The 72,089-nt window shown below is 35.6% G+C and overlaps 1 protein-coding gene and 2 long non-coding RNA genes across 8 annotated transcripts; 2 read left to right on the top strand and 1 right to left on the bottom strand.

The window, feature by feature from the left end:
• Positions 1-4,609: 4,609 nt before the first annotated feature.
• LOC120097076 (uncharacterized) lies at positions 4,610-15,479 on the bottom strand. Its single transcript, XR_005494271.2, has 3 exons — positions 15,084-15,479; positions 12,015-12,133; positions 4,610-5,945 (listed from the first exon to the last, which is right to left on the bottom strand). It is a non-coding gene; the product is annotated as an uncharacterized LOC120097076 (long non-coding RNA).
• LOC134482012 (uncharacterized) lies at positions 15,436-29,567 on the top strand. Of its 2 annotated transcripts, none has more exons than XR_010058021.1 (2): positions 15,436-15,573; positions 22,371-29,567. It is a non-coding gene; the product is annotated as an uncharacterized LOC134482012 (long non-coding RNA). The 2 variants fall into 2 exon arrangements; XR_010058020.1 differs by lacking the exon at positions 15,436-15,573 and adding an exon at positions 15,733-17,419.
• A 13,985-nt stretch (positions 29,568-43,552) lies between these two features.
• On the top strand, positions 43,553-52,621 carry Slitrk5 (SLIT and NTRK-like family, member 5). 5 transcript variants are annotated; one of them, XM_063274343.1, is made up of 2 exons: positions 43,553-44,469; positions 47,809-52,014. In XM_063274343.1, the coding sequence occupies exons 1-2, from the start codon at positions 44,403-44,405 to the stop codon at positions 50,691-50,693; spliced, it is 2,952 nt and encodes a 983-aa protein (XP_063130413.1). In that variant the 5' UTR covers positions 43,553-44,402; the 3' UTR covers positions 50,694-52,014. The 5 variants fall into 5 exon arrangements, with proteins under 5 accessions (XP_063130413.1, XP_006252507.1, XP_006252508.1 ...); XM_006252445.5 differs by lacking the exon at positions 43,553-44,469 and adding an exon at positions 44,605-44,658; XM_006252446.5 differs by lacking the exon at positions 43,553-44,469 and adding an exon at positions 45,141-45,246.
• The last annotated feature ends 19,468 nt before the right edge of the window (positions 52,622-72,089 follow it).

The following is a 72,089-nucleotide window of genomic DNA, read 5'->3' on the forward strand; positions in this document are numbered from 1 at the left end:
GATTCTTCTTTCTTTCAAATTGTTCCAATTTTCTAAGAAGCAGAACAAGTCTGACCTTGAGATCTAGAATTCAGTAAGCATCCTATTCAACTGTTTCCCTTGCTGTCATACCTTACCTCACAGTGCTCAGTTCCATTCTTTCACAATGCTACTATCACTGCAGTGAACTACATTTATTTGTAGTTTTCATTTAAAAATTCCTATTAGATTCCAGTGTCAGAAATATTGTTTTCATGTGTATGTAAGGCCAGGTATAATACGAATTAAGTATTAAGCATATAAGGGAAATGAATTGTGGTTGAATTGTAGTCATAACTTTTTCTTTTATATTGGTTGCTTTATTTATTTATATTTCATGTTACTCCCCTTTATTTACATTACAGTACATTTTATTCCCTTCCCTGTTTCCCCTCCATAAACCCCCTATCCACTCTCTCTTCCCCCTGCCTCTCTGAGGGTACTCCCCCACCTGCCCACTCACTCTTGCTTCAGCACCCCACCATTCCCCCTGTAGGGCACCAAGGGGCTCTCTTCCCTATTTAATATCTGTTCTAATCACCTGGTGACTTTGATTTTTACTAAAAGTGAAAAGGAAAATTGAAAAATTGCAAAAATTTGCATTTTAATTACGTGGTTCAATATGATATGAAGATAAAAATTCAATCATTTTAAATGTGTATAAATTAAATTAAATTAATTTAATTTAATGGAGCATTGAGGGTATATTTATTTAGCTTTCAATAGATATGCTGACTCAAGAGTGTTAGACTTATTAGACAAGTGTTAGATTTATTGACAGATAATTACTTTTGTGAAAATTGTATAAAAATAAACCCTGCCCCAGGCAGGTTCATCCTCTTCTTCTCCATTGCTGTCTTTCATCTGTTGATTCCATCAGATGATCCTGGAACTTGGTCTTCCTGTCAGGCAGCTCAACTTATGATAATTTTTCTATCTCCTCCTTACAAGCTGTTGTACAACTCTTAAGGCCATATGGCTCTAGAACAATTTATTTAGAACAAAATTTCACCCCAGATGATACGTAAGTAGAGACATCACATTTTACTGTTTATTTCAGCTAACATCCATTGACAACTTACAGTCTGAGTAGTGTAAATACTTTAAAGAATATTAATACAATTACCTTGTTCTGAAAGAAATAGCATAGCATTAACCAATGTAACTTTAACAGGATAAAATTCAAATGTGACTGAATCAGAGTGACTAAGTCTTATCTTTAAACATCTAAAATATGTTTCAATCTTACACATCATCTTTTCCTTAAGTGTTATTTTTACAGGACACCTCCATTTCATACACTATCAAACACAAACACACACACACACACACCATATATATATATATACATATATGCATATATATGGTTGTATATTTGTATATGTATATATATTGTTTTGTATATTAAAATATACAAAAATAAATTAATTACTTGAAACACAGGTAAATCTGACCATTTCCCTACCTTTCATAAAAAATAACTTAAATTTTATTAACAGCAATGTGGTAGTTCCTCTTCATGAGACTTATATTCAAGACTACAGATATTTTTAAAACCTTATTCTAATTCAATTCTAAAAATTTCCACATCTCACTTGGTGAAGGCCCCTGTCATTATCTACAGGAATTATTTTAACTCGCTGTGAAATCATTTCATTCTGTATTTCCTTGGTGTCTGATCTATTTCTAATACTGTTATAATAGTGTCTGTAATAACCAAAGCTGATACGATTAAGACTACATGCAATTTTTCATTACTCTTTAAAGCACACAGAGTTTAAAATTATTTTTTACTGCACATATGAACTTTCTGCAGGTAGACATTAAGGGTTCCTTTAATGAAAGTCGTTTCTGCTCTCATAAAATACATCTCCATCGCTATTTCCTCCCCCTCCCCAACACCCCACTAGGTCTAGGTCGTCTGTACTTCACCCCGCTGGTCCACTCCGCTTCTCTTTCCTCTCTAGAAGAGAATAGCCCTCCAAGAGACTACAGACAAACAGGACAAAACACGACAAAATAAGATAAAGGAAATCCCCTTATATGAAGGCTGAACAAGGCAACCCAAAGGGAGGAAAGGGTTCTAAGAGCAGGCAAGAGTCAGAGATGCGCCTGCTCCCACTGTTCGGCGTCCCACATCATCACCTACCTTACAGCCACAACATGTATGCAGAGAGCCTGGTGCAGACCCATGCAGGCACCATGCCTTTCACTTTATTTCAACCTTTTATGCAAGTAAAGAATTTCAAAAAAATTCAAGGTATACATAAAGCTCTTTATGTAAACACTTTAGAAATTGAAATAACAAACCTAGTTGATGCTTTTTGTATATTTGCAATTGTTCTCAGAGAAGGAAGCTGCAAATTATGAGGAGCTCAGAACAACAAAATATATATCTTTATAGGGTAGGCAACGTAAGAATGGGGATGTAACTCATGTGACCAAGTGTTTGTGTACATGTACAAGGCCCTATGCCTATTCCCAGGATTAAATAAACTATAAGTGGAATGTTTTTATGATCGTAGCCTTCGGAAGATTGAAGCCGGAAGATGAGAAGTTAATGGCTGTTTTTGACTAAATAATGAGACGAAACTTGATCTGCCTCTAAAATATCTAATTTCTTCAAATACTATTTTTTTATTTTATACTACCTTCTTATTTAATCATTTTGTGAGAATGTGCATGGATGTCCTCATTCCATAACACACTTGTGGGAATCGAAAGGCGTCTAAGGCCTTTTAGCTGAATCAATTCTCTCCTTCCACCCTGTGAGTCCTCAGATTCAACTCAGGACACCCAGCTCTGCAGCTGGCATCGTTATACGCAGGTTTTTTCATCAACCACTGATTACTGATTTTTTTTTAAAATAATCTGAGAGTATGTCAAAGCTCAGTTGCTGGAAAGAGAAATGTAGGAGTTAGTCAAATTTTAACATCAAACTACAGGCAACATTTATTAAACATTATTATAATTATCCTTAATTAAAATAGTTTCAAGGTTATGAGTTTTTAAAAATATAAAATAATATAAATCCAAGTATATAACAAGGTCCATTCAGATATATACGAAGGATTTATATATGATTGTAATGAAAGAGTCCTTTGAACGTCTGCCCATCATCATCCAATCTCTGAAGTATTGAAGTTGTACTGTGATATATCACTTAAATGTAGTAAAGATTAATCTGAGTATTTTACTAAATGAAATAAGTCAGACATATTAAGTTGTGAGAAAAAGCTCTTTTCCACAGCTCTAAAATGAATATTGACACTACCCCTTTCATCCACTGATCACAATGATAGGGATGGTGCTACCTTATGTCACTACTAAAATTTTATTTTCTTTAGGTTTTGCTTCTGTCTTTAGTTACTCTTCCCTTCCAAAAACAAAAACCACTCTATCCAAACATTTCATCACGATATAACTGGAAGCTTCTATATAATAAGGAAAGATTTATAATTGTAAATAAAAAAATAAAATATGTAATTTAACCTTGAAGTGTTTCATATTTTCAGTTAATACACATAGTATAACTTAAAAATAAATTCCACAAGTTTAGGAAATATAAAAAGTGGATTATTGAATATTGAGTATGTTATATATTTAGTATAAAAATTGCTTCATAAATTGATTTCTATTAGCCATTTGAGTATAGAATGTATTATTTATCATTTATAATATATCAGTTAACTCACAAAAATATGTATAACATGATAAGAAAATCAGCAAGACTACATCAAATAACTTATTATTTAAAAGTAGTGTGTAAAATGATAAGCAAAGTATATAAAATGGATTGATCAACTCAGTAATAAAACATAGATTAAACATTTAAATCAAAATTTCATAAGCCAAAGAGTATACAATTTTATCTCATTTTAAAAATTTTAAATGTCATGAACATGATTGTTTTCTAGTTCTTCATTTTTAATTTCAGTGATATTCAAACAGAAAAAGATACTTTTAAGATATAAAAGGAATAGTTAGAACTCCTTACGTTTAATTTTCCTCTTTTTATTTAAGAGATTAACATCATTTTAGGTTTTTTTATGGACCTTTACAATTCATCTTCCTTTTCTAAAATAGAAGATCGAAAGGGAGAATATTTGGAAATATGAAGTCTTTATTGCGATGTGCTTTAGTGGTTACAGAATCTGGTCTGCCAAAGAAATGTTGGCACTCTTTTCTGAGGCTGTACCTCCTACTGAAATTATATAAGTAGACAATGTAAGCAGGTAGAGCAAGTGTGCAAACTCCAAACTGTCCAGGCTCTTCTTATGCTAAGGCAGAGACAGTGAAGAATTTTCAAAACACTGGTGAAGAAAAAGAAAAGCGTGAAGTAGATAGGAAGAAGGGATTATCACCAGTCACCAGCAGAAGTGAGAAGGCAATTCTGTCCTAAACAAGCTTACACAAAGGAGATTGAACTGCTCTAGGGTGCATGCATATTTAAAAATTAGGGGAGGGGATGGGGGCTTAAGGACAGGAAACCAGGAAGGGGAATAACACTTGAAACGTAAGTAAAGAAATATATCTAATTAAAAAAAATAAAAAATTATTGCAAATAATTACACACATCACACTACACATATTAAGTTTTAGAAAACAGTTTAAACTTTATCCATTGGGGCGTTCGTAGGAATAGGAAATTCTTCCTTCAAATTTGGATGATCAAAATTCTAGTTTAGAAGAAAACATCATTAAGAGAGAATGTATTCGATACATGATTTGAGGAAAGTTTTAGAGGAGAATAAATCACATAAAAGTTGACTGTAATTCTCCGGATGAAAGATCAAGGGACCCTCGAGACTGTTTTGTGGCAGTGGTAATAGAAAGGAAAGGACAGATCTGAACCATTGTGTGAAACACCTTGAGTGAGCTTCCTGAACAATTGGAAATAGAAACAGAAAGAAGGGGCTGGGGATTTAGCTCAGTGGTAGAGCGCTTACCTAGGAAGCGCAAGGCCCTGGGTTCGGTCCCCAGCTCCAAAAAAAAGAACCAAAAAAAAAAAAAAAAGAAAAAAAAAAGAAAAAAAGAAACAGAAAGAATACTAGATCTATCCATGACAAACTTCCGGGGTGCACTGGGGTGAGGTTGGCAGCGAATGTGAGCTCTTCATGTTATCTGTCATCTACGAGCTTCCTAAATACTAACAGCAATGTGTTTTCTGCTAATGCTAATACACTGCTGCCTCTCAGTTCTCAGATTACATAAAGTATGAGAAAAATGCTTGTGATCCTGCATTATCATTTTTGATTTATAAATAATGTGTTAGCGGTAGCTATGGAAAACAAGAAAATGTTTGCCTTTGTGTGTGTGTGTGTGTTTTTTTTTTTTCCTCTGATGACATTCAGACCTCACTGCAACTTCCTGTGTATCGACTCTACATTGAGTAATTGAGAGAATGATTTAATAATAAGAAGAAAATTATAGTTCAAGAGACTTAGCGTTGAGATGGCAAGATTAGAAATATCACCATATAGTTAGGATGGCAGCCACAAGATTGGGTACAATATGAGATTAGTGAAAGGAACAGACTTTGAAGGCATTGAAAATCTGTTGGAAGTGATTAAAGGATAAATTAAAGCAACGTGGAGAGATATCAATCGGAGAACTCTAAAGAAATAGAAAACAAGTATACGATATTAGCTGTCACAGGTCCCTAGAGGATGTGTTCAAAATGGGAAGATGCCAAGTAAAGGGGAAAGCTGCATCGTGTCGAAAATGATGGGTGTATACAGTACCTTTATTCAACAGAATCCACTTGTATTCGCGTGTAATTGGTGAGGGTTGAAAATGCCTTGAGAGAAAAAGCCTTCAGCAAAGCTTATAAGTCAAGTTCAGTGTTGGGATTTTAGACAAAATGGTAGAACAAAATGAGTTGCTTGAGATTCTGTGGTAGCATCCAATACGGAGTTTAGCGATTGCTTAGAAATTAAGGAAAAACAATAGTTATTATGGAAAAGAAAAACAATGTAATATAGTTTTTAAACCATAAATATAAAACCTGGTAAATTGCAACTTTGTGCTGTTATTTTAGCAAATGCTTGACCATATTAGACTAGTTACAATGAGATTATAAATTCATTTCGGGTATTTCATAAGAAAAATCTTCACAGGAAACTCCACACTTTGAAGGAATATTAGTGTCGATATCAGACTTTAGCTCCCGAAACTTGAAAGGTGTGACCTAATTCTGTATATGGAGCACTTTGCTGAACACTACCATAACTTAAATGAAGAAATATGTTCAATCTGGAGAAGGTTTTCAGTTAGGTAATATTGACAAAGAAAAATGGAGTAAAGATAACAGTTATCTAAATGATGAAGAGCATGTTAGTCAGAGGGTGGAGGATACTCAGGGTTCCCCCACCTTCTCAGAGGAGGATTAGATGGAGCGCGTGTGTGAGGGGAGGCCAGCAGAGGGCAGTGACTGGGATGTTAGATTTATAAATTAATTAATAAACGAAAAAAAAAGAATTTCTATAGAGGCACATTGAAGGCACAGAAGAAAAAACGTGGTATATATATACTTATGTCTATGGCTCTGAGATGTTGTCATACATATTGTAGTCAACTAAATAGGGATGCAATTAAGTATGAGATCAAATTTAGAAGAAAGTATTGATCTAGAAAATACATCTAAATGAGAAATGCAGGGTAGGGAAAAGCATAGTATGCTCCTCGCATTCTTTGTTGTGTCACATTTATGATATCAAAGTCATATTAAATCACTAGTAAAATGGAAAGGCCATGAACGAATGGGCCTTTTAATATAGAATATACTAAGCTAATGACAAACTTCATCTCAATCCAGCCAGCTCATTCTAAAATGTTGATATATATATATATATATATGTATATATATATATATATATATATCACATATATATGTGTTAAAATGCTGGATGTAATTATGCATTCATATTTTTGAATAAATTCTAAACATAAACAGATTCCAGAACAACTTAGCTGTACTTAGAATCATTCATTACCTTGAAGTTTATTTATAATCAATAGATAAATATATTTATGCATGTAAATCTATCAGTATTCATGTGTCTGAGGTTATAATGCCAATGTTTATTTCAAGTATTTTGAAGATTGTTAAATATTAAACATATTCTAAATATAAATACTGAATGATATTTTTATTTACATTAATAAGAAAATGTGAGTTCTGGTGAAATTTTGTGAAAAAGTTATGTTTAAGTGAAAAACGGTATGGAAAAAATTTCTTTCAGCTCCAAAATGGCAATACTTTTATTTTTAAATTAAAAAAAGTAGAAAATGATTTTCCGTTCAGATATCTGCTTCTGTACTAAGAGACACATGGAGAAAAAAATGAGTTAAGAAAAGGCAAGACTTTCTCTCAAATTGTCTTGGGTTCCGATTCAATTTTGTAATGGTGATTTTCTTGTTTTATGGCTGCTGTTGTCACTTCTAATCTCTTTTAAACCTATTATATAAAAGGACTGAAAATCTGCATAACGGGTTTGCGTAAATGTAAATCCCTTTCCATTCCAATGTCAAGAAGAGAGGAGGGAAATAATCTGTAATTCACAGGAACAGATATGGAGTTTTGCATGTTCAAACTTGAAAACCTTAGTGCACACTAGGGCTCCATCAATAGAGTAGAGATAGAACACATAGAACACGTGGCAATCTAAAGGAAAGATTTAAATATTGTCAAATTTTCTAACATGTGATCCTATTCACCCGAATAACTGTATATATTTGAATTGCATAATTAGAAGATAAATATTTTGAACAGGCATTTTTTTCTTGCAAAATTTCTCATTTAATATGCACTAAAAATGAAGTATAAAAGGAGATTTCAATGATATAATTTATCACAGAATTGCTAAACATGCCAAATGCTCAGTTACTATATATTTAATTAAAGTAACAATTGAAGCAGTTTATTACATGTTGATTAAAAAGCAATTATATGATTGCTTACTGTACAACAATATAAGTAGATTTATGTTCTGTCTTTTTCTGGTTAAAAAATGAATATACATATAATTTTTAAATATAGTTTTTTCTCAAAATGGTTTCAGCAATTCTCAGTGTTTTGACTCCATACATATATATATATATGTATATGAGAAATTTTATCATCTATCTTCCTACCCATCACATATTTATATTTGAGAATTAATGTCCACTATAAAATACATAAAATACATGAAGGAAAATGTCATGTGGTTTTACTCAAAGTAGCTTATACTTTGTAATAATTAGCCAAATATGAAATTCTTTCCTTTGTTTAAGGTTCCTTCTCTATGAATCACAACTCTTCTTGTCTTTCATTATAACATTATCATCCATTTTTCCTTTGAGACTCAGAAGCTTGTTTAAATCTGTTGGCTCGATACACTTACTTTGTTGCCCTTTGTTCAGAGAGGCTTCATCTATAATGCAACTAGGATTTAAAGTAACTATACAAAATAGGTTGACCTCAAATTTATTGTGACCTCACTGCCTTAGCCTTCTGGTCATTAGAATTACAAGCGTAAACTATCATGTCTGGCTTTGAGTCACTTTTTTTTGAAGCAATGATAGCAACAATATCATTATAATGCAACACTGAATACGGAATGGTTAATTAGGTGATGTCAAAAATAGAGTAGTAATTCATACCCAGCAAGCATTCAATAAAATGGTATGATATTGTTTTAACAATGATCTTCTTGCTAGAGTTTAGAGCATGGGCTTATGGTAAATACTGTAGTGCTGACTTGTATATGTTTAGTTTCCTCAGACTGGTCAGAGTACCTACATACATATATTCACATACATACATACATAAAATAAGCAATACATATATAACTGTATAATTCTATGTATTATACAAATCATAAACAATTGTGATATAAACACATATACATATATATGTATGCACACACACATATATACAGCCCATAATTATACAATATGTATAAAGACTTATGTTGCCATTTTTTATTTTTCAATAGACTAATTCTCAAATATTTTAACTATTACAATGATGATGTCCATATTAATATCATCAGATACACATTCTCATAAAGCTCTGTACTCTGTTATGTACTCTATGATGCTAAAACTGTACTATTATGCTGCAATTATATTGTTTTGACAAGAAAATCAGCTATGACATACTAAGTTAATGCAGTCACAATTTAAACTTCTTTTGAATGTTAGCATTTGATTCCTCACTAGCTATGTTGAAAATGTTAAGAAACTATAAGGGATTAAAAATGTGAGTGAAATTAATTTTAATAATATTTTTGTTAAGATAGGGTTTCTCTGTGTAGCCCTGGTTCTCTTGAAACCAGCTCTGTAGACTAGGCTAGCCTTGAATTCCCAGAGATCCATTTGCCTCGGCCTCTGCCTCTGCCTCTACCTCCTAAGTGCTGGGATTAATTATTTTCCTCAATTTTATATATATTTTTAACACATATGGTCATCATAAAAGGTCAATGGTGGACACTTTTATAGTGTTTTATACACAGATTCTTCAAAATATGATAAGTAAGTCACATAGCTGGCGAGAAGTAATTACATCAGAAAATATTTCTAGGGCTCATGATTACCCATCCCTAACACCTACAGCATCCACCACCACTGACCATACAATGTTGTCCTCCTATATCTGGAGATGGTATGCTTAGGCTTTATGAGTATAAACTATGTGAACAATTAACTTAGGTAAAATTTAAATTGAATTGTAGTCTAACATCATTAAACACTGATGTATTTTTGAATTTTCTGCTTTGTGTCCTGTTCTCAACTTAGTCACATTGTAATGAAAATTATAAATCTCTAACAAGGCTATAATGTAATGAAAATTAATACAGCAAGGCATGCAATGTTCCTAAAACCATTCAAAGATAATTTCCACTTGTGAATTCCCATCTTTGATCATGTGCTAGAAACCAAGCCCAAGCTAATTACTCTGCCTTAGAAAAATAGTTTCCCTTCTTCTCCATCACTTAAAAAAAACACAACTTTGCCCCTTTCAGATTATACTTCATCCAAATGGGTTGCCAGGATCATATGTTATAAACTTTTAAAATTTAATTAGCCTAGATTATTACATAAGATTTTGCCAGATTTCAGGATATGCCATTGCATTATGGAACATCTTGCAAGCCTTGAATACCATTTTAGGTAATGCATAAGGTGGCTAGTAGACTCATTGACCTCACTTAGTCTTTGACACTGTAGAAGTACAGGGGTATGCCTTGTAAATGCTCACAGGGCTCTCTGATATAAAAAGAAATCATACAGACATTTGATGCTGACACAGAGTAACCCTTGCCTACAGAGTAATATTCTAAGATACTTTTTATGGATACTTGATATTTCAGAGATTACTGAAACCTTCATATACTTTTTTGTCATAAACACATATATAATGTTTATGAATTAGGTACAATAAGAGATTAAGTTAGAAAATTAGAATGATTTATCAATCCATTATAATGAGAGTACTATAATTCTGATCCTCTTTTCCAAAACTATTTTTTGTACTAACTTTGCCCTTTTCCTGTGATGACATTAGGTCGTAGGTTTTATAGAAATATGGTAAGAAAAATCACATCAGCATAGTAATACATGGTTAGGTTACCACACAAGACCCATTGAACACAAGCACAGAGATCAGAAACATTCAACCTGTTAACGAAGAATACAACTAAATGAACAGCGATTGGGTAACATGCAGCTTGAAATATCAGACGGAAAGGTAGTACATTTTCTCATCAGCTCAGAGCCAACATAGTGTGAGAATGTCATATAACCTATAGCAGGCTCATTAAATTACTGAAACCAGGGAAAGCAAATGGGACCTGGTGATGAATGGGAGGGGACTGGATGTCAAATGCCTATTAATGTAAATGGCATGTCAGGATATGCTAATAACTTTAGATAAACTAAATCATGAGCTTTTCCAGTCTCCTACGAATTTTAACTATATGGATAAACTAAAGCCTTTAAACGACATAAATTTAGCAAAGATTCTGTTGATGAGGAATAACAATACACATCAGGCAAGAGTGTAAACGCTCAGAGGATTTCCCTCTGAGTAGTGTGAGAAAGGAGCCTTCATGTGCAGAATACTGAAGAAAAGTGAAAAAATTATTCTATCCCTAGGGATTTGCCTTGGTTGCTCAATGACATTCCATAATTATATAATCAGTTGGCTGACAGATGGCTGTGACTGGTACATGCACAGTTCTATTTCCAAGTCAGTTTTGAGAATTGTCTCTAGGTAAATCCCCAGTTGCATTCACAAGAGATCTGAAAATGGAAAGATTTTCAGGTATATAGCCTCCTATTTATTTGCCTTAACATGACCAGAAAACACCTAGTCATATTACGTGTTTTAGAGAACACAGAGTAAATGTCTTCTGATGCCAGAACAGATTTCCTTTTTAAAATCTTCAATGGTCTGAAAAAGAACTTAGACCTAAAATCTAGTCATATCTTATCAGGACAATCCTTGTTATTTACAATATTCAAGACTTTGAACTCTGTAAATAATGAATAAATTACAAGTCAACTATTTCCATGTCAGCACAATCTCAGATCCACCTCTCCGAAACTCTGACTCTTGACAATCTTTCACTCCCTCTTCCACAATATTCCCTGAACCTTTGGTACAGAAATTATTATAAAAATTTATCCACTAGGACTGGACGCTTCCACTCTTGCATTTTGATTGGCTGTAGATTCCTCTAATGACCTCTGTTGCAAAAGAAGTTGGTTGATGAACAATCAGGACTACAGTGATGTAGAAGTATAACAACAAACACTTATATGGAGTTGTTATTGTAATGGTTTGGTAAAGTGGGGGATGTAGGTTCTTCTATGAAATTCATGATGTCACTAGCACCAAGAAATTTAATAGGTTTTAGGTACCAGGAACAGATTGCCTCTGCTGTGTGAATCTCAAGTCCAGTTAGAGAACGATAGCTAGTGGCAAGGTTTGCATAATACTGCTATACCTTGATAAGTATCTTGACATTCCAGTCTTTCTTGTGGTTCATAGCCTTCAAGTTAGTTAAAATTATTGGTTATTTCCATCCTTAGGAAGCCTCTCTTGTGTTCTTTGGTAACATCAAACCTGGACGTCAAAGATAAGACATTTAGATCAATTCAATCTAAGGGGCTGCTAGGTCTTGTTTCTTCAGTAATAAGTAATTACTTTCTACTGCAACCAAGAGCAACTGTGATAGTCTTTAATGTGTGAGTCTCCTGGAAAACTTTGATCAACAACTCAAAAGAGGACTTTCTTTGTCCATACAAGAGTTAAAAGGTTTATAATACTTAAGGATGAAACAGTCTTGTTCATAAGTAAATGTTTCCTTCAATAAGGCTTTCTATTAATACTTGAAGAAATGGAGATTTATAATTGCCTCAGGGTTTCCAAGGTCGACATGATTATAATAGTTGCATTTTGATAGAACTTTTATACTTTCACTTTTGATATAAATTGGTGATTCACAATAATTTGCCTCAGATGACCCTCCGTCTAGCTATGGTTTTCTGCCACAATACTTCCACTGTTTCCAGGTCAACATTATTTCTAAAATTATAGAGTGAGGTTTCACTTAATTGGTCATCTCAAATAACTGATGGTTAATATATTTCAGCACTAAAGTTATTGTAAGGTCTGATGGAGGTAAAAAGTATGCAGTGCAATTTTCAACTTATAAGAACCTTATAAATAATAAAAGTCATCTGAGATAATTGTATTTAATAAATTTCATCTCATATCAAGATATATAAGTCAAACTTAAAAATATTTATACATTTTTCCAAGATAGTCTCAAATCTAAATTTAATTGAGCTATGTGGCCAATGAAATAAACAGCCATTCAGATATGATGTTATCACCCATTCTCTTTATTGAAGAAGACCAAATAATTTTCAGTTCACCACTGCATTAACCCTAATGGTATTTGTTAAAATTATATCTTAATCCCATCAATCATAACTTACTTTAGGAGCATTATTTAGTGGATTCCAAATACCTCAATTATTTGTGTTCTTCTTGAGGATTTACCCATCTTTGAATTACAAAACAAGATGTTATGAAATAATTAGTTCCCCTTCAAGGTAGTAGTCAGAAGATATAGCACCAAAATTGAGGCATAGCGTATCCAACCACATGGTTATTTTTACAAAGGAATTATTACATTACTTTCTTTTTTATCTCCTACATTTTATATCCTCAATTTTATTCTTTCATTAGCTCATAGTTTACATCTACTCTTGTTTTGCTATATTGCAGTATATATTTTCAGAACACCTCTCATATCCTTTGGCCAATGCAGAAATTAAATGAAAATAAATACAAGCAGGAAGGGGAAGAAATTGAGTGAGAATGTAACATAAAATTGAATCATACAACTTTGTTGGAAGGCACAAAAGTGGCTTCATTTTATGTTGGGATAAACTGGTTATAATATGAATGTTTAGCAACTTTAACCAATACACAAAACAGCTTTCTCTCTTTTCTCAGTATAGGAAGTTGTTACTTTTTAACCTGGGAGTAACTTCTCGGCATACACACTATCTCTGAGTTCTCTCATCTTGCATTTCTTTGACTCCTAGAGCTGTGGGAAAACATTGCTCTTACCCCCAAGTCACTCTCAATGGACAATTTATCTATATGCTATTCTCTTGAGTGATCCACTTTCCAAGTATAACTGACCATGAACAATCTCTCCAAGCACCACACACTCAATAAATTCAACTTACGCTAATGACTTTCTCCCAGATAACAAAAAATATTATAGTACCACTATTAAGGAATAGACAGTGTCCTCGAGCTCATTGACCAAGTACCTTAGAAAAATTGATGAGTTTCAGACTCAGTAGGAGTCCTTGTTTTAAAAAATAAAAGCAGAAAGGCATTAATGAAAGATATCCTCAACGACCTTGCTCATCCACATATGTGAGCACACAAGTATACACTCATTTGCAGACACACACACACACACACACACACACTATTTCACATAAACATACCAAAGTCTCACAACAAAAAATAATAATGTAATGAAAATAGAATAACAATAAAGTCTATGCTTTAAAATAAGCTGAGAGGGAAATTTATACCTTTTTTACAGAAAGAAATCTAAACTATTATAATATAAAAATAAATGTAAGAAAACATGTACAATTTGAAGAGTAATGATTTTAAGACCTGAATAAAAATTTATTTGGGAAATGTAGGAGAAAGCTGTATAAAGTTATCTACTACTCTTAAAGGATCAAATTTACTATATTGACATTATGATTTTTGGCAAATAAGGTTTTTAAGAGTAAGAGTAAGAGTGCCTTTTACTTAAAAATTTATTTAGGTGACAAGGTTTATCTATAAAAAGGGGGATTTTTTTTCTTAAATTTGTTTATTTGCTGAATTAGAGATACATCATTTTCTAGAATTATTTCATAATGATTCAAGGCAATAGAAGAAAAAGTATTAGGCCTACCATGAGTACTTCTTTTATTTACTTTTAATTAATATCATAAATGTACTTTGCACTGTTATATTAATAGACTGTAAGTTATACTGTATAGGTAATTAAACATGTTATTAGGTATACAATTTTCCTGATGTTTTAAAACATTATTAGATGCTACTTCTCTCTAGAAAAATAGAATTCAAAGATTGTCATTTGAAAAACAGAAATGTTGAAAGTTGTATAGTATTTATCTGTATATTTAGACACAACAGTTAGACACATGCTAAAAGTTCCAAATATAGTGTGTCCAGAAAAGGCAAAATTAACTTGATATTCAATCCTATAGACTTTTGGACAAAATATTTGTTTCTATGGCCAATTAATAATTGACATTAAAATTTGATGCAGAGAAAAGAGGCAGTGCTCTATATGATAGCTGTTTAACTGGTTATACAAAGCTAGGTACTAAAGAGTGGAAAGGGGTTATAAAGAATTAGAGAAACAGATATATGATAGGTTTCCTACACTCAGAGGCCAGGAAATGTAGGAGAAACTAAAGTTAAAGAGTTAACTTTAGTAGTACATAATGCAACCAGTCACCTTTCATAAACCAAAGAAGAATCAGGCAACGTTGGAACAAAGTAACGTTCTGCTCTACAAAGCTGCACTGATGCCCAGTCACGAAGGCGGTGACTTGAGATTGGAGAAATGGCTAAGAGTCTGTTTCCAATTTGTCCATCAATAAGCAGTTACAGTGGCCCCACCATAAAAACAAACAAACAAAACACCAGCTCAGGCAGCTACGTGTCGAACAGAAGGATTATGACGTTTGGCTTAGAGTTTGTTAGACGGAAGTACCTTGAGAAAATACAAGCTTGAATATAAAAACGGGAACAATCTACTTTTGTAGATTATAGGAACTGAAAAACGAAAGCAAACCCCTCACCAGGCTTTAAGGAATAGACCTGTGAAGAGCTTGAAGGGGCTCGAGACCCCATATGAACAACAATGCCAAGCAACCAGAGCTTCCAGGGACTAAGCCACTACCTAAAAACTATACATGGACTGACCCTGGACTCTGACCTCATAGGTAGCAATGAATATCCTAGTAAGAGCACCAGTGGAAGGGGAAGCCCTGGGTCCTGCCAAGACTGAACCCCCAGTGAACTAGACTGTTGGGGGGAGGGTGGCAATGGGGGGAGGGTTGGGAGGGGAACACCCATAAGGAAGGGGAGGGGGGAGGGGGATGTTTGCCCAGAAACCGGGAAAGGGAATAACACTCGAAATGTATATAAGAAATACTCAAGTTAATTAAAAAAAAAAATGATGACACCTGGCAGGTTGAGGCAGGAGAAGCAGGAGACCTGCCTAGGATATTCAGGAAGAGATTGGTAACAACAAAAATGAAACCACCTGTGAGATGTAAGAAAGCAGCTTAATAATAAAACACTCGCTTAACCTCATATACAACAGGGCCAAGAAATCATAGTTTGTAGGTAGCCTTCAGGAAATAAAAGTTTGTGTTTCCTGATGCTAGGGTCAAGGCCATATAAACTATACTTAGGACACATTGTAATGGAAATCAGTGTGTCCAAATGGTTGTTGAAATTAATATGTGTTTTATGGTAATATTCTAACAATTTCAAAATCAGAATCATTTGATATTCAGATTGTAATACTACATATTAATGTCTAAAGTACCTGACCCTAAGGAAATGATTTTTAGCTTGGAAGAAACCTTCAGATTATTTTATTATTTAATACTATTGTGACATTAGGTCTACTGACTATGTATATTCCTTAGAATAAATAAATACCTTAGATGGTGACAAGCTGTCTCCCAGTTTGTCCAAGATTTCTAGTGTTCTGAGGCTTGAGTTTATGGTTGACTTCATGAGTATTTTGGGGCATTCAGGTAGGAGACTGTTAGAATTATTCATAATAACTTGCCGATGAAGTCAGTTCTGGTTAGCTGGAGGGATCCTAGGAAGAAAAATGTGGGAATCAGACAAAGATGTGTAAAGTAGATACACTCATTAAGATCAGCCTTTGTATCTCCTTTCCTGAACGGGTGAGCAGCTGGTGTCCACTCTGGAGAGTTGAGCATGAAGAAGCCTGTACTGTCAGATTACAGTTCCATAAGCAGCTCCAGTTCCAGCTCCAGCCTCAGTCACATCGAATGCCATGTTACATAGCATATCTCACGCAGCTTATAAAATTATTATGGGAGATGATAGCGGAGGAGAGGTAGGACACTTTTAACTAATGGTTTTCATTTGGAGGAAAAGGAAAGACCACGCAGCACTTTCTGCCTGCGTCCCTTCTTTTTGATAAGCCAGGTGATTGAGATTGTCAGGCAAATACTATGATTTAGATTTTAGTAAATCTAAACAAGGAAATTCAATAATATTAACCAGGTGACATAATACATAACAAAACATTACTCTATTGCATGTTCATTTATAAAAATAACAACAAAAGGACCTAAATTAAAGAGACCCTGATTCCCATGTTGCTTCTGAGTAACACTGGTTAAATTCCGTCTGGAGAAAACAGTCCAAAAAACCATTTTTATCTTTAACAGACAAAAAGCAATCGTTATTATTTATTTTTATATCTATGCCTTAAAGTGGAGGAAAAGCTACAATCATTATGATATAGAGGCTACGAGAACCAAAAAATGGCCTAGTGTCACGAGGAGAATGGCGGTAAGAAGAGATTTTCAAAGTGCCTCTAGTTGTCTTTCAATTTCACTAGCAGTGTGGAAAACCACAGAAGGAAATAAGAAATCAGTTAAACCTGACAAGCTGCCCAGTCAGGGCAAACCAAGGACAGACATGGAGGCAACGGTCTTCATAGATTAGAAAGACAAAACTAAGGAGAGCTGGAGAGAGACCTATGGCAAGAACCAGGAAAAGACACTTCTTTAAAAGCCTGTAAGTTTATCAGTGGATAGTGATATTATTTAGATACATCGATGGTTATAATACAATTGGCATTGTTAGAACTTTAGTTAATAGGTAATATTAAGGAATCACTGTTGAGATTTTAGAACAAGATGATATTTAAATGAATCTTTATCTCAAAGACTAGGCTGAAATACACGTCAATAAAACGATGTGTTACATTGAGTTCAAAGTAATCTGCCAGTTGAGTGTCTAGAAGATCAAAAAACAAGTGGCAAAAATTTGAAGCTTAAGAAAAGACATTAAGTATTGAGTGTTGACATTTTTGACGTAAAAATGTTTTAAAAATTTATATCGTTTAAAGTAAATATGTATTGATAATGATGATCACATGAAATTTTTACTATAAAATATTTTATATATTTTGATTAAAATATAATTACACAAACTTTCTTCTATTTTCTCACTCCAAGTAGTCCATGTCTTCTTTATTAGTTACTTGCACACACACATACATACACAGACACACACACACACACACACACACACACAGTCATAAACACACACACATGCACACAGAGAGGGTAAGAGAGGGGCAACCATTGAATCTGGTTTTTTTTTGTTTTGTTTTGTTTTTTTTTTTTTGTAGTTTCTGTGCTTATGATTTCAGGGCAGACTACTTTGTATCAGATAAGAAATTAGCACTTGTACTTGGGAGACCATTTTCCCCTTCTTTCAGCATTATTGGGTGCCAATATTCTTTAAGAGTGGGGCTTCATCACTTCTTGTCCTTTTGGCTAAGATCAAGTGAAGAGTGGGACTTCAACCTCTGGGATTCATCTCTTACTCCTTAGCTAGCATGTCGACAGATGTCATCGTCGAAGCCTTGTTTAAGCAGCCATTTATGAGAGACATAATGTCATACCAAACTCGCTGGTCCTAAGGCTTTTACAGTATTTCTGCCCCCTGTTCTAAGGTACTCCTTAGCCATTAGGCACATTAGTTGTGTTAAAGGTAACCTGTTGAGACTGGTTTTCCCCCATGATCCTTGATATCTACCTCGTGTCCAGTTTGGGTTTTCTATAATGGTCTCCATTTGCCATCAAGAAAGAGCTACATTAACTTCTAGTATAAGATTTTTCAATTTAACATTTATCTCTAAATGCGTTATCTCCTTCAAATTCCTACCATCTGGGCTCAGGGAACCCTACTGAAGGAGAGGAGAAAGACTGTAATAGCCAGAGAGGAGGAAGGACACCAAGGAAGCAAAGTCCACAAAATCAACATGAGCAAAGTTCATATGAACTCCCAGAGACTGAGGCGGTATGCACAGGTCCTTCCTGGGTCTAATGAAGTCCTCTACTTACAAAATACAGGTTCTAGTTCAGCATTTCCTATGGGATTCCTTGGTATGTGAATCAGTGGGTCTGAGTCTTATGACTTCTCTTGGCTTCCTTTGCTCCTGTTTCTTTTGTACAGTTCTGATGACGTGGTGTTTGTGTTATATTATATTTATTCATTTTGTTATTATCCCTTAGAAGCCTATTGACTAATGAGAGACAGAAAGGGAGCATGGTAAGGAACTGGGAAGAATAGAGCTAGAAAAAAGTGCAATAAGGCTATACTATGTAAGAAAAATTTCTTTTCAATAAAAGGAAAAATTAAAAGTATACTTAAAAATCCAATAATTCATAGTGTGTTTTATCAACTAATATAAGTGTGCACAGATAATTAATATGGGTATGTCATATCAGTTATCCCAGATGTTAAAGTATACAGATAACAAGTTACAATTGTTGGAATTTACTATAACAAAGCTAAAAGAAAATTCAGGCTGGAAAAACTTCATGTTATATATGAGGACCTATTGACTCTCAATTTTGTTTGATTTGCAAAAGCTTAATATCACATACACATACCTACATATATATGTCTTAGGATGTAATTATAAATTATTCTAGTCAAATAAGTGATAAGCCAAGAGGATGCACATTAAACCTAATAATTTAGAATGTCAAATATTGTTTGTACATTCATATTCTGACATTTATCCTGTTGATTCAATAAAAACTTACTTGTACATCTAATTTCTAGGCTGCCAATTTGGCACCAATTGTTAAGGCTTTTGCACATCTTCCAATGCCAAGTTTACAGAGTTGTCAATAATACTTAGTGTAGGCTGGAGGCCTTGTCCGCTTTTTCCCACCTAGTCTGGCACGTTGTGTACTCACATTAGTGAGAATTAGTGGATACATCTTCAGATGTTCCTAGAAGACACAATCACATGGCGAAGGCCTTGATCCTCTGCCTCCCATCTTTAGTCCCTCTACTACAATGTTCCCTGAGCCTCAGGTGAAGGATAAGCTTAAGGGAACTGGCTTCTACAACACTAATTTCAATGTTAATTACAATATAATTACATCATTTCCCTGCTTACCTCCTTTTAACCTGTCTCCTGTCTTATTTGCCCCTCCCATGCCTTTTCTCCCACTATCTCTCAAACTGTTAGACTCTTTTTCTTCGATTATTGTTACACATACATTCATACAAATATACACATTCAACCTTCTGGGTCTTTGTTGGTTGAGTGGTTATGGTTTCAGGGCTAACCGTTTTGTTCCAGATAACCAATTGGGAAAATGACCTCGTGGACAGGCTAAATCTACCTCTGTCAGCAATCAATCACAACTTTTTGAACATTATTCTAATTACACAGATTCAATGTCAATCATCCATCTTTACATGTCCTTCTTAATTTTGGATTGTTAGACTGTTTACTTTTAATTTCAGCTTCTATTGACAAGCTAAAATGGTATTTTATGCCTTCAGAATATAGCTATAAAACTTTCACTCCATGATATCAATTGTAAGATCAGGTTAAACAGTTAATTATGAGAAAAAAAATCTGATTTGTTTTCAATCGCATTCATTAAATTGCAATCCAGGGGTCTAGCTATATTAGTGAGCATAAATGCAAACTTGTATTCCTTTATATTACTTAAATTCTAGCAGATCTTTTACAACATTTATTACGGGAATATGAAAAAAATGTTTTCCAATAAACATAAAACAAAACTCTTATTAAAACTATGCCTCAAATATTATTTTCTGCAATTGAATTATTTAATGGGTTTCCTTGAGAGGTGTTATTTTGATATTATTTCTTAGAATGTACCAAACAAACTGATGTGATTCCATAAATGTATAACATAACAAGCAAAATTTGACACTGATATCTATCATTTATTCTGTAGCAAAATATCTTAAGTAATGAAAGTTAATTTTTAAAAGTCATGCTAGGATGGCAGCAATCTCATGGATTGTTAGTGTCTATCCTAAGGAATGAGTTGTTAAAAATTTATATAAAACATCAGGAAACCAAAATTCTTCACCTATCCCCATTAGTGACCTTGTGTTCTTATGCAGTTGAAAGTTTTGAAAGTTTTCAAGGCATTGGTGTTCATTTTAATCTTAAAAATATGCTGTTGCTGACATAGACTTTAATCTAAATTTTTTAGGAAGAACCAAAATTAAAACTGAAATACTTGATTCTTATATTTATATAAATATACAATTTCATATACACTTTAATCCCAGAGAATCTGGAATTGACCACAACAACTTATAGACATTTATTTTTAACAAATACAGTCAGTTTGAATCATTTTTCAAATAACCAATATATTTTTGTTTTAAGAGAACAGATTCCTATCATCTTTTAACAGTTGACTTTCAGGTTCAAAACTATTCTTTAATTTTGTGTTTATGATTTTAACATTATTTCTATCTTCCATTTTTTTCCTCGAAGCATCACCATTTACCCACCTTGCTCCCATTCACAATCAAGAACTCTTTTAATCAATTTTTATTACATTCATATATGTACACACTCATATACACATGTATATATATATAATGTATGTTTGTATATAATATACAAATATAACTTGCTCAATCTGTATAATGCTACTCATGTCTGTTCAGGAACTTTGGGAAGAATCCTCACATAATTGGATAAACTGCTGCTACGAATTTATTCATTTAAAAACGTGCAATTACTGGGGCTGTTAACAATAATTATCAAAAATAATATCCCAATATTTGCCAAAACACTAATTCTAAAGCGATGTTTTGTCTATCTCGACTTGCTCTTATGATAATTTTTAGTGTATGATTGTTACACTCTAATTACAAACAACACAAAGTGTGAATAATAAATATTGAACGATAGAGAAGGTTTGATAATCAGAATACATTAAAAAAAGTTTGAATCTTGGCACTATCAACAGAAAATTTCTTTAACTTTTCTAAATCTGATATTGTATTTTAAATAAGTAATGAATTCATATTATTTTATCATAAATACGTTGAATTTCCAGTCAAAAATATTAACTAAACTTTTGCATAACTTGCTTTAACCAGATTTAAACTGGATTTTCATTCTGGTGACATGATTCTTTTGCAGTTTTAAACCGCATACTTCTTATATCATAATAAGCGACAAGAACAGACAAAGTGTGAAGTATTTGTGTATTTTCAATCACAGAAGTATGCAAAGTTTCTCCTAAGCAAATGAAAAGCCAGTAAAAAATTCATGCATGTGTGAAAGTCTTTTCAGAGAAGTCTACCTCAATTTGAATTTTGAAAATTTTAAGCTGAATTTAAGGCTGTAGAAGGAGGTATGAAAGAGGAGACCTCATACCTTCAGAGTTTTCAGGGTTATTATCAAGTTTATTTTAATTTATAGACTGTATATTTTATGTATTTTAATATACATTTGCATGCCTTTAGATCTATCACTGGGGAAGTGGAGGCAGGGGGATCTCTGTGAGTTTGCGACCAGTCTAGTGTACAAAGCGAGTTACTGGTCAAAAAGTCAAAAGCCATAAATCAAATCAATCAAATCAATCAATCAATCTTTTTTTTTTCATTTTATTGAATTGTGTCTGCTAATCAGTCTATCCGGTTTCTACTCTTGTAGGAGCCAAGGCGGATGCATGATACACGTGAACAGTACCAGAAGAGATGGACATGGAGATGGTGGACATTGGAGACTGAGATGGCGGTGATAGAAATGGAGATGGTGGAGACGATCAAGATGAAAAGGCAGGCAACAAGAGAGAACAGTGGTGACTAAGGAGAGAACTCAGCTTTTTGCAGTGGAACTCTGAATGTTGAGAACAAATACGTACATACTCTCCGTGACTTATGTATCAGTACATTGTAAGATTTCCTGAACAATGTCATGTAAATTATTTACGGCATTCTAGTAAAACTTCAATAACATATTAAGTTTCACTACAAAACACAGCGGAGAATGCTTTCAAAGTGCAAGCTAAACTCTGTATCATTTACAATTGTGATTAGATGAACAACCACCCATTAGCCCTGTACTGTCCCACATGAGTCACAATCTAAACGATGCTAAGCCATTTAAAAACAGAGATTTGCCTTCCACACCCAGTTTAGAATTTAATTTTATATACAAGGGCATTTAAGAGCACTGAGAGACCTTAAAGTTAAGATTATTATTATTATTGTTGTGTGGTTATGCCCCCAGATAGAGTGGAGGATGTTGTCGCAGCTCCCGTGTGCAGGTCAGCAGAGTGGGTTCTTTCATTCCACCTTAATGCAAATTCTGGAGATTAAACTCTAGCAGTCATCCCCTCACAGAAAGTTTGTTTAATCATTGAGCCATCTTGTTGGGCCTATCATATATCTTTTAAAAAGATCATTTTTATTGTATGCATATATAAGTGTTTTGCCTGGACAAATGTGTGCTATGCCCACGGAGACCAGAACAGAGTACTGGATCCCATGGAATTGTAGTTATAGATCGCTGTGAGCAGCCATCTTGGAGCTGGGAACCAAACCTAAGTCCTCTGCAAGAGTGGCCCGTGCTTGAACCGCTGAGCTGTCTCTCCAGGTCCACCAGTATGCACTTAAAGTATTTCTGTAGCCGAGTGTTATCTGCATGCAGAGCCCAATGCTGTAAGCATTGGACCAACATAGGCTTTATCTGTAAAAGTCCCCAAAAGAAGTGGAACTCTGCCGGACTGATTTCCAGAGTGGCTGTACAGCCTGCGATCCCACCAGCAATGGAGGAGTGGTCCTCTTTCTCCACAACCTCACTAGAGTCTGCTGTCACCTGACATTTTGATCTTAGCAATTCTGACTGGCGTGAGGTGGATTTTCAAGTTGGTCTTGACTTGCATTTCTCTGAGGATGTTGAGCATTTCTTTAGGTGCTTCTCGGCAAAGCAGGTTTCCTCAGTTGAGAATTTTCTCTTTAGGTTTATACCCCATTTTTCAGCAGGATTATTTGATTCTCTGGAGTTTACCTTCTTGAGTTCTTCGTGTATTTTGTGTATTAGCCTTCTATTGGATGTAGTGTTGATAAAGGCCTTCTTCCCAATCTGTTAGTTGCTGATTTGTCCTAATGACAGTGTCTTTTGCCTTACAGAAGCTTTTCAATTTTATGAAGTCCCGTTTGTCAATTGTTGATCTTAGGGCATAAGCCACTGGCATTCTGTTCGGGAAATTTTCCCCAGTGCCCATGTGTTCTTCTTCCCCACTTTCTCTTCTATTAGATAAGAATCTGTCAATTGCATTCTTCTACATTCAGACCGACAGTTGAACCAGCAATCTGGCAATTCCTCAGAGAATTAGAAATAGTTCTATCTGAAGATCCAGCTATACCACTCCTGGGCATATAACAAGGACACATGTTCCACCATGTTCATAGAAACCTTATTTATAATAGCCAGAAGCTGGAAACAACCCAGATGTCCTTCAACAAGGGAATGGATACAGAAAAATGTGGTACATCTACATAATGGAGTATTACTCAAGTAATAAAAACAATGACTCCGTGAAATTCAAGGTCAAGAACTAGAAAAGGCCATCCTGAGTGAGGTAACCCAGGAACAAAAGAACATACATGGTATGTACTGACTGATAAGTGGATAGTATCCCAAAACTCGTAATGCCCATGATATAACCCAAAGACCGTATTATTGTCCTTTCCTTTATTTGATAGAGATAAAATATAAGCAGTTTGTTCTAACTTTAGGTTTACCTATTTATTTATTTATTTATTTATTTATTTATTTAATTGGTTTATTTATTTACTTATTTACGTACATACACATACACATAAAAATGTATACAGCATTGGTTATGAAGGTTAGACATCTTATAAAATTATATTTATTTTAGTTTATTTATATAATGCATAATGTTCAGTGTTAAGAAGTAAAATAGGCATGATATTGATTAAATTAAGTGACTGTAGGCGCAATAATGAAACGTTCTTACTTTGAGTGGTATGTAACTTTTCTTCCTTTAAGCTAAAGAGAATCTACTTCCTAATCCTTCAAAGCCTACTTGTCCTGGGGACATAGCTTAGTGACAGAGACCTCCACTCCCATGTGGTCTTAGTCACGGCTACTATTTTTATGTCAAAACATCAAGGCCAAATCAAAGCCAGGAGATAGAGTTTATTTGGCTGTTTCTGTTCATCATTGGAAGAAGTCAGAACCTGAGCTAAGCAGGGCAGGAACCATGGAGTCAGGAGCAGATGCAGAGGCCATTGAGGAGTGATCCTAACTGGACCTTTCCACCTGCTTTATTCACCCTGTTCTCTGGTTGAGAGCCCAGGAGCAGGAGTGTCAGACCAGAGACGGAAGCATCCAAAATGGGCTGGACCCTTCCACATCAGTTAAGATGAAGAAAACAACTTACATTCAGAGCTTATGAAGTCATTTTCACTTTCAGTTGAGATTTTCTCCTGTTTGATTGCTCTTTTTGATTGTATAGAGTTGACATGAAGCTAGCCAAGACATACATGTAGGAACCAGAATTCTCTCTTAACCACGATCAATCACCAGAAGAAGGAAATATAAAGCTAGAGACCATTCTTCAGTACATGTCAATACAAGCACATCTCACTGCAATGTGCACACAGTAAAATGAAGTCCAATTCAAAGTTATCTATAGAGAAACAGAGATAAACTTAGCAGCTGGAAATTAAATGGAATTGGCCCAAAGAAGCAATATATCCACAATACAGAATCTTCTAAATTTGAGAATGTATAGATCTGAAGAGTATAAAAATACATGAAGAAAAAAAGAACAAAGCAGAAGAACCCAATACACACGCATCCTCACATAAGAAAACCGATTTAAAAGCAAATTCAGAAACCACAATGCGTAAGCAAAAGATCTGAAAATGATTTTAATGCAAAGAATTATTCTACAAAATTACAGAGAAATATTCCCAAAATCGCAATTTTCAAAGATCATAATTTGTGTACAATTGCAATCATCAAGTGGTTTAGCTACATGGACACCTTACTGTTAGGATGCATTTGCTATACTCAAAGGTGTCAAGGCCAGGAAAATCACATGCAGAGCTAAAACTGTATTTCCTGCATGTTTGACCCAAACTTCGTTGTTTTCAGAAAGGCATATGGAGTGATACACTTTTGTTTTCTGATCTTTGAACACTGGATTGGCATACCTGCTAAAGAGACTTATTTTTTTACATCTCTTTTCTCGTTTTCTGCTTGTGCTTATAAAATCTAAGCCAAGAGTATCCACAACCTTGAGCAAAAGCTCTCACATAGCACTCCTTTGCATGCAAAGAGTTCAACAGCAAATTCCTGTGGAATAGAGCTATATAATTAAGCCCAATATCGAGGCTTAAAATATTATCTCTAAAAAGCAACTTTATCTTTTTATATTTTACCATCGAGGTTGTATTCTTCCCTCCGAAGTTTTGCTTTAAACAAGGTATGTTTTTATTGGGATTAGGGCCTAACTTTTGCTTTAAACAAGGTATGTTTTTACTGGGATTAGGGCCTAACTTTTATGTATTTTGTACATGTAACCGAAAATAAGTTTGGAGTTACTATTATAAGTCCAAAATGTTTGGTAGAATTCAAAATGGAATCTCATGAAGAAATAACACAAAAGTGAAATTCAGGAAGCAAAGAGAAAGAGCATCGGGTGGAGGTGGTAGTAATCAGAATGAATCTTATGTATGCATTAACTTGTCAATGAATAAATTCAGTAGTCTTTTAAACACTCAAAACTTATATGCTTAAAATATATATTCCAATACTACATAAATCTTATAAAATGCAGAAACAATAATCGTAAGTATATTCATTTCCCTTTAAATAGAATTATATCTATACACAGTGCCAGTGTACACATATCCAGACATTAATAAAAATACATCTCAGCACCATTCAGAATAGAGACATCCATTTACACAGATTTACATTTCTGGTACATTAATAAGTTCTAACTTCGAATTCTTAAAAGCTGAAAGAGACTGTTCATTTTCTATAAATGTACCCATCATTTTCTTATCTAAATATTGACTTTGATGTTGCAGACACATTAATATAGTCAGACCACATACTTATCCCACAGACAGCTTAATAACTTCTTTACAATTTCTCTTTAGCATATCAAAATATGTTTTATGCTCAAACTTCACTTACTAACTCAAACAATTTCATGATTTTTGACATTATCAGCAGAAAATAGCACAGTGGAGTTTCCCATGTGTTACAGACAGTTTGAATAAGTTTCTTCCTGCATGCATCTGTAGTGGATATCATGAGATGTGTTGTCTTTCAAAACTGCCAATTTTAAACTCGAGTAAACAAAAAGAGTTATTGAAACCTGAAAGCCAACACTCACTTAAGCTTTTGGTGGATTCTTGGGTGTTACAAATCCACAGTTAATTAACATCAACCAATAGCTGTTCTTTAAACAATGCCTATTCTGGGAAAAAACATTTCAGATATGCTGTTTTCTCCAATGTTTTCTTTATCACACAGACACAAACTAAACTAATGCTGGTAACAATTACCAATATTACAATAACACTATTTGTAGCAACCACTAAGACTTGTTACCGTAACATTCTAGAGATGGTTTTAAACACTTTATGTAGATTGTCTCAAAATTTACTCTGAACAAATAATGTAAATTTGGTTAGAAAACAGGAGCAGTTATTTATCTAAATTAAACAACATTTTAAATATTTTAATACAAGATGAAGAACAACAGCCTTAGAAACCCATACAATGTTCACAAAAATGTCTCCACTTAATTACTACATTACTTTTTCCTTAGTGTAAAAAAAAATCCATAGAAAGGTTTGATAAAAAATAAATCATTATATGTTAAATTAGATTTTTTAAATTTTTTATTGGTTATTTATTTATTTATATTTCAAATGTTATTCCCCTTCCCTGTTTCCCCCCGCCCCTCAAATCCCCTATCCCATCCCTGATCTACCCTGTTTCTGTGAGGGTGCTCCCTCACACACCCACCCACTCCTGCCTGCCTCACTGCCCTATATTTAAATAAGTGTTTGCTTCTCTGCTGTCCCCTATTTATTGTGAAAGACCATTCAGAAAGAAAGTAGGAACAGGAAGCTAGGAAGCTAGAAAGCTTGGAAGCTGAGAAGTGGGGAAGCTAGGAAACTGAGCTTTGAAAAGTCTTCTCAGGGACAATGAACAAGCGTTGGAATCAGGAAGCCAAGACACTGCAGAGGATCTGCATGTGTACACTAGTCAGTTATGAGTGCGGAATGGTGTAGGGTTCATAATTCTACTTCTCACTGCTGATCTCTGGTCTATGATAGCTTTAGGAACAGAGAGAATCATTGCCTTCTGTTGTATACCAACTGGTAACAATACCAGGATCCAGTACTGATTCTGTAGTCAAGCAGATGGCCTTGGCTAAACAAAACAGTTAACACATCATGAATCAGAAAAGCGATTGAGATGTGGGATGGTTGATAGTCATGGTAAATAAAGAGGCAGGGAAAGAGAGAAATCATGATTTAGTATACTGTGAAACTACCAAGTAATAAAATTCATCAAAACAATAAGCATGCAATATGAAGTTTGATAACATAATCTAAAATATAGCCCCTATTATAATACATTAACTGACATTAGACAAATACAGATTAATCAAATCATAGAAAGAAAACTAACATGCAAGAATTATTGTCTAAATTATAGAAATTGTAGGACCCGTTTATCACAGAGAAACTTGGTGTACAGTAAACTTCTCTTGGCTAGACTTATTGTTTGTACCAGTGAGAACACAGTGTTTGTGACTGACTATATCTTTATAGTGTTCTTTATGAATTTATTGCTCATCTTATGTAAAGGAATTCTGCAGTTATCCCAGCTCAAATTATAAAGATAATATAACTATGTAGAATGTTGACCAAAAAGACCCATGGAACCTGTGATTTGTAATGTGTTGTTTCTGTACAGGGATTTTCAGAGTAAGTTACTAGTTTCACTTAGCATTTGTTTCAGACAAACATATACTGATATAGAAGTAAGAAAATTGGGGGTATTGTACCATTTTCCAACAATCAGGCACTGAGCGTATGTCACAATTCTTCTGCCTGCTTCTTTACACAAGTGTGCATAAGCTGAAGAGAGGCCCAGCTAATAAGAACACTGTCTACTCCTCCATAAGACCCAGAGTTATTTCCAGGTCAGACCTAGCAGCCAATAACCATCCATACGTAGCTTTACTTCCAAAACACTGACTGCCTTTTCTCGCCTCCGCGAGAAAAAAACAATGTACACAGACATACAGGCAGGCAAAGCACTCATATATGTAACAGCAAATGAATAAACCTTTAAAATAAATAAAATAAATATGTAATTCTCTATCTTCTTCTTTAGACCTAACACTTCTGAAATTCATTTAAACTGACTGTAATTTTTGTTATCACTTCTCATGATAACGAAGTCTAAAAATAACATAGAGAATGTTCTAAAACGTTGTTACATTTGAAACCAGCTAGAAATAAATTCTCTAAAACAAAACTTGGTAATTCGCTGAATATAATAAACCAGATTTCTCCAGAGCGTATTGATCTTTGCAGCGAATCGACAACTAACCATCCATGCATTTCAAATGCATTGCTCTACTTAAACCAAGAAACAAATGAGCAATGACAACAAGAAAAACAACTACAGATGGACAGAATGGACAGAATTATGGTTTCATCTACTTACCTCCAGTTTGAAGTAAACCAGGCTAAACTTTTGCAGAAAGAGATTTTAAAATTCATTTAAGATATTTAGATATTAAAACAGCATGCAAACCTGTTTTACAAAACATAATTAAAAGTCTGGTATGACTTTAATCTCTTGATCTCTATGGGAACGTAGAATATACGAGTAAACATTTTCAGGAAATTAATCATTTAACCTGAAAAATCGGAAAATAAATTGCAGCGCATTATTGCAAACTGAAAAAATCTTACTTGCAAATGTAACTTCTTTTTATGTGACTTTCCTAAGCTATACAACGCCTTTCAGCAGATAATTTATTCTGCTCTTTATGTCAAGTGTAATAGAAGCACAAAATACCTGCACATGGGAGAGATTCCTCAGAATTTGACTCTCTCACCCTCACATCTATTACTTACTTGCAGAGTCTAGTTTATGTTGTAATTTCTATGATCCTAAAACTTATCCAACCACTGTCAGCAGGTATTTGCAGGTGTTTGCCCAGAGAAAGTTATTGACAGTTTGTTGCAACACAAAACACTTTCTTTGGCAGAGGAAATTAGCTACAAAACCACAGCAGAAGTGATGCTCTAAGGCATTGATGGTTCACAAGCTGTGAAGGCTTAATTATTTATTACTGGTCAGGTCAAGACTAAGTCTTCTTCTGCAACACATTTCCCATAGAAGAAATAGTTCTCAGATTTTAGTTTCTCTGGATCTTAGATGTGTGCTGGAAGCGGTAAAACTATACTAGGTCTTGTGGGCATTTAACTTCTGACAGCTGGGAATGCTTCTTTGTGAATGCACTTGTTGCTCCTTAAGTGAGAGTTTCTGAAAAATCCCCAAGATGCAGCCTCTAGTCCTGCTATGTCAATGTCCATCTGCATTAGAAGGAGGTCAGAAGACCATAGACTCCCAAGGTGGAGGTGTCCATGTACTCTTTGCACAATGGGTTAGCAAGTATGTAAGTACAAAGAGAGGTAAGTGGTGGAAAGAAGAGTCAATAACAATTTTAATGCATATAATTTTCATTACTTGAAAATTGACAATATGTCCAATTTATCAATTCTCAGTACACTTATAGAGAAGAAATATCGACATAAATGCAGAGAAGTAAGTCCTGTGCTTTTCAGGGAAATAAGAAAAATTTCTGAGCTCATGAAAAAATGTTCTAAAATATTCATATAATCGAATTGTATTACATTCTAGATTTTCATATGCTATATATATGGAAGAGTAGATGTAATTTTTTTATTAATATTGATATGATGGGGTATATATAATGCTTCTATGACTTCTACTTATTAAATGTAAATAAATATTAATGACTATTCAAATTCAAACACAGTGAAAATATCCTAATATAGACATTTCAGTAACTTCAGTAATGTTTTACATTTTGTGTTTGTGTGTGTGTGTGTGTGTGTGTGTGTGTGTGTAAGAGATGTTTCAGGCAGAGACTAGGAAAAAAGCAGCAAAATATGGTTCTTTATTTCTATCATGTTATCACATAAATTCCAGGGAGTAAAATCAGGGAACTATGTTGAATATAATCATCTTTGGGGCACAGTCTCTCTGGAAACCAGCTGGCCATGCCAACCAGGGAACCAAGTGTGTAATATTCACTTTTCCATTCCATCCTCCAAATCGACTCCCAGCATTTTATCCTCACCCCAATAGCAGACTACCTGTAAGGACCAGTCTTTCCTTTCTTCCTGTATTCGCTAGTGACTTGGAAGATCTTCATGATAGAAGATCTCACTCTCACTTACCCAGCATTCTAGCCAAGCCCTATTCTGTTTTTTTTTTTAATTAACTTGAGTATTTCTTATTTACATTTCGAATGTTATTCCCTTTCCCGGTTTCCAAGCCCTATTCTTTTAGGTCAGCTCCTAATACCTAGAAACAAGTTCCACATCCCAACTACCTCAGCTTCATTCACAGAAGCATTCACTGCCTGGTAACTCACAGACACTACAAGCTCTGAAAATTCAGAGACAGAAACAGGAATCAAGGAATGGAAAGCACACAAACACACACACACACACACACACACACACGACCAGTTAGTAACAACTACAAGTCCAATCACCTGAAACTCAAATGCCCAGGCACTGTCCTAAAATTATTATCAATAACATGTAGAGCATTTGCCTGTATTAGAGCTCAGCAACCCCACAGTAGAGTGTGAGACATGCAATATAGCTGAAACACATGACAAGGACTTCAAAATAGTAACAATGAATGTGTACAGGGTCCTAAAGAGGATATGAATAAATCTGTAAATGAAATCTATGAAAACACGAAGAGTGGAAGGAAATGGAGAAAAAAGTTCAGGGCATTACATTTTTGGAAGCATCATCAATAAAAAAAGCCCAAACTTGTGTAAACTGGAAATGAAAGCCTTAGGAATTTGAAAGAAACCTCAGAGACAAACCTCTTCATCAGAATACAAGAGGTAGAAAAGAGAACCTGGCACGTTGAAGGCATGGTAGAATAAATGATTGTATTAGCTCAAAAAAATATTAAATTTAAAAACGAAAAACTCCAGGCACAAATTCTCCAGGAAACCTTGGAAACTATGAAAACAAACAAAAAAAATCTCCAAATAATATGAATAAAGCAAGAAGAAATTCAGGTCGGAGACACTAAAAATATTTCAACAAAATAATAGAAGAAAAAATGTCAAACTTTCAGAAGGAGATGACTATCAAGGTACAAGAAGCATATAACCAAGTAGTCAGACAGAAAAGAATTTCCCCATGACACACAGTAAGAAAAACACTAAATGTTCAGAACAAAGAAGAAATACTGATGCAAAAGGGGGTGGGGTCAACCAAGTAACATATAAAGGCAGACAGACCTATTAAAATAATATACCATTTTTAATGGCAAGATTAAAAGACAGAAGAGCTTAGGTAAAAGTTCTACAGACTTTTAAAGAACACTGATACCAGCACTATTATAACCAGCAAAACTTTAAGCACAATAGACTGGGAAAGAAAGGCATCCCAGCTATGCAGAAGACAAAGAAAGAAAACTGCAACCAGAAGATGTTTACCACACCCAAGAAAAGAAAATGAATAAATAAAAAGTGTCAGAGCAGCATATTAAAATAAGAGGAAAAATGCACACTACAGTAACAAAAAATGGGAATCAACACATGCTGTTGATACCTTTCAATGGCCAATGGTTTCAATTTTCCTATAAAATAATTAAACAAATCAGTAGACTTGATATGAAAATGGGGTCCATTTTTCTGCTGTATCATCAAAGACAGACAGCCCCTCAGAGTAAAATGATGAAACAGATATTCAAATTGAATGGGACCAGGAAACAAGCTGGTGTAGTAATTTCAACATCTGACAAAGCAGATTTCTATTTAAATTTAATCAAAAGAAATAGGGAAGAACACTATATATTCCTTAAGTGAAAAATGCACTAAGAGGATATTACAATTCTAAAATCTCTGCACCAAAAAACAAGGGTATCAAACTTCATGAAAGAAACATTACTCACACAGTGGTAGTGGGTCACTTCAATACCCTACACCAGCCAATGGGCAGGCCATCGTAAATGGAAAGTCTATAGCTAGCTAAAGTCATTATTGGGTTAATGTCACAAACCAAATAAGCATAAGAGATATTTGCTGAAAACTTCACCCAAACACAAAAGAATATACTTTCCTCTTGGTACCTCATACACCTTTCTCTAAAATTGGCCACATATTTGGACACTAAATCCCAACGGATGCAAAAAAGAATGAAATACACTGCATTCTACATCTGAATACCATGAGTAGAGCTGGATTTCAACAGCGAAGGCAACAGAAAGCTAACAAACACACTGAAACAACTCACAATCCTACCAATGAAAAACAGATCAAGACAGAAATTAAGAATGTAAGATTTTCTAAAAATTAATGAAAATGAAATGTACCATACCTAAGTGTACATAACACAATCAAAGTGATTTTTAGAAGCAAGATCATAGTACTAAATGACAACATTAAAATGAGAAAGAGAGAGAGAGAGAGAGAGAGAGAAAGAGAGAGAGAGAGAAGAGAAGAGAAGAGGAGAGGAGAGGAGAGGAGAGGAGAGGAGAGGAGAGGAGAGGAGAGGAGAGGAGAGGAGAGATCTTATATTAGCCACTTAATGGCATGACTGGAAGCTTTAGAATCATAAGAGAACTCACACCTAAAAGGAGATGACAAAACAAAACAAAACAAAACAAAAAAACAAAACAAAGAATCAAACAAGGAGCAGAAATAAAATAGAAATAACAACAATAAAAATAATCAATGAAGCAAATGGTTGCTCTTTGAGAAAATCAATAGGATTGATAAACCCTAGCAATTTTAACTAAAAGAGTAGACTAGTGAATTACAAAATAATAAAGTTTGATATGAAAGGGGGGAAAATAACAAAGGTTGAGGAAATCTAGATAATCATAAGACATGTGTTAAAAATTTGTACTCCACCAAACTGGAAATTCTAAAAGAATTAAATAAGTTTCTCAACTTATATCACCCACCAAATTTAAATCAAGAACAGATAAGCAATTTAAACTGACTTATAAGCCCTAGAGCCAGAGCAATGATAATTAAAGAGTCCAAAATAAAAGAAGTCAAGAGTCAGATGGTTGATCTAAGAGTTCTACCAGATTTTTGAAGAAGAGTTTACACCAATAATCCTTAAATTATTCAACAAAATGGAAACAGAAGGAACATTCCTCAATTCTTTCTATGACATAGTTGCCATGATACCTATTCCACACAAAGACCTAAAAAAAAAAAAAAAAAAAAAAAAAAAAAGATTGTAGAAAAATTTGCTTTAGAAACATAGGTGGAGAAATTTTCTGTAGGCTTAGATTTTCCAAAACTACTTTTAACTATGGTTCTTTAACATTTCAACATCCTTTTGACCCCACCATCCACCAGAGGTAAAGGACGGGAAAGGTTAATAAGAAACGGAGGTTGGAATCTATTTAGAAATAATTCTTTAGGGGTAATTCCAATCTTTGTTTTTAGTAGTCTAGTACAACAGACACATGCCAAATATGGATCAATAGCAGAGGCTTGATCCAGAAGAAACCACAAGGCTCCACTGATCAGCAGGAGTCTGCCGAAATTGTGAGAAGCAGCCAGAGTACTACCAAAAGTTTTTGGTGCATTTCTCCCTAGGAAGTCACGACAAGCAAAGATCAGTGAAAATGCAAGGCAAATCAATGCAAGAGTATTATCATCAAAGACCAGCATCAGTGAAACTCAACAAAATCTAGCAATGAGTTGCAAGTCAAGCCAACACAAGAGTATTGTCCACTCTCAGTTTAGGGTTATACTTACACTTTTGCCAAATACCTTTTGCCTTTTCACTAGGTAGCATCCAGGAAAACACCATGTATCTCTTTTCAGCAAAACACCCAATGTGTCTGCTTTAGCAAAGCATTCTCTCATAGGACAGCTTCCAGAAAAATCATCACATGAAACAACTGAGTATCCAACAAAACCAGAAATTTCCACTTCCATTCTCAATGCATATTGCAAACAATATCAAAGAATATAACTCCAGGACACCCACCATTCTCAAATAAGCTTGATTCCAGATATCCAGGGATTATTAAACAAAATAAATTAATAAAGAAATATACCATGCAAACAGAATGTCAAAGATCGCATTGCTCATTAAAGGCAGATAAACTTTTTATGAAATGCAACATTGCTTCATAATTACAGTCCTTTATAGATTAGCCATAGAAGAGACATAACTCAATATGATAAAGGCAGTATACCTCAAGCCCATAGCCAAAATCAGCCTAAACTAAAAGAAACTTAAACAGGACAAGGTTGCCAACTATTTTCATATCCACTTATAACAGACAAGATAGAGAAATAAGAAAATTGAAAGAGGTCAAGGGAATACAAACAGGAAGTAACTAATTCAAAGTATCTTAATGAGCAGACGATTTGACTGGATACCTAATTGACCCTACATGTTCCACCAGGAAATCCTTATATCAGATAAACACCTTTAGCAAAGTAGAGGTATATAATTAATACACAAAAATCAAAAGCTCTCTTATATGCAAATGAAATGAAAAAGTAATGTGAGAAACAACACCTTTTGCAATGCCTGAAAAAGAGGGTTAGAGAGATGGCTCAGCAGATAAGAGAAATATCTGCTCTTCCAGATGTCTTGACTTCATGTCCCAACAACCACGTGGTGGCTCACAAACATCTATCTTGGGATCCTCTTATGAAAACAAATGAACAAACAAAAAACAAAACACGCACACACATGCACAAACACCCACAGACACACACACACACACACACACACACACACACACACACATGCATGCACACACACAAAACATTAAATATCCTGAGGTAACCTTAACCAAGTAAGTAAAAGACTAGTGTGATAAAGATATTAAAAACCTGAAGAGATTGAAGATAAGAAGAGAAGATGGAACAATCCCCAGTGCTCATAGATTACAGGGTTAATAAAGTAAAAATTTCAATTCTTCAAAAACCAATCTACAGAATCAATGCAGCCCTCATGAAAATTTCAACACAATTTGTTACAAACTTTCACAAAACAATTTTGCTTCATATTAAAACACACACAATACATAAAACATAATAAAATATGCAGTTTATTTTACTTATATTACTTATATATTGCACATATTAATTTATCTATATATTAATAAAATACTTTCAGAACTATTACCACTCCCAATCTCAAATTGTACTACAAAAATATAATAATAAACTAACTGCAAGTGGATCAAAGACATCAAAATAAGATCCACTGAATCTGATAGAAATTGGAAATAGTTTTAAACTCAGTACAGGAAAAGACTTTCTAGGCAGAACAATTTTACAGGCATTAAAAACAATAATAAACTGGATTTAATGGAGCTGAAAATTTCCTACATGGCCGAGCTTCCCATTACTTGTACAGAGTGGTAGGCTGCATAATGAAAAATAGCATTACCAACTATGCGTTTGGTAAAGAGTTAATATTTAACATATAAAGAACGACCAAACTGGATATCACAAAAAACAAAAACAAATAACAGATTAAGACAGAATAATTCCAAAAGAAGAATCACACATGGCCAAGAAACACTTAAAGACATATTCAATATATTTTTTATAACCACTGAAATGAACATCGAAACTTCCTTGATATTTCATTTTATCAACATCAAAAAGGGCCATCGATAAAACAAATGTCAACTCATGCTGAGAAGAATGAGGAATAAGGGAAACACTCATCCATCTCTGGTGGGAGTGCGAAATTGTACAGCCACTATGGAGCTCAGTGTGCTGATTCATCATGGGACACGGATGCTTTAGACTATCCAACTTGACCACATTTGGGCATAAACCTAAAACCTCTAGATCCTACTGCAAAGACATTCACTCAACTATATTCATTGTCGCTCTCTTCAGAATAGCAAAAGTTTTGGATACAGCCTATACATCTATCAACAAAGGAATGGATAAGACGTGGAATATCTATACACTAAATCACTAAGCAAAACATTATATTCACAGTCAGTATTGATGATGCTAAGAAGTGCATACTGACAGGAATCTGGTAGGGTGGTGAGGTGGGTTGGTTGGTCGGTGGGGGAGGACCCTCATTGAGGCAGGGTATAGGGAGGGGATAGGGGTTTGTGGGAGGGGAAATAGAAAGGAAGATAACACTCAAAAGGTAAATAAATAAAATAATTAATAAAAATATAAAAAATGTGTGTCCTTGATGGAGAAGGTGTTTCAGTGAGGGTAGGGTGTGAGGTTTCTAAAGACGTATACTACTCCCACAGTGCTTTCTCAGTCCTTTGCTTGTGCATGAAGTCATGAGCGCTCAGCTGCCCCAGTCACCACGCCCTAACTATTCCACCATGAGACGGGACCCTGAGCTCTATCACAGTATTTCTTTCATATATGGCCTTGTTCTTGGCTTTTTATCACAGTGACAGAAAAATAACTAAGACATCATCTGTAAGCTAAATTAGTTTATTAAGTCATTGGAACAGGTAGATGGGAAAAAGACAATCTAAATCAAATGAACAACCTAGACAATGAGTATGTGTGTATATGTGCATACCGGGTTTATATTTAATCTTGAATTTTCAAACATTGCAAGCTGTCTTCTCGTGCTTAAAAGTTGGTGGAAAATCACATTGTACTTCGACAAAGAGCATCAAGTAGATTCCTGTGGTTAACATTCACCACCTTTTTGCTAAGAACTAGATTATTCGGATTATTTCAAAGTGCTATTATATCAGTGTTACAATGAAACACTTTTAATTATAACAGAGTTCATAGTGACTGAAAATGTTATGCAATCCTCTATGGGAGAAAAGCAATAAATAACCTTACCCAGATGTGATGCCTATAAGTGACAATGACTTAGAAGGTATAACATCAAATTACACACATTTTTGTATTTGTAAAAAACACATACACACGCATTTTACCAATTACAGAAAAAGGTATCATGTATTTCAAAGGAATACAGATCTATGGGAGAAGTTGGAAGGGGAGATGGCAGTGTGGCAGTGATAGAAATAGAGTATTCACATATGATATTCTCAAAATATTTAAATTAAAAATTTACTCAGACTAAAACTCTTGCACATTACCTTTTGAATAAGTGGTAGCATAATCATCGATCAAACTCTGTACACAACAGTCATTTCATAGACGGTGCAGTAATTAAGACATATATTCATTGCAAAGTGAAACTTAAACCTCACCTTGATGCTTAAAACCAAAGTCGGCGATTTTTTTCCATTGAGATGTGTGATAATAAGTGAAAATTGGAACATAGTATAAGATGTTACTAACACTGACCATGAAATCACTGCAAAAATTTGGTAGATTGAAGACATATTATTTAACGACAGAGATTACATTATGTAATCTTACAGAAAATTTGAGCTGTGAAACTATTTTTTCAAGAGTTAATTTTTCATGAAGGTAGCCTAGACTAAAACATATTTTCTAGTTTCATCCATTCGTTTGAAAATTTGGTGATGTCACTTTAAAAAAAGGCAGAGTAATATTCTATTTTGTCTATGTACCACAATTTCGTTATCCATTCTCTGGTTAGGAGACATCTTGGATCTGAAGGAGAGGGAGGTAGGGGGAAAAGGAAGCAAAGTCTGCAGTCAGGATGTAGTATATGAAAGAAGAATAAATGAAAAGTTAAATCTTTCAATACATTATAAAATTTAGTGATATTAATGGTAAATTTAATGATTACGTTTCCCAAGAGCATGGCATTGTAGTATTTATCATTTATAAAATTAAGTGATCATCATTTAGGTTTTGGGTTTTTTGTTTGTTTGTTTGTTTTTGTTTTTGTTTTTTGGAGAGAAAGCACACCTAACCTTTATCAACCACCTGTGGAAGTGTTTTCCTAAATATAAATATGCAATCCAGGCACCCAGAGTAGCAGAGTTTTGGGCATGTGAAAAGTTTCTTGTTTTATTCTTTATTTGCATTCTTTATTTTCAAACTTGATGTTATTTACTCATTTAGTTTTAATCGCATCCTTTATTTCTGAGATCATAATGCATAGGTAAAGGCCTAGTTCCTAGGTTGTCAGATGTTTGGGAAACACAATCACCTTGAAAGAATAAAGAAAGAGTATTGAATGGAGCACTCTAATTAACAGAGTTAGTCACAGTATATGAAAGCAGACATTCTCATTTAGAAAATAATTCTAAAATTTTTATGACAAACCTGTTGAGAAACTGATGTGTTTCTTTTTAACTGAAATAAAAGCATGGAAAAAATTGGACAGAAGATGATTCCTGATTGGACTGGATTTCTAAATATGACAGGAGGTAAGTGAGGAGTAAGACACTGAGTTTTCTGTGGGAATAGTCACCGTTCTTGCAAAGAGAGACATAAAAACCCAGACTAGCCGTGGAGCAGAACAGGTTGCCCTCCAGTGATATGCACATGTGTGAGTGCTAGAACAAACCAGATGGCACTAGCGTCTCTTCTAGCTGACTCTGATGAGAGCTATTACATTTAAATATGACACAAATGGTGATTTCTCTCATCCCTAGGTAGATAACAGTAAGGAGAAAAAATAACCCTACAATTATTGGTTTACTCACTCTTTTGCTGTACAGAATGATGCTGATATTTCCCTTCACGTCCAAAACCATATGATGAAGCTAATGTTCCGGTGCACAGGATGTTGCTGGAGGCTCAACACAATGAAAACTGGAGCCTGTCCATTGCTATTCTGTTAATCGATATTGGTAGCCAGAAATGAAGACCCACAAATAAGAGCTGCTGGGATAAATATAATTTATACCCATCTTGTAAGATATCTGGAATCTTCAGTAATATTATTATTTGTGAACAACATAAGTTTTAAAACTCTTGGCTAGAGATTCATCTTGAGAATTTAGCTGCAAGTCTTCATCAGAATTCTCTTCATTACTCCGAATAATGTGACTTTTCAAGTACATATTGATCTCTTAAATTTCGTTTTACAAATGTGCCTATAAATTGAAATTTTATATTGGAAAACTTGGAGTCTATGTTAAATACAAAAGCATCAATCTCTGTTCTTTTCAGAACTTCTGGTCTCCTTCTAAGAGTTAATAGTGCTGGATTAATGCATATATATATACAGCTTTCAAGACGAAACCCATTCATTCTCTCCCTCCCTGTCGCTCTCCCTCCCTGCCCCTTTTCATCTGCCTTTTCTTCCTCCACTCTTTTCTCTATGGAAAAACATTTGATGCTATCTAGGCATACAATAAAAATAAGGGCAGAGGTGTATTCCTATACATATTAGTATTTAAATTAGAATGGTGCTTCAAAGCATAGATGAATGCTTACTCATTTTGTGTTGAATGTCAGCAATGTTCAAACACAACAACCTAAGGCAAAGATTACCCTCTGATATCAAATTGTCCTTTTTTACTACATTTATGCATTTCTTATTTTGAAAGACTATCTTTCTGAAAAAGTGATTGTTCAAAGGATAAATGCATCTTTTCTTTGGCTAATATTATACCTGTACCTGTCTTTCAAAGAAGATACATACAACATACACAATAAAATTATCAAACTAGGCAAAATTGTAGAGTATATTTACAGTGATGGATACAAAGGAATGAAAAAACTTGAATTTGTATTAAATTCATATATATGTATATATACTAATTAGTATATATATATACATATATATATATATATACACACACACACATGTACATATATACTAATTCCATAGGTGGATAAATTATCCGAGTGATATTAATCAAATGTGTCCACCATTGTGGAGTTCACAAATATGACAGTGTTCTATGTTTGCTTTAATTTCAACAGTAGCATCCTAGATTAAGAATATACACTTTGGGGCTGGGGATTTAGCTCAGTGGTAGAGCGCTTACTTAGGAAGCGCAAGGCCCTGCGTTCGGTCCCCAGTTCCGAAAAAAAAAAAAAAAAAAAGAACCAAAAAAAAAAAAAAAAGAATATACACTTTGGATTATTTTCTAGTAATTGCATCAGAGCAACCACAAATCATGATTCACTTTTCTCAACAGGAAGGAGTTTTAATTTCTCCTTTTAGAAGTCTATAACTGATTTAACTTTGACATCACAACCTTGTAATACAAACATATTTTAATTTAGATATAAAAGAAAATGGGTTGTGGGAAATTCGTCTTCATTACTGCCACAAAAGTAACATTGGATCTCGTTTTCGGGAAGTCTGAAATTTAGCTTTGCAGGTCCTACCCACGACTCACGAGGTAACAAAAACCAATGGAAGTCCTATTATTTTTAGATTTTGGCGATGTGGATCAATGTTCATTATGTCTTACTGTTAATCACTGAAGGATTTCCACATTTATAGTTCCTGTTGGTCAGCATCACAAGGATCTCTAATTTTTGTCTAAGCATTTTGATATGCAGAAGAAAAATTCAACACAGTGATAACCCAGAGTATTTTAATAAGTACGTTTATTCTAGGAATTTCTCAAGAGCATTCATAGATTATCAAGTTATAAATATAATAGTACAACAATACATTTTAAGCCACGGAAAATATGTGCTTCACTTCTAGACAGAAGATGGCATTTTAACGTGAATTTAAAGATTAATGTGCTGTTACCAAATCGCAAATCTATATGTGACAGATACTGCCAACAGATGCTACTCCATGGCTTCTCATGACCTTCCTATGTTCCCAAACCCTAGGGCAAGTGTCTTCAGCTCTCTACACATAAATTAGCTAAATAGCATTGAACTTAGTATTAAAAACCTTAATTCTTGAAATAACTATTCAACCATTAATTTCACTTTCCAGTACCCAGATGTTTTTAAATAGCCATTTGTGTTTACTTAAGTATCGTGAGAAAACATGCCCACATATCATATTCCTGTGGCTCAGTGGAGCGAGAGCAGATATATATGATCATGTGAATGAACGTCTTGGTTTTAATTTCACCCGTATATCATCCATTTCTATGTTTCCTAGAAAATACCCAACAGTCAAAGCAATGGAAGCCTATGCATTACACAGTGAACCTCTTCTTATTCCTGCGGTGGGCTTCCTACTGCAGTCTATTCTAGTCTCTGTCACGAGACTTCTCCAAATTCCCTTCCCAGCAGAGCAGTTTGTAGGGACACCTAGTGGTGATGGTGAATGAGCTCCCAGAGCCATGGGAAAAGCTTTCATTTATTTATTTGAAGCACACAACCTAATCTGGGATGTGGGTATAAATGCTTCATGCAAAATTGTTAAACGTAGTCCAAATATATGCTGATACTTGGAGGTTTGTCAAAATTTGTTTTAAATAGAGTACTGTTTAGAACAAAATATTGCAAAATAGAAAACCCTGTTTATATTGAGTGGGGTTGTGAAGGTGTCACACACGAATACTCTAAAATCAGATATCCTGAGATTTCAGCCTGATAACTGAGACAGTCCACAACGTATCAGAACTTCTATTGCCTTAATAATCATTACAAATTTGGTTGCTGACAGGACTCAGCATTTTCATACTGAAGGTTTATGGCTATGACTAATATTAATTTTAAAATTAAATATTCACAATTTAAAAACATAAAGGTGATTTTACACTTTAAAATAAAATTTATACATTGTTATGTCAAACCATAGGATAAAGAACTCAATAAGGATATTGCAAGTGTTACTTTTAAGTGATTTTCTATATATACCTGAGCCCAATAGCTGCTTTTCCTACGTTAGAATATGAAAACTTAATCGCCTTCTAAGATTTTCATCAACTGACATCACACATTACGTCAGTCCTTTCTTCCTCGCAGAGCACCCAAACTTACATGAAATAAACAAAACTGCTTGAAAAAAGTGTTTTCGGCTAAGTTAATATATATATATATATATATACACTCTGCATATTTAAGTAGAAGAAATATTAAAATCATTACAGATTTCAAATTGTTGCAATAATTCACTACTTCTATATAAGCCCTTGAAATCGAACATACATGGATGCTGTGAAGATCTGTTTATAGACAAATACATAAATACTATCCCTGGAATCTATTATTATCATCAATCAAGTTTAATCAGAGTCTAACCACAATAATTTTCCATCAACGAAAACTCAGAGAATTCTATTTGTGTTTAAAACATAATTTCAGGACAGAAAAAGTAAAATGCACTTCCGTGGTAAAACTGGCCATCTATGACAGGATGAAGCAAATGAGTAGCCTGCTCTGGATCAAGAACTCCAAACCATTTTCCTTTGCTCCTTGTGAAGACTGCAGGCCTAACATTCTTAAAACGTAAAACACATCCTATGAATATACAGACCTCCTTCAGGAGAGGAAGTTGTCTGGTTTCCTGGTAGAAACCAGTCATACTTACTATAGAGGTGATGAGCAGTTCAGCAGGTGACTCTTGAAGAAAAGTGTCAACAGACTCTGCCTTTATTTCGGTTCTTTCCAGATTTCTAGTTCGCTTGGTGTATTCACTTTTTGTCTGTTCAACCATTCCGACATACTTAGAAAAAGTGATTCTTAAAAAAAAAGGTAAAAATAACACACTCTTTATAGCTATGATGAGCCACTCCCTCCAGGGTCTTTTACTGGAGACAACTCAGGCAGCCACACAGACTCTCTTCCAAAGGGCAGAAGCATCTAGGCAAACGGCTACCGGTAAGAGTCATCTGTCCCTGATCGCCACCAAGTCTGACACTGTCAGGGTTATTTCCAGTCCTCCCTGTCCAAGAAGACGACTGCACACTCCTACGCTCCAATTGCGCACATGGTCCAAGACTCCTGTCTCCACGAATGTGACATCTAAGGGGGTTCTGGCTATGCCTCCAGAGCCCAGGGACGCCTTCGCCCTCGGCTGCCATCTACCGGCCACTGGGCGCCTGCTTCGCCCCGGGCCCATCATGTCTGCTGCAGCTTGGCTCGCACCAGCGGCGCGACAATAAACAAGTGCGGCGGACGGGGCCCTGCACCCGCTACCCAGCAGATGTGACTGCCTTCTTAGATCCTATGAGAGAAGACGTGACTTTTTCTGAGTTTCTTTCTTTTTTTTTTTTTTTAGAGCGTCCCAAGCTGCCAGGACATGCTACAGGCGTAGAGCAACGCTGCTCCTACCTCCTCGGACCCCTCAAAGGATGTCGGAGATAAAGAGTTGCAAATAATGAGGATCGTGCGCCGCATCTGGGGAGGGATAGCAAAAATCCGCTGCAAACCCCGGGAGCGGTGAAGCCGCCAAGAGGATGCGGGAGCCTTTCAAATACTAATTAGGGGCCGCGACTGCAGGTTCGCCTTGGGGACAGAGGCATCCAGGCTCCGGTGGTCGTGGCGTGTGGGGGAGAGGAGCACAGCGGAGGAACCGCCGCCGAAGCAGCCCTGGGGCCAGTACCACCTTCTCTCGCCCCCTCACTACCATGTACAGTGTGCGCTGCAAGAAGAAGGCGGGCGATGAACGCACACCCTCGAGCCCCACTCCCTCTGGTTCGTCCTGGGGCGTGCGACACTGACTAGGGGGGAATGTGGTGAAGACGCCGACCCCGAGAGGCTAGGGGGGAGGGGAGGGCGGCCCGCGCGATCCCAGGCCGGAGGGTGCCAAGAGCCCGAGGCGGCTGGAGGGGGCGGCTGCCATCGCTGGGTCGGAGAAAGTTGCCCCCAGTGCAGATGGGAACAGTAAGTACGGGCCGGGTCAGGGGGTACGGCAAGGGGGGCCCTGAGATCTGGGAATCGCGCGTGGGAGCGATGGTGCGAGGGAGCGTGAGTGAGAGCGGGTGCGAGCGCTCGCCCAGGCTGACCAGCACGTTGACCGGGCGGCGGGGCCGGGCAGCCTGCTCCGCGTCCCCCTCCTCGTTCTCCCCACTTCCCCTCCCCACTGTGCCCTCCCCACCCTGCCGGCTCAGGCTCCCAGCCTCAGCCGCGAGCTGCCTTTCCAGCGAGTTGCCGGCCGTCCCCTCCCCCACACCCCACACCCCACTACCCGCCCTGGCTACCGCGGAGAGCGCCAGGGAGAGCCCTTTGGGGAGCCCCGGAACCCGCGGTCGCCACCGCGGTGGCGGCCCGGGGCTACCAGCGCGGCGTCCGGGTGCCGCTTTCCTCCGGTTGCTCAGCCTGCACTGCTGGCAGCCTTCTGTGTCTGCCTAGGCTTCCAAAAAAAAAAAAAAAAAAAAAAAAAAAAAAAAAAAAAAAAATCAGTGCACACCCCAAAGAGGTGTTTTTCTAAAGGGTAGCTATGATGAGTGGGCCCCTGAGATGTGAGACGGGGTAAGTCCGCGGTTTACTTTGCAAAAGAGGTTTCTCTGTGTGTCTGTGGTATGGCGAAGTGGCTTTCTTTCCATCTCTTCCCTCCCTTCTTCCTCCCTTTACCCTTCCTTTGCTTTGGGGCGGGGTGGGGGAGGGGGAGCCTCGCGTCCTGGAACTCCGCTTGCCTCTGCCGGAGCGGCGGTTCCAGCAGCTGTGCCCAGAGCCACCGGTCCGGCCTGGGTTTGGGCTCCAGCCGGAGCGGCTCCATTCTGATAATGCAGGGATACAGCAGGCGGTGATCCAGGCTCGAAATTCTTTGGGAGTGAACAGATATAGCCCCCTCCCGTCCCCACCCTCTATCTTTTTCTCCTTTTTTCTTCTTCTTTCTTTTTTCTTTTCTTTTCTTTCTTTCATTTTTTTTTTAAATAAACCGAGAACGTGTGGTGCACCGCGATTTTACAACGGCGCTGCTTTTCCCAGTCAGTCTGTTAGCATTCCCAGACCATTCAACTTTATTTTCTCAAATCTTCTGTCTCCTTTGATGGCTGGGGACTACGGGGGAGGGGGCGAATGGACAGGAGGTTTGGAAAAGGTTGTTCGACCTGGCTAGCCAGAACTGAATTAAAGTTGTAAACGTTCGAATTTAATACTGGCTGGGCACAATTTACAATGGATTCTGAGATGGGGAAGGAGGTGAATGGGGGCGGGGAAGCACCGCGAGGGAGGGGGAGGGGATCCAACCCAGCTGAATGGATGTGCATATTTGATCCAGCGGAGAACCCAGATTTCAAGGTAAACGTTTTGCTTTCATACCAGGGTGTTTAAAGCCCAAGCCTTCTGCTGTGCTGAGGGGAGGTCTGATCTAATAGGGAGGTTTCCGTACTGTGGCTCCAATTGGTCTCAATATGTCTGGGTAGTCAAATGTGAATGATTTGTAACCACACTTGCACATGTGCGTGCGAATACAGACGCTCTGAACCAGGCTGGTTGGTGCGACTTGGTGATCATGTGCAAGGTTTCCAAACTTGAACCTGGGCTTCAGAAACCTCCTGACTTTACTTCTGGTTTGAGGTTCTCATTAGGTTTTGGTAGGGAGTCAGAAATAAGGTTGATCAGAGAAAAGGCATCAGTTCCCAGAACCGCACCATTCTATCTACACTCCCCAAAGCAACACTAGCACATTAGTCCCTTTTATGCACATCCTTTAAGAGTGTTTTTGCCAACCCAAAGTAGTAAGTCAAAAGAATCCCTCCAGCGACTATAAAGAAGGGGGAGGGGGCAAAGTGGTCTCTTGGGGAGATAATTCTCAGATAGTAAAACACTGACCTGTGACACTTGCTTGGGTTTTGTCTCTTAATCATTCAAGCCTCCTTTTCTACAAGGAAGAAAAAATAAGGGAGGGGGACCATTGACATTTAAATGAAATAAGCAACTTCAAAGATGGAGATATTGGCAAGGTGTTAGTTTGTTCCAAATCTTGCTCATTCAAAGGGGCTACTTTCGCATGCCAAAGCAAACTGACTTGGAGCCCGGGGTAATAGAGCCTCTGCCTCTGGTCCGTGATTTACTTTTAGCTGCTTCCGGGTAGGCAGTAGAAATATCCCCTTTCAACTCACAGTGTTCAGAGTTGCTCCGAGATTGCAGATGCCTTTGCCGAGTTCTTTGTAATCCATCGTGCGGAACTATTACAGTGGTTAAAGATGTGGTTTGGTAGCGTCGCTGGCATGATCAATGGAGAGAAGTGGTCGCAGAGCGCTCTGGAAGATGCGTTGCTAAGTGGCATGGTGCATACAATTAGGGCGTCTGATGTGCTGAATAGCTGTGGTGAAGTCCACCAGCAAAGCGAACCCCCCCTTCCCTGACACACACACACACACACACACACACACACACACACACACACACACCTCCATTCTCAGCGATCCGAGGACAATCGGTGATTTAAAAGCTTCTCTTGCCTCTTCTGGATGCATGATCTTGCATCCTTTCGCCTCTAAAAAGTACTCTTTACATTCCTATCCTTACATTTCTTAGGGTGGTTTAAAATAGCCCAAAGTCTTGTGGCCCCACGCCTGTCTGCAAAAATGGGAGACCTTAACAGTAAACTGTTACCGGAAGAGATTTTGATAGAAAGCAAGGTGGTAGTGGTGGTGGTGGGGTATAGATGGAGAATCTTGCTTTAAAAAAATGATGCTGGGTTCTTTTTTTTTTTTTTTTTCTTAAACTGGAGCCATGAAACTGTACTGACAGCCATTTTATGTATATTTATGGATTAGTTTTGATAGGAAGAGGGCAGAGAACAGTAACCCAGGAATTTATCAGCCTTTAACTTCTAAATAGCAGAAAATTGGGTGGCATGTTCATTAGAAAATAACACGACACTTTAAACCAAAATGAATATCCAGTTTTGGTGAAGTCTGAAGGACATCAATATTCCACTTGGGCAAGGGAAGAGGTGCTGTGTATGTATCTATGCCCTCCAGAATTTCAGAGAACTATTGGGAACAAGAGGCTTGCTGAGTAACCCCCTTAATTTTTTTGTGTGATATTCTGTTATTTCCTTCTTTCCTCTCTCCCTTGCAGGAGGTAAAATGCACGTTTGCTGCCCCCCAGTAACTTTGGAACAGGACCTTCACAGAAAAATGCATAGCTGGATGCTGCACACCCTAGCATTTGCTGTAACATCTCTCGTCCTCTCCTGTGCAGAAACCATCGATTATTATGGGGAAATCTGTGACAATGCATGTCCTTGTGAGGAAAAGGACGGCATTTTAACTGTGAGCTGTGAAAACCGAGGGATCATCAGTCTCTCTGAAATTAGCCCTCCCCGTTTCCCAATCTATCACCTCTTATTGTCTGGAAACCTTCTGAACCGCCTCTATCCCAATGAGTTTGTTAATTACACTGGGGCTTCAATTTTACATCTGGGTAGCAATGTTATCCAAGACATTGAGACCGGGGCTTTCCATGGGCTGCGGGGTTTGAGGCGACTGCATCTAAACAATAATAAATTGGAACTTCTGCGAGACGATACCTTTCTTGGCTTGGAGAACTTAGAGTACCTGCAGGTCGATTACAATTACATCAGTGTCATTGAACCCAATGCTTTTGGGAAACTGCATATGCTGCAGGTGCTTATCCTCAATGACAACCTCTTGTCAGGTTTACCCAACAATCTTTTCCGTTTTGTGCCCTTAACGCACTTGGACTTGCGGGGGAACAGGCTAAAACTTCTGCCCTATGTGGGGCTGTTGCAACACATGGATAAAGTTGTGGAATTACAGCTGGAGGAAAACCCCTGGAATTGCTCATGTGAACTAATTTCTCTCAAGGATTGGTTGGACAGCATCTCCTACTCAGCCCTTGTGGGCGATGTGGTCTGTGAGACCCCCTTCCGTTTACATGGCAGGGATTTGGATGAGGTATCCAAGCAGGAACTTTGTCCAAGGAAACTTATTTCTGACTATGAGATGAGGCCACAGACTCCTTTAAGCACCACGGGGTATCTACATACCACCCCAGCTTCTGTAAACTCTGTGGCCACTTCTTCCTCTGCTGTTTACAAACCCCCTCTGAAGCCTCCCAAGGGGACCCGCCAGCCCAACAAACCCAGAGTGCGCCCCACCTCTAGGCAGCCCTCTAAAGACTTGGGCTACAGTAACTATGGCCCCAGCATAGCCTACCAGACCAAATCCCCGGTGCCTTTGGAGTGTCCCACGGCATGTACTTGCAACCTGCAGATCTCTGATCTGGGTCTCAATGTCAACTGTCAAGAGCGCAAGATAGAGAGCATCGCAGAGCTGCAGCCCAAGCCCTACAATCCCAAGAAAATGTACCTAACAGAGAACTACATCACTGTTGTGCGCAGAACAGACTTCCTGGAAGCCACTGGGCTAGACCTTCTACACCTGGGGAACAACCGCATCTCCATGATCCAGGACCGGGCCTTTGGGGATCTAGGCAACCTGAGACGCCTCTATCTGAATGGCAACAGGATTGAGAGGCTGAGCCCAGAGTTATTCTATGGCCTGCAGAGTCTGCAGTATCTCTTCCTCCAGTACAATCTCATCCGTGAGATCCAGTCTGGGACTTTTGATCCAGTCCCAAATCTCCAGCTGCTATTCTTGAATAACAACCAATTGCAGGCCATGCCTTCAGGTGTCTTCTCCGGCCTGACACTTCTCAGGCTAAACCTGAGGAGTAACAGCTTCACCTCCTTGCCAGTGAGTGGAGTTTTGGATCAGCTGACTTCCCTCATTCAAATAGATCTCCATGACAACCCTTGGGATTGTACCTGTGAGGTGGTGGGCATGAAGCTGTGGATTGAGCAGCTCAAAGTGGGAGTGTTAGTGGACGAAGTGATCTGTAAGGCGCCCAAGAAATTCGCAGAGACCTACATGCGCTCCATCAAGTCTGAGCTGCTATGTCCAGACTATTCTGATGTGGTGGTTTCCACGCCCACGCCCTCTTCCATCCAGTTACCATCCCGGACCAACGCAGCAGCGACGCCGGCTGTGAAGTTAAATAGCACTGGGACCCCCGCAGGCTTAGGTGCTGGTACGGGGGCTTCTTCAGTGCCCTTATCTGTGTTGATTCTCAGTCTGCTGCTGGTTTTCATCATGTCGGTCTTTGTGGCAGCAGGCCTTTTCGTGCTGGTCATGAAACGTAGGAAAAAGAACCAGAGCGACCACACCAGTACCAACAACTCCGACGTGAGCTCTTTCAACATGCAGTACAGCGTCTATGGGGGTGGAGGCGGCGGCGGGGGTGGCCACCCACACGCACACGTGCACCATCGCGGGTCTGCGCTGCCCAAGGTGAAGACTCCCGCGGGCCACGTGTATGAATACATCCCTCACCCACTGGGCCACATGTGCAAAAACCCCATCTACCGGTCTCGAGAAGGCAATTCCGTGGAGGATTACAAAGACCTGCACGAGCTCAAGGTCACTTACAGCAGCAACCACCACCTGCAGCAGCAGCAGCCGCCGCCGCCGCAACAGCCCCAGCAGCAGCCCCCTCCGCAGCTGCAGCTGCAGCCTGGGGAGGAGGAGAGGCGGGAAAGCCACCACTTGAGGAGCCCCGCCTACAGCGTCAGCACCATCGAGCCCCGAGAGGACCTACTGTCGCCAGTGCAGGACGCTGATCGCTTTTACAGGGGTATTCTAGAGCCAGACAAACACTGCTCCACTACCCCCGCAGGCAGCAGCCTCCCGGAATACCCTAAATTCCCATGCAGCCCGGCTGCTTACACTTTCTCCCCAAACTATGACCTGCGGCGTCCCCATCAGTATTTGCACCCTGGTGCAGGGGAGAGCAGGCTGCGGGAACCGGTGCTCTACAGCCCCCCGGGTGCTGTCTTTGTAGAACCGAACCGGAACGAGTACCTGGAGTTAAAAGCAAAACTCAATGTTGAGCCGGACTACCTCGAAGTGCTGGAAAAACAGACCACATTTAGTCAGTTCTAAAAACAAAGAAACTCTATCGGAGCTTTTGCATTTCGAACAAGCAAGCAAGCAGACATACTCCACTCGGTGAACACATTTGATTAATTGTGTCCTTTCAACATTTAGGGCGAAGTGCCTTGGCACAGGATTCTCAGCTTCGGTGGAAGCTAACTGAAAGGGTGTGCAATTTCCTCTTAATTTTACACGCGGGAAACATTTGTGTAAAGTAGGCACATCACTTTCTCTTCTTGTCTGTGGGGGAAGACAGAAGGGCTTTCTGGAGGGCGATTTGCATCAAGAGTGACTGTAAACAGGTTGTGGTCCCTTTGGCAGAGCTCTGAAGTTCTAAGAAGGGTGCGGGTGGAAGCAGCTTAGATTCTACTCATCCATTTGCTCTTCTTTCACAGTTCTCTTCTCTTTAGAGCATTGTCATTGGTTGAGAGATTCGCACACCCCAACGTTAATAGGAAGTTTGTTCTCTCTCACTTCTCCCACCCCTCCCACCTTCCCCCTCAATCCTTTCCTTTGTTTTTAAAGGATGTGTTTGTATGCATTCTGGACGTTTGAATTAAAAAAAAATATCTTGTGATCCAGAAAGGCTCACTATAGATGTGGACAAATCATTAAAATTACAGAGCTATATGATCCATAATTGATTAGTCAAAATAACTTATTGATGAAATATACAAATATTTTATTGTAGCACCTATTTTTATATGCACATTTAGCATTCCTCTTTCCTTCACTATTTAGCCTATGATTTTCACAGAGGCGTTCTTGCACTGTATTAGGAGCTGCGTTTCCAAAACTAGAGTGATATTGGAAAGGCCTATTAAATATTTAAACACGCGGAGCACTTAATGGCAAAAGTCTTTAAAAGTACATAAAACCCATCGAATGGGACCTGCAATTAACAAAAAAACAAAACTAAAAAAATGAAGCTGATTGTATCCCACTCCATAAAGAGAAAAAAGATGGGGCAGTGAATTGGTTTGTTCGATTGAGAAATGTGGAGAAGGTTTTGGTTGTATCCGAGAAGTTTGAAAAGTATTTTCATTAGTGAACCAAAATGATGTATTGATTTGACTACTATTGTAGCCGATTTTTTGATTGTGTAACCAAACCCAGTTGCATTTGTACAGATCCACGTGCACTTGCACTTCAGAAGACCAAAATGATGGGCTGTACAAGTCTCTGTATGATGTCTTTATCCCTCTGGGCAGACGCTAATGACAAACAGGATCTCTGTAAGACAGAACTACTATTGTTACAGTCTCATATGTATCCCAGCACATGTAATTTTTTAAATAGTTTCTGAATAAACACTTGATAACTATGTCAACTTTGAGGGATTTAAGCAATGATTCCTTGAGATGGTGGAACCACCCTTACTAACAATTTAGGAACCAGTAGCTCTTTTCGTCCTAGTAAGAATAAGTTACCTGTATTATAAAATTTTCAATGCATACATATACATAAAATTTACACATTTGTTGGTCCCAAAATTATGATTTTTTTCTGAATGTCGCCAAATGTGTTTATTTATAATATTTTAATTGTATGTTTTCTCATTGGAGTGTGATTCTAGTACATGCATGGATCATGGTAAGTAATATGTTAATTCTCATTCTTCTAACACAGTTTTCTATTTGCTGTGTATGCAGCTTGAGGTCTTTCAATCTTGTATGAAATAGCTCATCAATTTAGAAGGATACCTTATCTAAAGAAGATGGCTGTCATAAATGTTTTAAGATGTTTGTGGGGATAAGCTGTGCACTTCTGAAAAAGGTTTTCCAGTGAGTTTAAATGAGCATTTAACGAGAGGAAATGTTTGACTCAATCCGAACTCAAAAAGCAAGCAGCACTTCATTGCTAAGGCTGTTTCTTTGCCCCTCACGGTCCCACCTGGAACGTGGGCGATATCAAGGGCTGCTTATGAACTTCCTGTTTAAGGAACAATTGCCAGGGCATTCTGCCACAAAGAGGCAGCATTCACCCATGAGTAAATTGACAGTAACTACTTCCATTCAGATTGAAATGGTAGACACAGTTTCCCTGAAGAATTATAAAAAAAAAAAAAAGTGAAATATCTCTAATGTACAGAGTGCTCTACGTTGGTTCTCCCAAGTATTTTCCCCAAAGGAGAAAAAGGATAAGCTTAATAGTGCCGCGATATTGTCATGGAAATAAGATCTTATCTCAGATTCTTCATCTACCTCGTCTGTTTTAGATTTAAGGATTAGAAACAAATAAAAACAGCATCATCTCACATTGGCGTCATTGATAACAATCCTTTACAGAATGTGGCTTTTTTTCCTTTGAAAGTGGGACTATTGCTTTTACACTATTCGACACTCGAATATGGTAGTTTATAAATTATAAGATACTGATGCCATTTAGAACCCCCCTTAGAACAATTTTTTATCTTAAAGTAATAAATAACCAACATAAAGGCATATGACTGAACAATTTAATTTCCAAAGAAAATTCATTAATATATTTTCAATTAACAGTTTTTAAAAACCAGCACTAATTCCTGTGATGTCATTTGATAATTCCCTCTGTTTTCTTTTTCTTTTTTCTTTTCTTTTTTCTTTTTCTTTTCCTTTCTTTTCTTTCTTTCTTTCTTTCTTTCTTTCTTTCTTTCTTTCATTCTTTCTTCTTTTTTGTATAATGCAACCTGAGGTTTTTAAGAATACTATTATTTTTTAAAACAGAAAAATTGAAATGATATGGATTGTTAATGAAGGTTGCTATAAAGTCTTTTAACGTTTCTCAATTAAGACATTAAAATATATTCATCTCCCATTTGCTATGTTGGAAAATATTGTTCAGAATCATTTTACAAAGAATGCATAAAAATTATCTTTCTCCTTATATGTGCTTCGAATAATACATTACCAGGCATAATAGAAGCTTACATGTGCACATTTTGTTTTGGATGTTTAATCTTTATCCCGATTAGTTATCAAATTAGGTATGCAGTGGTATGTGACTGACTTCCGGAGCCCTGCAGATATCCCCTCATCAAATTTGTGGAGACCAGCATGCATTGCCTCAGTCACCAGTTAAAATCTGGATGCAACTTAGGCTTCCTTTTTGTGATTATTCTTTTAAACATGTTGCATAATCTAATGAAAGTACACTTTCAGGTAGATATAAATAGTATTTTTATGTTCTCTGCTTTTAATGTAACAGCTGCAGGGATCTTAGGTAAGTCTTTCACATAATTTGAATACTGATAGAAAAGCCACTTATTGGGTTATTTATAGGTATTTTCATTTAAATATTATCATCAATGTCTGAAACAAACTTCATACATGCACAATGGGTCACCATGCATATCCTACATATGTCATTTCCGTTTCCTATATACGTTTTCCTTAACGACAAACAGAAAAATCACACTATGAGATAGAGTAGTACACACATACATGGAAACAGTGACCTAAGATTTTCGCCTTACACATTGATGGTATTCTACTTGTTCATTTGTATTTATGGCAAGCAATTTAGACTATTACATAATATTTTCTTTCCTTAATCTGTTATGATTTTCTTTCTCTTTACATATCTGTCTCTTTAATTTCCTCTTATTTATTTATTCTTTTATTTTTTTTTGTAGTTGTTGTTGTTGCCATTAGAGAAACGGACGAGTGAAAATGATTTAGTCCTTGTCTGAAATGTAGAAACCGACCTCTCAATGTAAAGAGCCCAGTGTTTTGCTTCCCAAATCACCAGACTTCAAATTACTAAAAAATACAGCAGTACCCGAATAGCCTTTGAGTTCGGGTGGAAGCGTGTTCTCATACCTTTTAGACACGTCAAATCAAAGTATTTGCTGATGCGAAAAAGTTGTTTGTTGCAAGAAAATCTTTTTAAGAATAAACTTTTAATGTACTGAAATCAAGCTGAAAATAGTGAAAGAACACCTTTAAATGCTATAATCCAGGTACATTTAATTACTTGATTTTGAAAGGAAAACATGTTATAAATGTGTTAACAAAACTGCTAATCCAATTAAGTATTTAAATTTAGTTCGAGAAGGACCTAAGAATCTCCAGCGTTTTGCAATGCAAAACCATAACAGTTAGACCAAAGTGGCTGGATGGTTATGTGCCTAAAGTAATTTAATTTGTACATATCCAATATCCTATATTTATGTTCTCTCAAATACATTCATCTTCCCATGATTATAAATGATTCCTAATGGCTTCCTGCAGCAGTATTGCCCGTATAATATATCCATGAGAGTATGTCTCCATGTATGACAGGAAACAGCAGATGGGCAATGAATCATTGCATATTCGATTTTCATGTACTGCTCCTTTGGAATTTCAAATTTAATGTTTATGCTTTGTGCTTTGAAGAATATAAGATTGGAAAGAAAGGAATGTGATGTAATATGTACGCTTGAAACGTGGAACTAACGCTTGTTCTTCCTTTGTTTTTCATCAGACCATTTGACTCAAAAGTCACAGATCAAATATATCTAACGGTAACTATACTGATATTAAAATGAATACTTCTGCATACATTTCTAAGGAGACTCACACTTAATTTAAGCATTTGGAGTGGCATAGGTCGTTTGTTATAAAAAACTGTTGAAGATCAAAATACAGATATTTAACAGGGAATTGATGTAATACAAATGCTGTCATTTGGCTTTCTACAATTCTGAGAAAATAAAAACCATATCAATATATTGCATATTGCAAACTATGAAAGACACAATTCTACTAAATATCAGAATGTTATTTACTATATCAAGTGTTATCATGAAGATATGTTAAAATAAAATTGCCTAATGGTTTGTAAGCGGATAATAATCAGTAAACTTAAACAAATATTGTGTATTTCTAATATAAATATACAGATATTTGGGCAGAATTTGGCTATGTTTATAAAACTGGAAGTTTTGAACCAGTATTTGATGGATATTTTTTAATTTAAAGCACTTATGGGTGGAGCAATGGCTCACCAAAAGCTCACTGGACTTAGGATGTTTTAACAAAGTATTGGTATTTTACTCATTGTTTGACTATTTTAACACAATGTATTCTAGTTCGATTTAGATTTATTGTAGTAACTCATTATCAAATCACATTTATAACCATACATGTCTCTATACAAGAATTAGTGGTTTAGAATATGGTATGGAAATTTTTAACTTTTGCTTATAAGTCATTTTCACTATTAATGACGATTTCTAGTGTTCTCAACCTATATACTTTAAAAGACTATTTTGTATAGTTCATTGAAAACAAAGCTTAATATTGGAAGTTGACACCAAACTTACTGTATGTTTGCAGTGTAGTAACTGTGCATTTTAATAAAATTCAAAAGATAGAATCAAACCTAATTTAAGTTTTTAGCAGTATGTTCCTCAGACACCATATTGTTTTGATCATTGTATTTTAAACATGGGAGCAGTCATCTTGTCTCATTGTATCTTTTGCCTGTTTATCATTTGCCAGCTCAGTAACCAAGGTTAGAGAGACATATGGAAACAGTACCATCATTATTGTTTTTAATTCTTGCAATGAGAATCATTCTCTGCCTCCTGTTTTTAACAAAGGAAGTTGGTATAGTTCCCTAATTAACTAATTAATTTGAGTCATATTAATTCAACCTCCTTGTGTTAAATGAAAATAAAAGTTACTCCACACCATGATGATTAAATACCAAGCTAGCAAGACAGTGTGAGAAAGGGGATGTGCATTTTAAATTGTCATTAGAGGCTTGTCACTCACTAATGATCGCCATGTATGCATGGAATCTTTAACAAGTAAAGAATGTTGTTAATGCATTTAAATGACACACTTAACTTAATATATAGCCCCCACTGTGCTTTATCATATACTCTATTGGACTTTAAAAAACAGTAATTAATGCAATGGGAGACCCATGAGCTAAGTAAACAAAAATCTAGGATTTATTTCATGAGATCAAACTAATTTGTTTTTGTAGACAAACTGGAATTGCATTTGCTCACCGTTTGGACTAGTAGTGGAATTCCTTCCACAGAGTCTTAATCTATCAATTTAGCATAATACTACATTATCTGTTAAGCTATAAGAGTATATGAATTTCAAATATGTTTGAACAAAATCCGTCCCTGTAACATAGAAAATATGTGGTTAAAGTCATCGGTTTGGATGTCTTGCTCTATGGTGTGTCAGAGGATGTTGAGTGTATATAAGATGTGGCAGAATAATTAGACTTATAACTTAAAGACATCCAAATTAAGTGTGAGAAAAATTAGAGTAGTTTTATGCTAAAAGATTGATGTTATGCTAGAAATACGTGAGTAATTGTCAAGGTTACTTATTAAAAATTTCTTGGAATCTCCCAAAGGTGAGACATGAGTTAGTTTACGTGGCTGCAAGTTGGTCTATTATGTACTCACATTGTTCTAAGAAAAGGTGCAGCAGTTACTTGCAGTTTAATTATTTTTTCAATAGAAAATGATTATCACAGCATGCACTGTTTGCTTTTTGCAAAAAGTTCAAGTTCTGATGACTTGAAGAGAACGTTAAAGGCTAGCTCAACAAAAACCAATAAAACACAACCAAATAAAACAAAACAGCAACAAACCCCTCAAATATCAGCTGAAATAAGAATGTCTTTGAGGATGAAAGAGATAACAAGGCAAACTTGATTTTTTATAATTAGTGTGCAATTAGAAAGTATGATTCAGAAGTGCCAAGAAGGACGTCCATGTATTTGAACATAATAATAGGGCAGGAAATAAATATTTTCAGTAAGTAGCAGCTTACTTTGCTGACAAATTGCTCTGAATTGGTTGTATACCTCTCAAAATATCAAATAATGGGATGATATGCACAAGCTCTTCATGCGTCCTTGTTTTTAAAGTTTTTCTCTAAGAGTATAAAATTAGCATACTATGTACAATATTTAAAATATTTACCTTTAATATTTTTCTAGCAAAAACATATTTATTATATACATGTGCTCTGGATGATGAATTTCTTTTTTACTGTTAAATTGGATCCTACAGCCATAATTGTTTTCTTCTTTGAATGTGAATAAGTTGTGCCACAAATAATGACATTTTATTTACAATTCTTTAATGTTATATCAATCCACATGATAGTCAATGGCTAAAACGTGAAGGTATGAGTCTAGAATTCAGAACTTTTTCCTCTGGGGTGTCTTTTGCAGCTTTGTTAAAGAGTCCTAACTAATTTCACTTTTAGAAGATGAAGATAATCAAATCAGTTATGAAAAACTAAAATAAATATAGCTTTTAAGTTTTTCCTGCCAGGTATCTGTCAGCTATGATCTTAGTGACATAATAGTTGATTATCACTGTGCCTGGAATGACTCCTCTGCATATGGCATGGAAATATTTGTGTATGCAATCAATACATACTCCAGTATGTAGGTATTATGTTTATTCAAAAAGATATTTCAAAATGCATTTTTAATTAAGTGTCCATTCCCAGGTAGCTTAAAATGGTAACATGTAAAAAAAAAGTTCAGTGCATTTTTTTTTAAGTTTTCAATGTAAGCCTGCCCATTAAAATGTCATTTTGAACTTTTAGCATGATTTAAATGTATGCTTTCATTATTTTTTTAAAGAAATGAGTACATTTAAAGTAGATGATGATTGCTTTTTCTTCGTGCATATTCTTATTTTGTTTGCATTTAAAACGTTTAGAAAATGTATTTCAGATGACTTCCATCATTGTGATTTCAATTTAAATAATAATGAATATCCAAAATTAAAAAAGCTCTTGCTTTTTATAAAACTCAGTTGAAGGTACAATAAATATGTTATACAGTATTTCCTATTTTAATATACAGAGGTAGATAGTTACTCTTATATAATGACTACTAATCTGTAGGGATATATTCCAGGTTTTTATTTTGAAAAATTTTATTACCAGAAAAAATACTGAAAAAAAGTTCACTATTTTTAAATATTGTAGCTAGCATTATTTCCTCATCTCAATTACAATCTCATTTATTTCCTAAATGCCTTCAGAATCCCTACAGGACTTTAGAGACGGCTTTAATAATTTGAATTTTGAGTAGTAACTACGACAAATATATTGCAGGTATAATAATGAAACCATTACCTAAATTACTTCGGAACAGAATCATGAACTATGAAATAATGTCCCAGAAGATTCTAGAGATGTTGCAAGCTAGCTCATTAATAAAATAGTGTTAGTGGCTATTAATTTGTACTATCTTCTACAGAAATTGTGGCTTTATTTTACATGAGAATTCATTGGTTGTTATGTAGAGCATATTTTTTCTTTATGGTCAAATGATCCAGAATCATCTAACTATATAGGAATATTACCCTCAGTGCCACGTTTAGTATATATTGCGAAAAAACAGTAAAGTGTTTTGAGTTGAGTGTATCTGCCACTGGGTCATCTTCCTGTGCCTTGCACTTACCTGGCATTTAAAAAGTTAGTAAATGCTCATTGACAGATATTTTCAGAACAGTTGGATTCAGTGAGTATCGAACACTTCCGGAGACTCCCACCTCAAAATCAACTTCAGGGACAGATACATTGTTAATACTGTTAAGTTAGTATTGAGGTTGTTTGTAGAAGTCCTATTTTTTTTTCCAGCAAAATTGAGACCCTGGGATCAATTCTCAGCACAGCCCCCCACCATACAGTGCCCCTCAACACACAGAGAAAGAGACAGAGAGACTGAGATACAGAGACAAGAGAGGCACAGAAAGACACAGACAGAGAGAGACGCAGAGACTAACAGGCAGACAGAGAGTAAATAGACATAGATAATTTATAGAGAATACTGGAGACAATATTTTCATTGCAACTTGAGAACTATTTTATATTTGCCTCTATTTCTTCCCACTTGAAAAAGGTAAATGAAATGGAAATAAAATTAAGGTGCACAGACATAAAATTGTTCCTCCTGCCTTGTAATTATTTACTTTTGTTTGTGTAATTTCTGTTCCGTCATTACATTATTATTATCTTAATGTTAGGAACATGCTGGAGCAGAGAATGTGGTGAAGCAAGGGAAATTTTTGGCATTGTCAGCACATTGTGCTCCGGGTGTTTTGAGCCTGGTGAGGTGTTTATCTATATAGAAATCCTTTCTGGACAGTGTATATTGCCCCCAGCTACGATAAAATCAGTTCATCTTTTTAATGAGAATGATACCTCCAAGGAAAAAGCAATCCAGAAGGAATAGTTCCTTCCTCAGGGGAGTTGTTTCACAGGGACACATTTTATTTTCTCTAGGATTGACTGCATGCATATTTCAATGAGGAATGTTAATATTTTAAACTATTGCATTTTGTTACAATGCTCCATGACTACAGGAAGGAGCATTTGGGGAAATATATGTTGTTTATTTTTTCCAATTATTTTACATAGATCGATCATCATTCATGTAACTTTGGTGAAAATTTCAACAATCTTCATAATCGAAGAAAATGGAATAATTATCTACTGGTAACTTACACGATTAGTTAAACAACAGAAAACAGGACACTTTATTGAATAGTAGCATTTGAATTTCATAATGAATTATAAACAGTACTATTTGTCCTTGAGATATTTTGAGAAAAATATACATTGCTTTGTTATTTTTTTTCCATGCAAACTTTCCTAATTTTGACATTCAGGAGCAATTGAGCGATGATGTAATTGTTCACTGTCATCCCTTAAGAGGTTTGGGGAATTGGTGAGTTGAGTCTAAACTGTAGGGTTTTACTGCAACACCCTCTCATGGTTCAGCAGGAAGGTAACTAAGGTTATTATATTTCAAAATTCTGTCACTTCTTGTAATCATCATAAAGAATATAGGAAAAGCAAATTTAAAGTCTTTGTTTTGAACACCCAATTTTTTCATGTTTAGGAACTTTTGCTACTGCCTAATATTATCAGTTATATACACAACAGGTAAAACAAGTTGCTGTTGCATTTCTCTGAATAAAATAATGATCTGTTAAGGAAATTTCTATACAAATTAACCTAATTTCATAGAAAAGTGTTATCACTAATATTACCAAAGTATTTCAATAGAAATCTCAACAGGAAATAAAGAAATATATTACAAGTAGTGAACAAATATCAAGCAGTTTTCAAAATTAGTACAAAAAACTAAAAATTAGATTTTATATTTAGGAAACATTTTTAAGTACATTTTAAAGTACATTCATAGTTGAAGAGCTTCAGGAACACACAAAGATTTTGTTTATGATCATTAGAAAACTAATCCAGATTGAACAAAAAAAAAGTCTAACAAAAAAAGGAAAGATTTTTTTGGTAGTATCTCTTCTCTTTTCTTAATATCAAATTAATTTCCTATTCTTATTCATTGTACAGTTTTATTTTTATTGCTGTTATAAAAATAAGATTCTACTTGTTATTTGAAATTAAAACACAACTTAATTAATCTAAAAATCCTGTACTTGTTTATAGAACTGAATTTCATATATTCTGAAACAAAATCAGCTTATCCCTGAAATGAATTTCATAAATTAAAAAATCAACCATTTGTGTTTAATATGCAGCAAACCTCTTAAAGAGAAAATTACTTAATCTATCAAATTCATGTATTCTATTTGACAAGTGGTTCTGTGAACAATATTGAGCTGTGGACTTGTTTTAGCCTTCTTTTTTCAGGGGGAGTGAATTGATATACATAATTACAAAACTTTTAATAGCTGAAGTAATAATTTCTGTTTTGACAATGAAAGGAAAGATAGCATAGGAAACAATAGGAAATGCCATATTATACAGAATCATAAAATCCTGGGAAGACTCATGGAAGGCAACATTATCTTGAAAGATAATTATGTAAAGAGTTTCACAAATTTAATATTTTGCTTAATAATGCATGTGTATTATACTCAAAGATTTTGTTGTTGGATATTTATTTAAGAATGTTATAACAATTGCTGAAATACAAACCACTAATGTGCTATAAATGATACTAAAGACAGCATTACTTCAAAAATGTCAAAAGAAGAAAATGATAAGGAGGTGATATTCATTTAAACTATCGAGAAAAGTAATTTCTGAGATAGAGTGTCACCTGTGTTTGTTTCTATCTAGGTTTTTTTGAGTGGGGATTGTATTAATAGTTTCACTGTTCATACTCTCATATGCCCACTAATTTAAACAAAGTTTGAAATAAAAATTAATTTTATAATAGCTTATACTAGAATAACACAGCAAATACTAAACTCAAAGATATTAGGAAGTATTTTTACGCATTCTTGAACGCCACTACAGAAAATTTGTAAGTATAAAAGTGAAAACATTGTTGTTTCATTTACCTTTATTCTTATATTTACTATTGAGTAAGATTAATTCAAGTTTGAAACTATTTCTGTGAAACGGGAAATGCTGGATGCAGATGAATTGTGGTGAATAGGATATTCAGAGTATAAATATGATAAAAAAAGGACAATTTAAAAATAACATACCTTAAGCTAGCTTTAAAGAGTTACGCATTTGATACCTATCAGGCAGTTAATGTTCAGAATATAAAATTTGCATTACATTTTTTAAATACTTAGTTCTACTGTATTGTAAAATTTTAGCACTGGTATAAATTTTTATATTAAAATATGGGATGTGCTAGATTTAATTCTATCTTGGTACTGCTACTCTTTTCCTCTAGAAGTCATTCTGGATTTACAGCCCAAAGTATGACCTTTCTTCTGACCCAGAACTTACTGCCTCCATCGGTGCCATGAAGGAAAGAGAAATTACATAAATGAATGTAATCCCTTCCATCAAGTACTTATTAAATCAGAACGCATATACATATATGAAGATTTCCATCTTTTCCTATTGAGTGTGCTTGTGCTTTATAACTGACAGGATAGAATTTCAGAATTCATTTACTGTTTGAGGTTTGGATCCTATTATTTTCTCAGGCTTTGTGTACCCCAATGTATATAAAATATGGTTACAATTTTTCTATCCATGACATATTCATATGAGTTAGTTAATCTTTGTTATTACAGCAGGAGGTTTTTTATAGCATATTGTTATAATACCTGCATCTATAATTTTTGTAATTCATGAATTTTTAACTTACTTGCTTCTGTTTTAAGTTATTTCTTTCATACTCTTAATATAATACATCTTTATCCTCACAATATTTTTCCAATGTATTATCCAGATAGAACTTGACACTTAAACCGCACAGAGTATTCTGTGTATATTTATGTACAGAAATCAAGATATTTTATAGTAAGCATATATCTTTGTACATGGTGATAATATTTAACTTCATGAAATGCTGTAATATGTATAGTGTCACCTTTTAAGTTGTTGGCATAACTTTGAGCTCTGTTTCTTTTAAATATCAGAATTATTCCATTTGTTATATTTGGGAAAGTCACAGGAATTCCTGACACAGTGTCAAACTGAAAGTAGCAAGTGAAACAGTCACTAGAAATATTGTCCTTTTTTCGCCTTGATTAATAACTTGAAGTTCATCCCTCTAGGACCCTACTACAATCCTGACTAACAATTTGTTCGTTCTGTTGATTTATTAACGAAATTGTACTTCAGAAAAGTGCTACTCAGATGCTAGAGCCTCTTAGATGATGATATTTCAAGGTTAAAAATTTAATTGTAACTATTCAAATAATTGCAGACTATAAGGATATATATATATATATATATATATAATGTCAGAAGATCATATTTAGCCTCAGATTGAAAATTTATAGAGTGAGACTTCGTGAGTGAAATGAAATGAATGGAACAGTCCGGCTGATTAGTAAGAAATGAAGCACCAAAGACAAAGACTCATCTACTTCTTCGTTACATTGGCAACACTGGTCAGAAAACATTGAAAAGTTGTGGTGACGAGACATAGTTAAGATGTATAAAAACACAACAATTAAAAGGACGTTTCAGCAAATCCCCGTATGTCAGTGGTATAAATTATGTTCCATTAAAAGGAATATGTTAACTGCATTTCCTTCAATTTTACTACGACGACAATCAAACCCGGACTGTGCTGATGATTCCTCACTGTTACCATAATTTAAAGCTAAATCTATTTTAAAGTTAGTTGGGTTTTAGAAGCCGGTAAATTGTAAACTGTCTTAGTTTTCTTTCTGTTGCTCTGAAAAAGATGAGCAAGAATCAATAGGAAAAGCAGTACTTCTGCATATGGCTTGCAACCTATCCATCATGAGGGAAAACCAACAAGGACTGAAGCAGAGGTCGTCAAGGAAGGCTGCTTATTGCATTGCTCCTTGGCTCACGCAATCTACTTTCTTGTTTAAACCAGAAGATTGGCCCAAGGATAGCACTGCCCACAGTGGGCTGGATTCTCTACACCAATCATTAGACAAGAAAATTCTGCATTATATGCTTGCGTATGCTCCAATAGGGTGAGGTATTTTCTCAGTTCTGGTTTTAAAATACATATAGCAGTATCCTGCCTCAAGTTGAGAAAAACCTAAGCTGTAAAACAATTATATGTGTGTGTGTGTGTGTGTATATATATATATATATATATATATATATATATATATATGTATATGCATATACATGGATATATGTGTGTATATATATATGCACATACAAATATATGTGCATACACACACATACACACACACACACACACACACATATATACATTAACATGCACACAAATTTGCCTGATACAAAATTGGGAAACCTATACTTAAATGCTACAAACAGCTCAGCTTATGTCATGTACTGCTACATATCTTTTATTTCCACTTTACTCATATAATTTTTGGTGGAACATGTGTTCAAATGAGCAAGTGCTTTTAGTTTTACAAGTAGAAGTTTGAAAACGGCAGCTTAAACAGATATAATTACCTTTGTCATAAGATAATATAGAATAATGTTTTGATAAGATGTCTTATATTTTTTTCTATTCTTAGACTGGGCTCCAGGAGAATTTTCATACAAATTTACTTATGTGAACTAATTACTAGCGGGGAAGAACTTAAGTTTTAGCAATTACAAACTGATGTGAAACACGTTTTGTGTTCTTACATCTAAGAGGGATGAAAAGTTAAATTTGTCCCCTTTGTGCCACATGATTTTAGACCACAAAAGGCACATCTTATAATGCTGTACTATGAATGAATTTTTGATTTTTCTATCTTTGTATTGTTTAAAATATATAGGTAGCAGTCTGCTGTAAATACTTAGCATGAGTTGCACATAGACTAATGTGTAAATGATTTGAAAAGAGGAGCATAAAGTAGCAATTCTTCTAGTCCTTCAATGACCAACATAGGATGATAAGAAAATTTGTACGCATTGGTTACATTCTTGAGAGACTGTGCTTTGCGAATGTTATAGAATAAGGCAATACTAGGTCCACTGTGGTGTGTGTGTGTGTGTGTGTGTGTGTGTGTGTGTGTGTGTTTCTGTGAGTGTGTGTCTGTAGTATGACCCAAAGACACCAGCAACTTCTTCCTTTGTTTTGCTTTTGTTTTGTTTAATTGAAACTATATTTTTCATGTAATATATTCTGATTACTGCTTCTGTCTTTCTACTCTTCCCAGCTGCTACTCATCTCACCTCTAACCTGGATCCCTTTCTATCTCCCTTTAAAAACCAACATGAATTGAGTATTATGATATGAAAAGAAATGATATGATATGATAATGTTTAAAATAAGAACACATGGGAATAGGTAAAACAAACAAACAGAAGGAAAGAGCCCAGGAAATGGCACAAAAACAGAGAGTCCAGACCCACTTATTCATGTACTCAGGAGTCCCATGAAAACATTAGAGATGTTATACAGATGCAAAGAAAGATAAACTTTAGAAAAAATAAAATAAGGCCTCCAATCTGACATTATGAGCCAAAAATCCCTCTTCTGAGTTCATCGTCTGTTGGCCGTCTACTGCTGGACATATGGCCTATCCTCAGGAGTAGCTTGTTGTTCTAGTAAGTCTCTTCAGGAGAAAACTAAATGTTCATTTGCAAAAGGTTCTCTATTGGAGGAAGGTTCTGCATTAGGAGTGGAGGCTTGTGTACACCTATTCCAAGTCTAGGACCCCATCTGGTACAGGTTCGTGCAGACCCTGTGCATGTTGCTTCAGTGTCTAAGCGTTCATATGAGAACCAATCCTGTTGACTTAGAGGGCCTTGGCTCTTTGCAATCTTCCATCTCCTCTGGGTCTTGTACTGCCACCTTCTTCTTTCTCAGTGATCAGGGAAGCCTGAGGATCTGAGGAGACATTTCATTGACGATGGGGTGTTTTAAGGTTTCTTACACTCTTGCATAGTGTCTGGGTGTATGTTTACACAATGGTTCCCATCTGATGCAAGAAGAAGATTCTTTGATAATGGCTGAGAAAGGCATTAATCTATATTCATAGCAGAATATATCATGCCATTAGGAGTCATTGTAGAGCTGTACTGTGTTTCTATTTTTGTTGCTGGTTGGTCTGTTGTTTGTTTTTGAACACTAGTATTTGGTTTTACATTAGGTCCTGGGCTATCTTGTATCAGAATCTTTGTCACCCAAGCAGTAACAGCTCTGAATTCTAACTCAGCTGGTAGGTCTTGATTGAAATCAGACATGGGTGGTCATTCTCACAAGCTAGGCGCTACCACTGCATTAGCATAGCTTATAGGTCATACAGGTATATTATAGATCAAAGGGACTGAAGCTTGTTTGGTATATATGTTTTTAATATAACTTATGATCGAGTAAAAATGACTGATATGTGTAAGGATATATAGTCCCTCTTCTGCTGTGAGAGGTTTAGTTCTAGTATATCAGGGTGGTAAGTTTTTATTTAACATACAGATACTCTTACCTTGACAAAATAACACATTAAACGATTTGTGTGCTTTTGACTGTCGTTAATGCCAAAATATACACGTCTAAAAGAATTCCATACTTAGGACTATTCATAACAAATAGCCAATATTTATAGTAAAAAAAAAACCCAAGTACTTAATGTCTTTTGTTTAACATTAATGATGAGTGCTAAGCATTCTTTAACAGGTATTGATTACAGTAGATTTTAATAAATGTACCTGCCCTTGTACTTCTCTTAGCTAGGAGATTACTAACTTTTCTTGGAAACATTTTTTCTCACATTTTTGTTCCATTCAACTTGTAAGTGTCCAACTTATAAAGTAGATGGTGAGTTTGAACAAAATATTTAAAAAATATATGACATTGATGGTTTCTGTCATGAATTTTCATGTTAAATCAAAGCAATGTATACCTCTGAAACAACCACAGATAGATTTTGCACATGAAAAGCAATAGGTACACACATATAGAAACTCACTGTTGATATCAACAAGGTCTCAAGGTAAAAATTGCTGAGAGATACTTTACTGTAATGAAAGCTAATAGAACAATTGATTTTTCTGTTGAGCAATCCAGTGTGTGTGTGTGTGTGTGTGTGTGTGTATGATATATCATCTATATATATACATATATATAGTGATTTCTTTGTATTCTTTGAAAACTTTCAAAAATATCAGTCAACGCTTTTTCAATGATTAATTACTTTCTGTGGTTTATTTTATTGTGGTTCATTTTCAGTATCTTTTGCTGAACTCATTTTGTCCACGAATTCTACAGAGAGTTTCCCAGAATATTTTTCATATTTTCTTTTTATAATTCATCATGCAACAAGGTTGTTAGTGCTGAATGCTTCTGTTAAAGCCTCTGAAGAAAACATTTTCAATTCATTTGCCTGAAGCTTTTATTTTTCAGAGAAATTATGGTTCCTGTGTGCATTTTAATTTTCTTTCTTGTAACCAAAACCAATTCAATTTATTTGGAAAGCACTGTACTGGGTTGGATCCTGTTACAGTTTGAAGGTCCCATTCAAAAGTCACACTGGAATTCAATTCCTGTTGTAATGTTATGAAGAGGTGAAATATTAGAGGGTAGTCAGGTCATGGAGGCTCTGTGCTCACAAATGAAATAAGGTTGATATTTCAGGACTTAGTTATGGGGGATACTTTCAGACAATTTTTCTCTCCTGTCTCACACGTGTGTTCTTGTTCTTCTGTCAAATTATGGCACAGCACGAAGACCTTCGGCAGACACCAGAGCAATGTTCTTGTACATTCCCTCCACTATGAACGTAACAGATACATTTTTAAAAACCAAATTACCTACTACCCGATACTCTGATAGAGCAGCAAGACCTGGAAGGCAACAGATACTCAAAAAGTGATCCTAAAAACAGAAATAATACTAGAAATAAGTTCTACATATATGGAGGTCCTATTTCTACCAGGAAATCCCCTATCATAGGTGAAATAAAAGAGAAAATGTCCCTGATTTGTCTTCTGTTTTCCTTCCTTCTTTTGTGAGTCTCCTGTTCCATTGTCTGTTTTCTTTCCTTCTTTGCATTCATCTAGAATAATTAGCTGAGCTCATAGCAAGTCAAGCAATATTGGCTACCTTATAAAGAGATGAATCACTTAAAGCACATAAAAACATTTCACAAAAATTCTCTGTCTGGTTGTGTTCAGTACATGATTGTGGCTGATTTTCATACTTTATCCTCACAGTTAGGCACGCTTATAGCAATCATACATACTTCAATATTGATATAGACATAGAGTGTGGATGTTTGCCAGAAAGTATGTTCTTTGTCTTAACTCCTACAGAGAGAAGTCTTACTGAAAATAATAACATGTCTGTGTGTCAACAGGGATATCATAAATTGCTATTTCAATCAGCTGAAATTTTACTTCTTCTGTATTTGTGCATGCTTTGAGATGAAGGAAAGTGGATCAGAAGATTTATATTCATATCAAAAACTGGATTTAAAACACTAACATTTTGAAAGTTGTATATAGTACTAACATCTGAACGTGCTAACTGAACCAAATTTTGATTGTTAGCAGCAAGGAAACTGTGGTGAAGAAATGGGGTTGGTTCATATGTAAGACAGAAAGATATGGCTAATGTATTAATGTAGTAATATAGCACATGCATTCAGGAATAATGAAAATTTTATTGGAAATGTAATCAAAACAAAACTCTTTTATCATAAGCACAAAAACAATAATTGTGATGTTTTTTCTCTGATATTAACTAATTTCAGTTAAGTTAATTTTTAACTTAATGCCTAGTAGTCAGGGGTCATGATATACATTAAAATGTTCATTTTTCTAAGACAGTGTATTTCATACACACATCATATATTTAATATGGCCCAGGGATTGTACTGCAGCCATGAAACAATCTAGGATTTTCTATTCTCTTAAAACACACAGTATCTTTAGTCTACTATTGATGTAGACACCATATTTATATGCAAAATTTATCCTAACTAAATTGTGTCACAATTACACATTAAAATTTTAAAATATATACATAATATATTCCTACCTGATTATGGAAAAATGAATCACAGGTAAATAAATGCATTCCAATAAATTCCAAAATAAATCTAAAAATTCCAATGAATTAAAGATTTATCCAATAAGTGATATCTGAACTCAAAGATAGTCAATATTGTCTACCCCTAAACTTGATAATATACTTTAAATTAGACATAATAAAAGACAGTGCCAACAAAAACTTCACTAAGAAGAGTATTTTTGAAAATATGCATAATAGAATGTATATTCTTTTAAAAATGTGTCAGAGAAGATAGAGAGATCTTCTAATATCTAGCTTTCAAATCTTGAAACCAGATATTCCAAGTACAAATATGGAATCTAGAATAATTCAATTTAACATTTATATTAGAATTTGTTTGGAGGCATAGTAGAAGCACGTTTGGAAAACACACTATGTTTCAAAAGCCCGGAGTCCTGAAAGTTACCTAAGGAATATCCTTATGTGATCGCAAAGCACTTACAAGTTTTGATGTACAATTTTACAATATTAAGTATTTTTTATCCAAATAAGTGTTATGGGAGATACTTAACTTTCTTAGCATCTGGAACAAAAGGTGCATTCAGAAAATAATTTTAATTAAAGAATTAATACAGTTGATGAGGGATAGAACCTGAAATAAAAATGAAACACGATGAAAAATGTTTATACTCTGTAGCTAGATATATATGAATTGTACATTTTAATGATTCTGCGGTTTAGCTCAGTCAATTTATTAAAGTAGCTATATATATAATACTATAAAATATAGTTCTTAAAAATACAAATATATATGTATAGGCATATATACATATATGTATACATATATGTAATTTATATGCAAAATATACACACATACACATACATATGTGTAACATATAAATATACATGTACATGCATGCATGTAATATATTATATAACTATGCATATATGTACATACATATATGTGATATGTTTTAAATATATTACATATTATAATATCAACCATGTACTAAATCATTTTATAAAAGTTAATGTAAGAACACAGAGGAATATTAAATCTTTCTATCTAACCATCTGTGTCTGTCTGTTTATCTATCTATCTATCCATCTATCTATCTATCTATCTATCTATCTATCTATCTATCTATCTATTTATCTATCTACCTGTCTACTATATGTCTGTCTAATTAGCTAGTTAGTTAGTTTTGTAGGCCAGTATTTGAAGAGGTTAGAGAACAACTTGATTATTTTTTTTTCCTCTGTGCGGTATACAGGAAGCAAACTCAGATTACAAAGCTTGACAACTTATGTCCATTGAGCTGACTTGCTGAAGCAGTGGTGATGTTTTCAAATGCCTCTCATATGTGTTCACAGTGTTACAAACTGATAGCCTCATAACCTCTGTCTGCCTTCCATCTCCTACAGATGAGAAGTGACACATTAACATGTGAGTACTGCCATTAAGGGACAATCAGGCGGATTCACTCTAGTTTCCTATGAAGACCATTCTTGCTTTTCCGTGTGTATTCGTTTATATCCTTAGAGAATACATTGTATTTTCTTGCACAGAATAATCTATTTGCTTATCTCAATTTACCCTGTTTCTGTGTCTACTATTCTGTCGATATTTCTCTATTTTCAAACGGAAGAACCTATTTACGATCTTCTCTTTTACTGTGAAAGATATTAAAATGCAACCATGAATTATCACAATCCCTGTGATGTCACTTTATTGAATGTTCCCAGACATATTCCATATGTTCCTAACAACATGAGACTTTCTGTATCAGACCTACAAGGTCATATTTTATCTACATGCTTTATAGTGTGTACTGTATGCACCCTGCCTCAACAACTTCTTTTCTTAAGAGGTGGCTGGTACATAGCTGCTATATTTCTTTATGATTGCTAGTTAACCTTTCCAGTGTCCACTATGGTTGAGATCTTTCTTACTCTCTTTTGCAACTTTTGTGTTACAAATGAAGCACTTGGATTGCAAAGCAGCTAATTAAAGTGAAGGATTATCCACAAGAAACTCATAGTCATTACAAAGAATCTGCTTACTTCATGGCTGCGCTCTGGCCACACAGTCCATTTTCTTTCTTGACCTGGAGTAGAGCCACTCATAAGAAAGGCTTCCTTTCTCATAGCATGCATACAAGTGCCTCTTACCCCCAGGAAAACAAGCAAAGTGAAATGCTGGAAATGAATTGCCCAGCTTTATGTAGAGCATCAAATGACATTAATCAGTGCTATTATCAGAAGTCTTTAAATTTCAAATTCCTTAGCTAGAACCTAAAATTTGAAGCAAATTTTTTTTTTCTTTTTTTTTCTTTATTAACTTGAGTATTTCCTATTTACATTTCGATTGTTATTCCCTTTCCCAGTTTCCGTGCCAACATCCCCCTAACCGCTCCCCCTCCCCTTCAATATGGGTGTTCCCTTCCCCATCCTCCCCCCATTACCGCCCTCCCCCCAACAATCACGTTCACTGGGGGTTCAGTCTTAGCAGGACCAAGGGCTTCCCCTTCCACTGGTGCTCTAACTAGGCTATTCATTGCTACCTATGAGGTTGGAGCCCAAGGTCAGTCCATGTATAGTCTTTGGGTAGTGGCTTAGTCCCTGGAAGCTCTGGTTGGTTGGCATTGTTGTTCATATGGGGTCTCGAGCCCCTTCAAGCTCTTCCAGTCCTTTCTCTGATTCCTTCAACGGGGGTCCCATTCTCAGTTCAGTGGTTTGCTGCTGACATTCGCCTATGTATTTGCTGTATTCTGGCTGTGTCTCTCAGGAGAGATCTACATCCGGTTATATTTTAATCATTAAAACCACTGTGTTCTTAAATAATTACTTCTCCTTCAATTCAGGATATTTGAGAGTCAGGAAATACACTGACAAGGTTTGAAATCTAAAGGCAGAAGGGCAAGGATATTTATTTAAATATGCCAAATTTATGTCACATTTACCCAAATAATAAACTGGGTTTTTTTTTCTGTTTATGAATTTTACAATTACTAGGAAACACGAGAAATTGAACTTCTCAAGTGACCTTCCCGAGGTCCGTTGTTCTGACTTACCAACAAAGCA

This window comes from Rattus norvegicus, chromosome 15 (assembly GCF_036323735.1).
Source record: "Rattus norvegicus strain BN/NHsdMcwi chromosome 15, GRCr8, whole genome shotgun sequence".
NCBI classification, from domain to species: Eukaryota; Metazoa; Chordata; class Mammalia; order Rodentia; family Muridae; genus Rattus; species Rattus norvegicus.

Excerpts from the sequence above, each read along its gene's own strand:
- Slitrk5 (XM_063274343.1), top strand. The coding sequence starts at position 44,403 with ATGTACAGTGTGCGCTGCAAGAAGAAGGCGGGCGATGAACGCACACCC. Across the intron at positions 44,470-47,808 it reads CTCGAGCCCCACTCCCTCTG|GAGGTAAAATGCACGTTTGC; the intron begins GTTCGTCCTGGG and ends TCTCCCTTGCAG.